Below are 72089 nucleotides of genomic sequence, written 5' to 3'. Positions count from 1 at the left end.
AACCAGATAGAATCATATATAAACCAGATAGAAACATATATAAACTAGGTAAAAACCTATATAAACCACATAGAAACATATATAAACCAGATAGAATCATATATAAACCAGATAGAAACATATATAAACCAGATAGAAACATATATAAACCACATAGAAACATATATAAACCAGCTAACCAGCAGTAAACCAGATAAAAACATATATAAACCAGATAGAAACATATATAAACCATATAGAAACATATATAAACCACATAGAAACAAATATAAACCAGACAGAAACATATATAAACCACATAGAAACATATATAAACCACATGGAAACATATATAAACCAGCTAACCAGCAGTAAACCAAATAGAAACATATATAAACCACACAGAAACATATATAAACCACATAGAAACATACATAAACCAGCTAACCAGCAGTAAACCAGATAGAAACATATATAAACCAGATGGAAACATATATAAACCAGCTAACCAGCAGTAAACCACATAGAAACATATATAAACCAGATAGAAACATATATAAACCACATAGAAACATATATAAACCAGATAGAAACATATATAAACCAGCTAACCAGCAGTAAACCACATAGAAACACATATAAACCAGATAGAAACATCTATAAACCAGATAGAAACATATATAAACCAGATAGAAACATATATAAACCACCTAAAAACATATATAAACCAGATAGAAACATCTACAAACCACATAGAAACATATATAAACCACACAGAAACATTCTCACCCAATGAGAATCGATAAGGAATCGGATCGATAAGCAAAATCGATAATGGAATCGGAATTGTTAAATTCTTATCGATTCCCATCCCTAATATCTACATTCTTTATAAAAATGCCACAGCCCAGACACTGAGACAGCCCACTGCATGAGTACTTTTACTTTACAAAAAAGGCCTTTAAGTAATTTTAAAAGTAAGAACTTAGTACTTTTACTGAAGTAAGATTATTAATGTAGTACTCCTACTTTTACTTGAGTGTGTGTTTTGCAGGATATTTGTATTTTTACTGAAGTACTAAGCTGCAGTACTTCCTCCACCACTGTTGTTGCTTCTCCTAAACGTACTGCTGCTCTAACTACTGCATTGCCTCCCCATCTGACAGACTACCCTCTGTGGTGAAAACTGATGCTCTGGGGGTTCCCTGTACACAGAAATGTGACACCCTCAGACGCCCTGACCAAGTGTCAGTAGCTAACAAGTTGGGAGTGAAAATGTGTTGTTGAATGCGATCTTTATGACCAGATCTCAGCACTTTCTCTGGAATATTCTCCCACGATACATCTGTGACTGGAGTAAAATGTTGTTATTCATGACACATCTCTTCAGAACTGCTTTTCATTACATAAACGGTGTGTGTTCCATTTGAGGAATGTATGTGTGGGACTGATGCCGAGTGCTTCATTCTGTCAATACTTTGTGCATTGATTTGGATGGTTTCATAGTCATTAATACTGTGTTTAAAACATTACTGTCATGGCTTTATTTTGCTTTCTTCTATTTGTTTTTTTTACACAAGTGTCTTTGGATACTATGTAAATATACAGTTACGGGAAAACCGTTTTTGGACACTCTATGCATTTGTTTTGCATTATATATTGCATTAACAACTAGAAGCACTCGGAGAGCGCAGACCTCCGCCAAGGCTGATCAGTGCCCCCCCCCTGTGGGCCCCCCCACCCCCGATCACCACCAAAATTTAATCATTTCTTCCTTATCCCATTTCCAACAAACCCTGAAAATGTCATCCAAATCTGTCCATAACTTTTTGAGTTATGTTGCACACTAACGGACAGACAAACAAACAAACAAACAAACAAACAAACAAACAAACAAACAAACCCTGGCAAAAACATAACCTCCTTGGCGGAGGTAACTAGAAAAGCACTCGGAGAGCGCAGACCTCCGCCAAGGCTGATCAGTGGCCCCCCCTGTGGGCCCCCCCACGCCAAGGAGGTTATGTTTTTGCCAGGGATTGTTTGTTTGTTTGTCTGTCTGTCCGTTAGTGTGCAACATAACTCAAAAAGTTATGGACAGATTTTGATGAAATTTTCTGGTCTGCGCCCCCCCCCCCCCCGTGGGCCCCCCCACCCCCGATCACCACCAAAATTTAATCATTTCTTCCTTATCCCATTTCCAACAAACCCTGAAAATTTCATCCAAATCTGTCCATAACTTTTTGAGTTATGTTGCACACTAACGGACAGACAAACAAACAAACAAACCCTGGCAAAAACATAACCTCCTTGGCGGAGGTAATTACTCTTGTCTCTTCTGTACACTGCAAAAAAATCCATTTTGTATTTTTTGGCTTAAAACAGTTACTTAAGTTGCTAAACGTTGAAAATATAGATTATTGATATTTAAGGCAATAATGTGAGTTCGCACAACAAAGCAAGCTAGTTGGGCACTCCAAAACAAGTTGGTGAGTTGTTAATACTTATATCTTTAACTCTGTAAAGTCTGAACCATTAAATAATTGACAGAAAATTCCAGTTCTTTGAAACTGGAGCCTTTATTGGTCCTTCTGAACAACCAAAAAAATGTTTTTAAAATATCAATTTCCATGTATGAGTTTCATTTTGTATCATATTTGATACATCAGGTCTCAATGCACAAATATTATTATTTTTGAACAAACAAAAACATAATATAACACAAACATGTCTTACAAATTTTTAATTCCTTTTCTAAATTGTCAAAGTTCTGCCTTTTTAAGTTGTGGGTTGTTTTGTTTTTCCTTTTGTCTTTTTGTTTTTCACTGTTTTTTTTTCTTTTTGTAAATGTCTGAATATGTGATAAAATCAATAAAAACTTAAAAGACAAAAGAAAAAAAACCCAAATCAAACCAAATGACACTTAATGTGGCAGGCTACAGGGATGTTGCTGCATTGCTCTGGGGTGTTTGACATTCTAGTCTACAGTGGTAGTAGTTTTTCTTATAGTGGATATTTTTTTGGGCTGTTGTCTTTTTTTTTTTTTCTTATAGTGGATATTTTTTTGGGCTGTTGTCTTTTTTTCTTATAGTGGATATTTTTTGGGCTGTTGTCTTTTTTTTCCTTATAGTGGATATTTTTTTGGGCTGCTGTCTTTTTTTCTTATAGTGGATATTTTTTTGGGCTGTTGTCTTTTTTTTTCCTTATAGTGGATATTTTTTGGGGCTGTTGTCTTTTTTTCCTTATAGTGGATATTTTTTTGAGCTGTTGTCTTTTTTTTTCTTATAGTGGATATTTTTTTGGGCTGTTGTCTTTTTTTCCTTATAGTGGATCATATTTTGGGCTGTTGTCTTTTTTTCTTACAGTGGATATTTTTTGGGGGGCTGTTGTCTTTTTTTCCCTTACAGTGGATATTTTTTTTGGGCTGTTGTCTTTTTTTCCTTATAGTGGATCATATTTTGGGCTGTTGTCTTTTTTTCTTACAGTGGATATTTTTTTGGGCTGTTGTCTGTTTTTTCCTTTTAGTGGATATTTTTTTGGGCTGTTGTCTTTTTTTTCTTATAGTGGATCATATTTTGGGCTGTTGTCTTTTTTTCTTAGTGGATATTTTTTTGGGATGTTGTCTTTTTTTCTTATAGTGGATCATATTTTTGGCTGTTGTCTTTTTTTTCTTTAAGTGGATATTTTTTGGGCTGTTGACTTTTTTTCTTATAGTGGCAAATTTTTTGGGCTGTTGTCTTTTTTTTTCCTTATAGTGGATTTTTTTTGGGCTGTTGTCTTTTTTTCTTGTAGTGGATATTTTTTTGGGCTGTTGTCTTTTTTTTCCTTATAGTGGATATTTTTTGGGGCTGTTGTCTTTTTTTCCTTATAGTGGATATTTTTTTGAGCTGTTGTCTTTTTTTTCTTATAGTGGATATTTTTTTGGGCTGTTGTCTTTTTTTCCTTATAGTGGATCATATTTTGGGCTGTTGTCTTTTTTTCTTACAGTGGATATTTTTTTGGGCTGTTGTCTGTTTTTTCCTTATAGTGGATATTTTTTTTTGGCTGTTGACTTTTTTTTTCTTATAGTGGATAATATTTTGGGCTGTTGTCTTTTTTTTCTTACAGTGGATATTTTTTTGGGCTGTTGTCTGTTTTTTTCCTTACAGTGGATATTTTTTTTGGGCTGTTGACTTTTTTTTCTTATAGTGGATCATATTTTGGGCTGTTGTCTTTTTTTCTTACAGTGGATATTTTTTGGGGCTGTTGTCTGTTTTTTCCTTACAGTGGATATTTTTTTTGGGCTGTTGACTTTTTTTCTTATAGTGGATATTTTTTTGGGCTGTTGTCTTTTTTTTCCTTATAGTGGATATTTTTTGGGGCTGTTGTCTTTTTTTTCCTTATAGTGGATATTTTTTTGAGCTGTTGTCTTTTTTTTCTTATGGTGGATATTTTTTTGGGCTGTTGTCTTTTTTTCCTTATAGTGGATCATATTTTGGGCTGTTGTCTTTTTTTCTTACAGTGGATATTTTTTGGGGGGCTGTTGTCTTTTTTTCCCTTACAGTGGATATTTTTTTTGGGCTGTTGTCTTTTTTTCCTTATAGTGGATCATATTTTGGGCTGTTGTCTTTTTTTCTTACAGTGGATATTTTTTTGGGCTGTTGTCTGTTTTTTCCTTATAGTGGATATTTTTTTTTGGCTGTTGACTTTTTTTTCTTATAGTGGATCATATTTTGGGCTGTTGTCTTTTTTTCTTAGTGGATATTTTTTTGGGATGTTGTCTTTTTTTCTTATAGTGGATCATATTTTTGGCTGTTGTCTTTTTTTTCTTTAAGTGGATATTTTTTGGGCTGTTGACTTTTTTTCTTATAGTGGCAAATTTTTTGGGCTGTTGTCTTTTTTTTTCCTTATAGTGGATTTTTTTTGGGCTGTTGTCTTTTTTTCTTGTAGTGGATATTTTTTTGGGCTGTTGTCTTTTTTTTCCTTATAGTGGATATTTTTTGGGGCTGTTGTCTTTTTTTCCTTATAGTGGATATTTTTTTGAGCTGTTGTCTTTTTTTTCTTATAGTGGATATTTTTTTGGGCTGTTGTCTTTTTTTCCTTATAGTGGATCATATTTTGGGCTGTTGTCTTTTTTTCTTACAGTGGATATTTTTTTGGGCTGTTGTCTGTTTTTTCTTATAGTGGATATTTTTTTTTGGCTGTTGACTTTTTTTTTCTTATAGTGGATAATATTTTGGGCTGTTGTCTTTTTTTTCTTACAGTGGATATTTTTTTGGGCTGTTGTCTGTTTTTTTCCTTACAGTGGATATTTTTTTTGGGCTGTTGACTTTTTTTTCTTATAGTGGATCATATTTTGGGCTGTTGTCTTTTTTTCTTACAGTGGATATTTTTTGGGGCTGTTGTCTGTTTTTTCCTTACAGTGGATATTTTTTTTGGGCTGTTGACTTTTTTTCTTATAGTGGATATTTTTTTGGGCTGTTGTCTTTTTTTTCCTTATAGTGGATATTTTTTGGGGCTGTTGTCTTTTTTTCCTTATAGTGGATATTTTTTTGAGCTGTTGTCTTTTTTTTCTTATAGTGGATATTTTTTTGGGCTGTTGTCTTTTTTTCCTTATAGTGGATCATATTTTGGGCTGTTGTCTTTTTTTCTTACAGTGGATATTTTTTGGGGGGCTGTTGTCTTTTTTTCCCTTACAGTGGATATTTTTTTTGGGCTGTTGACTTTTTTTTCTTATAGTGGATCATATTTTGGGCTGTTGTCTTTTTTTCTTACAGTGGATATTTTTTTGGGCTGTTGTCTGTTTTTTCCTTATAGTGGATATTTTTTTTGGCTGTTGCACTTCTGGGCCACCGTAGCCCGGGCTTAGTTGTGGGATTTCTGTCCGGTGATGCTAAAAAATCCCTGCTGAATCTTCGATGCCTTAATCATATCGCCCTGGCCACCCTACTTTATTACTCACAGATAACAGTTGCAGCTGTCAATCATGATTCCAAGTCTTTAAAGGGTTTGTGGGTTGTAAGATAGAGCATCTCATTCATACCAAAGTACCACACTTTATCAACCTCTGCCTCAAAAACTCCTCAGCACAGCATTTTCCTTTTAATTAGTGTATAAATCACCCTCATCTCATATGAAATAATTTTAATCTTCAGACCTCTTCACTATCAGTCCTTCAGTGGAGGAATCAACCTCTCACTGTGTAATAAATCACATGGGATTTTAAATTCATGCTGTATTGATATATGATCAGGATCAGAGGCGGTCGGGTCTTTACCCCAGTGGACTGTAAAAGAACCACCAGTGTCGTTGGTACATTTTGCAGCATTTATCTTCCAAAAAGCCAATAAACCTAACTATATTCCACATTTAACTCATAAACACCCAGTGCTACTTTTGTGACAATTTCCAAATGAATTTTTCTCTCTGCACTGAAAAAAATGGGTTGTTGAAGTAACATAAAATAATTTTGTACATCGGTTGCACTTAATAAAATCAAGTTTTGTAAAACAAACAGTCATGTTAAATATAACAAATTTTATTCTGTTAAACAAGCATGATTTTGTTATGTTAATATGAATAATTTTTTTTTATTGTCAGTAAAACATGGCTTTTTTGGGCTGTTGTCTTGTTTTTCTTATAGTGGATATTTTTTTGGGCTGTTGTCTTTTTTTTTTTTTCTTATAGTGGATATTTTTTTGGGCTGTTGTCTTTTTTTCTTATAGTGGATATTTTTTGGGCTGTTGTCTTTTTTTCTTATAGTGGATATTTTTTGGGCTGTTGTCTTTTTTTCTTATAGTGGATTTTTTTTTTGGGCTGTTGTCTTTTTTTTCTTATGGTAGATATTTTTTTTGGACTGTTGTCTTTTTTTCTTATAGTGGATCACATTTTGGGCTGTTGTCTTTTTTCTTATAGTTGATCATTTTTAGGCTGTTGTGTTTTTTTTTCTTTTAGTGGATTTTTTTGGGCTGTTGTCTTTTTTTTCTTATAGTAGATATTTTTTTGGGCTATTGTCTTTTTTTCTTATAGTGGATCACATTTTGGGCTGTTGTCTTTTTTTTCTTATAGTGGATATTTTTTGGGCTGTTGTCTTTTTTTCTTATAGTGGATATTTTTTGGGGCTGTTGTCTTTTTTTTCTTATAGTAGATATTTTTTTGGACTGTTGTCTTTTTTTCTTATAGTGGATCACATTTTGGGCTGTTGTCTTTTTTTCTTATAGTTGATAATTTTTAGGCTGTTGTGTTTTTTTTCTTTTAGTGGATTTTTTTTGGGCTGTTGTCTTTTTTCTTATAGTGGATATTTTTTTTTGGGCTGTTGTCTTTTTTTTCTTATAGTAGATTTTTTTTTGGGCTATTGCCTTTTTTTCTTATAGTGGATCACATTTTGGGCTGTTGTCTTTTTTCTTATAGTTGATCATTTTTAGGCTGTTGTGGGGTTTTTTTTTTTTCTTATAGTGGATTTTTTTTTGGGCTGTTGTCTTTTTTTTCTTATGGTAGATATTTTTTTTGGACTGTTGTCTTTTTTTCTTATAGTGGATCACATTTTGGGCTGTTGTCTTTTTTTCTTATAGTTGATCATTTTTAGGCTGTTGTGTTTTTTTTTTCTTTTAGTGGATTTTTTTTGGGCTGTTGTCTTTTTTTTCTTATAGTAGATATTTTTTTGGGCTATTGTCTTTTTTTCTTATAGTGGATCACATTTTGGGCTGTTGTCTTTTTTTTCTTATAGTGGATATTTTTTGGGCTGTTGTCTTTTTTTCTTATAGTGGATATTTTTTTGGGCTGTTGTCTTTTTTTTCTTATAGTAGATATTTTTTTTGGACTGTTGTCTTTTTTTCTTATAGTGGATCACATTTTGGGCTGTTGTCTTTTTTTCTTATAGTTGATCATTTTTAGGCTGTTGTGTTTTTTTTTTCTTTTAGTGGATTTTTTTTTGGGCTGTTGTCTTTTTTCTTATAGTTGATCATTTTTAGGCTGTTGTGTTTATTTTTCTTTTAGTGGATTTTTTTTTGGGCTGTTGTCTTTTTTTCTTATAGTGTATCATATTTTGGGCTGTTGTCTTTTTTTTCTTTTAGTGGATATTTTTTTGGGCTGTTGTCTTTTTTTCTTTTAGTGGATATTTTTTTTGGCTGTTGTCTTTTTTCCTCATAGCAGATATTTTTTTGGGCTGTTGTCTTTTTTTCTTATAGTGTATCATATTTTGGGCTGTTGTCTTTTTTTTCTTTTAGTGGATATTTTTTTGGGCTGTTGTCTTTTTTTCTTTTAGTGGATATTTTTTTTGGCTGTTGTCTTTTTTCCTCATAGCAGATATTTTTTGGGGCTGTTGTCTTTTTTTCTTATAGTGGATCATATTTTGGGCTGCACATGGGATTTCAAATTCATGCTGTATTGATATATGATCAGGATCAGAGGCGGTCGGGTCTTTACCACAGTGTACAGTAAAAGAACCACTAGTGTCGTTGGTACATTTTGCAGCATTTATCTTCCAAAAAGCCAATAAACCTAACTATATTCCACATTTAACTCATAAACACCCAGTGCTACTTTTGTGACAATTCCCAAATAAATTTTTCTCTCTGGTCGACCTTTCATAAGTGATTTATCACCATTTATTTTCATATTATCCGCTGTATTTTGCATTTTTCACTGTAAATCATGCATTTTCCTATATTTTATTTATTGTATTTAACCCTTTCATGCATTAATTGTGAGAACCTTAGTCAAGATTTTTTTCTTAAGTGTTTTTATTCCTCCTCAGGCATGAAAAAAACAATGAGATCAAGGTTGTTTTTTTTCTGTGGAGTTACAAAAATATCCATGCATTTAATTTTTGAAGTAAAGAAACGTGTTTAAAACCCAATATCAGAGAGGGATATGAAAACAGTGAAATAAAAACATGTTTAATGCTGCTAATCTGATGTCTTCTCACATTTTAACATATTCTAATGCTATTAATTCCTCACTTCATCGAGATAATGTGCAAAAAAACCCGTCTTGTCTAACAAATAACAAATGATTTACACTCAAACATGTTAGTGCAGATCAGGTTTACCAAGAACAGCAAAGTTACAGTAATGGTATGAATGTCAGGATATGAGATGATGCGAAAGTGTCCACTGTGTTGGCTGATATGGAACTAAAACAACTCAACCCATTAATATACAAGAGAACAGCTGGAGAAGAACTGTCCACTGGAGTGACTTATGCATGAAAGGGTTAATTTAGATGTTCATGAAAACTCCGAGTTAATTCAAAGGTTATATCAAAACAGAAAAGTGAAGAAAAAGTGACTTTTTCAGCAAAAATATCAATAACTGAATGTAAAAATGAGCATCCACTGTCACTGATTCAACTGCATGGGTTTTACTGGTGAATCAAAGTTGTAGAAGATCCACCTGATCCACCCCTCGTGCTCTCAGGTCAGCAGATCAGCTGCAGCTTGTGCTTCCAAAAACTAAAAAGAAGCTTCGTGGGGACCGTGTATTTTTTCTGTTGTTGCCCCAAAGCTGTGGAACTAGTTGCCCTTAGATGTTAGACAGGCTCAGTCTCTGCTTGTCTTTAAATCACATCTAAAAACGCTCTTTTTCTCATTGGCTTTTAATCAATGATTGACATGTTTCTTTTCTTTTTTTATGCCGTTTTTATCAGATTTTAATTTGTCTTTGTTTTTATGATGGTTGTATTTTGTTGTTCTTAGCCCGCTTTGCACCCTGTTTTATCACTGTTTTTACTTACTTATTTAATCCCTTGTTTTATGTTTTGTGTACGGCACCTTGGCCAGCTGTAAAGTTCTTAAAGTGCATTATAAATAAAGTTGGTATGGTATGGTAAGATGACGGTGTTTCCATGTTCACTATGGAGCCTCTGAACGTCCAAATGGATGATATCTGATGACCATGAAAAGATGAAAAACTGTATTTTACACTAATTATTTACATGGATTGATAGGATTAGTGGATCAACAGGAATTAAACATTGTAGTTTAGTAGTAGTCTAGTTGTGTGCTTACAAAACTAACTAAAACATATAAAAATTATGGATTTTTTTTTTTTTTTCATCTTTGTCAACGTCGGATTGATAAGAAAGCGATTTATTTCACTCTTGCAATTTTAGCTAGCGGCACCATACGGTACTTCTCGTCACTTGGGGTTTAGAGTCGTCTTCTGGTCTCCACTCTACCTGGAAACATGGAGACTGAAGTTGGGAGAAAGCAGCAGAGTCCTGTCTGGGATTTATTTGAATATGATGGCCAAGAAGATAAAAGATACAACAAAACTAAAATAAATACTAAAACTGAACTACAACTAAGCATTTAGAAAAAAATGAAAACTAATAAAAACTAGCAAACCTGCTCTAAAAATGAATTAAAATGAACTGAATTAGAGAAAAAAAATCAAAATTAAATAAAACTAAACTGTCATGTCGGCTTTTGGACTTTGTCTTTTCTGTTTTGTTTGTCATTTCCTGTTTTATTTTGTTATGTTTCCCTCATGTGTCTTGTCTGTTGTCTTTACTTCCTCTCCCTGTTCGTGTTCACCTTTTCCCTGATTACCTGACTCCTCCCTGATTATCTCCACCTGTGTCCAATTGTCTTCCCGCCCTCCTGTGTATTTAAACCCTCAGTCTTCCCCTGTTTAGTTGCCAGTTTGTGCTCTACAACTTGTTTGTGTTCACTTACTAGCGGTTTTTGGATCCTGTTCATTTGTCTGCTGTGTTTGACCTGTTTTCGTCCTTCGACCACCGATTCAGCCTGTTCCTATCTTGCCTGCTTGTTTTCGACCTGGTTCGTTACCCGACTCTGTCTCTGCCTGCTCCCTTTAAATACCTCAGCCTCCACCGATCACCTGTGCTTCGACCTTCGCCTGGATTACTACCGTGAGTCAGCCTGTCCCCCATGTACCGTTGCTTGTATGACTGTCTTTCCGTGTATGACCTGGCTTGTTTATTGACCACCCTCTGTCTGTCTCTAGTGGGGATTCCGTTGGGGTTTTCCCGGCTTGACCAAGTCGGTCGCCTGTCGTTTCCACCCGCAGCCCAGACGTTTATCCCCGGAACCAGAGGCTCCACAGAAATTATATATTCTCTATGTTGTACTATTTTCCCTGTGAAAATTTTTAATAAAAACACTAAACCTTATTGGTTACTTGTGGTCTTGCTTTTGGGTTCAGCCTTTGTACTTAGCCTATTACATAAACTATAATGAAAAATCCAAAACTATAACCTTGCCATGCGTTACATGCATTACATTTGCCCTGTAAAGGATTAAGTCCGAAAAAAAACTCTGTTGGGATACGTGTTTCCTGCCCAAGGTTATTATCATTAACAAAAACTAGCGAAATGACGAAAACTAGAATTGAAAAAACATTGTTGTTAACTGAAATAAATTAAACTATGATTAAAAGAAAACAACAGTAACTGAAACTGTATTGTGTGCTCACAAAACTAACTAAAACGTATAAAAATTATGGATAAAATTCCCTTCATTTTCATCTTTGTCAATGTTGGATTGATACGAAAGCGATTTATTTCGCTGTAGCAGTTTTAGCTTGTGGCACCATATGATATTTAACGGTCCATCACTTGTGGTTTAGAGTCATCTTCTGGTCCCCACTCTACCTGGAAACATGGAGACTAAAGTTGGGAGAAAGCAGCAGAGTCCTGTCTGGGATTTATTTGAATATGATGGCGAAGAAGAGAAAAGATACAACAAAATTTACACTAAAACTAAGAATTTAGAAAAAAAACTGAAAACTAATAAAAACTATTAAACCTGCTCTAAAAACGAATTAAAACTAACTGAATTAGAGAAAAGTCAAAACTAAATAAAACTAGAAGCACTCAGAGAGCGCAGACCTCCGCCAAGGCTGATCAGTGGCCCCCCCTGTGGGCCCCCCCCCACGCCAAGGAGGTTATGTTTTTGCCAGGGTTTGTTTGTTTGTCTGTTTGTCTGTTTGTCTGTCCGTTAGTGTGCAACATAACTCAAAAAGTTATGGACAGATTTTGATGAAGTTTTCAGGGTTTGTTGGAAATGGGCCCCCCCATGGGCCCCCCCACCCCCGATCACCACCAAAATTTAATCATTTCTTCCTTATCCCATTTCCAACAAACCCTGAAAATTTCATCCAAATCTGTCCATAACTTTTTGAGTTATGTTGCACACTAACGGACAGACAGACAAACAAACAGACAAACAAACAAACAAACCCTGGCAAAAACATAACCTCCTTGGCGGAGGTAACTAAACTATAATGAAAAATCCAAAACTATTAGAACCTTGCCATGTGTTACATTTGCCCTGTAAAGGATTAAGTCTGAAAAAAAAAAAACTGTGTTGGGATACGAGTTTCCTGCCTGAACCACATCGACAAGACTGAGTGTAAAAGCAGCCTGAAAGGAAGAGAATATTAAACCCAGTCAAATATTTCCTAAAAATGTTTCCTCAGTAGCATTGGCTGAATTTCAGTTGCTAATCAGGCTCTTGTGTGAACAGCGCCCACTTCATGTTTCTTACACATGACATATTTCACTTCAAATACGAGCCCATTTACTGCTGTTAAGATGAAGACCAGCTAGAGATTCTATCGAAAGTGCTTCCTCACATTTTCAAAAAGCCAACCTTGGACATGACAGGGAGACATAAATGCAACTCTACACATTTCAGCTGTATCTCCCCTGACCTGCTGAGACATGGAAAGACAATTATAGAAGGAGGAGATGACAAGTTGTCAGCATGACAGCTCCCTGTGAATTCCATTTGTCCTCCAAGCCTTTATTCACCATGAGTCACACCTGATTGAACCTCCACAGGGGAATGAAGAGCAGACATTATAGCACACTTACCCTGCCTGTTGGGTTCTACACCGCTTCATTTAGTGCAAAACCCTCATTATTTGAGCAGTATAGGTATACGGTGTATCTATCCAACCCAAATGGGAAGTAATTGGGAGTCAAATCAAAAAAACGAAAGCAATTATATAAAAATGTAAATCCACTGCATGACTATATTTATGAATCAAATTAAGTTGCCCTGACAGAAGAGTGAACTACACTGTAAAAAAAAAAAAAAAAATCTGTAATTTAACAGAATTTTTACTGTTTATTTTGAGATTTTTTTTTCTGTATTTTTAAGATACAGGAAAATATCAATGAAATGACAAAAATAGACTGTGATTTTACACGTCAAATGTAAAATAACTAGCGCTGGGCAGTGATTAAAATTTTTAATCGTGATTAATCGTGTGGATTTCTGCGATTAATCGCATAGTTGTTGGGGGGGGGTGGGGGTCATCAACAGCGTGTATTGCCTTTCGGTGATATTTCAGACTGGAAGTACTCCGGTGATAAAAATAAATCCACATGTCAGTTCTTCTAAACAACTGTGTCCTTCTCAACCCCACCATCTGAAGACATTTAAAATGAAAATGTCCATGGAAAAAACCACTACTTTTACACATGTTTATGTCCCCACCAGTGTATTTACAGTTGTGAGTGATTGACAGGAGTCTTAAGCCCACTAATCAGTACTAATACTAATAAGCCCAATAATATGTGATGTTCAGTTGTTCAAAGCAAGCAAAAAGGGGCCCTGAAGTGGTCGGAATAAGTTGCACTAACGTATGTTTTGTCCTTTCAATGTTACCGTAGTCAGTTCGGACATAAGAACGAACTAACAGACACGTTTCTTTCACTCTGTTTGTATGGCCCCAAAAACGTTTGCCTGTGAGTATTTTATGTTCAGCTGTTGTGAGAATGAATAGTATCAAATATCTCTGATGTGAACCTTTGTTGCTGGATAAAAAGATGTTGTAAATTTTAAATTAAGCTGTAAATGCTAATCGTAAGCGTGTCTATGGATTTTCCCATTCAAGTTAGCATTGAGATAAAATGACTGCTAATACAACATTCACATCGTAAATGAGTAAAGGTTAGTTCAAAGGCTGACATATTAGACCTAAACACAACCAATGAATTTACATAAACTTAGCATGTGCCTGCATAAAGAATTATCGACCCATCTGCGACTGCTAGCATAAACGAATTAACTTAAACATGTTGATAACACATTGTAATAAACACATCCAAGATAACGTCATAAACATGTTTCTAACGGCACATTTGCATGTGAAATTATTTAGCAAACAACAGAATGATTGATACATACAGGCGTTGAACTGCAGGAGTTACACAAAGTTTGATTCAGCATTATTTGGAAAATTCGCTCTTTTCTCCTCTCTCACAGCACCGGTGTGTGGACCGTCAAAATAAAGCATGAGTTTCAAAATAAGAGTCTGTATGTATAAATCAACTAAGACTTGCTTGAAAGGCAGAACAATAATAAAACGGCGTTAACGTGAGATAAAAAAAAAAAATGTCGGCGTTATTTAATGAATGCGTTAACGTGGTAATAATGCGTTAACTTGCCCAGCCCTAAAAATAACATGAAAAACTGTAGCTGTGAATAACCATAAAATTTCCGTTTTTTAATCTGTTTAACCCTGACCATATTTTCAGGGGAAAAACGCCTAAACAGACATACCCAAAGTAAATGAAGAGTTACACCACAATAATAAGGTTCATATGGATGTTCTTGGTGTCTATGGACATTTACAGACCTCACAGAATCTATTCCCATTGTCTAAAATATTACTATGCCTGAGTAAACTGTAACAAACTAAAAGAGAAACTGGAATTTTTTATCCTCGCCTGTTTTTTTCCGGCAGGATTGACGATGATATGCATAAATTAATTGTTCATGTCGGAGATTTTTAATAATAATAATAATAATAATAATAATAATAATGATAATAAACTTTATTTGTATAGCACCTTTCATACAGAAATTGTAGCCCAAAGTGCTTCACATTGATTGAAAAAATACAATATTAAAATACATTAAGATTTGATTATACATCAAGAAATAAAATGAAATTTGAGAGAAATACAATAAAATAAAAATAAAAATAGCGCACATTAAAATATTTGATTATGCATATAATTTTTGAAGTGCAAGAAACAAGATGAAATTTGAGAGAAACACAATAAAATAAAAATAAAACAGCGCACATTAAAATATTTGATTATGCATATAATTTTTGAAGTGCAAGAAATAAGATGAAATTTAAAATACAATAAAATAAAAAATAAAAACAGAAATACAATAAAATAAAATAAAAATAAAAACAGCGCACATTCCTGGTTCCTTAATTGTGACCCCATTTTTATCTCCTTTCAAAGGCTAATGAGAATAAAAATGTTTTTAATTTGGTTTTAAATATATTCAGTGAACTGGCTTCTCTAATGTCTTTTGGAATTGTATTCCATAACTTTGGCACATAGTTAGTAAAGGCTGCGTCCTCCATTTTCTTTGTAATATTTCTGGGAGTCGCTAGTAACCCTGCGTTTGATGACCTCAGTGTTCTAGTTTGTACATAATTGATCAGTGAGTTTGCAATGTAACTTGGTCCGGTTCCATTTAGAGCTTTATACGTGAGGAGTAGTATCTTAAAATCAGTTCTGTAGGTTACCGGTAGCCAGTGCAGGGAAACCAACACTGGAGTAATGTGCTCTCTCTTCTTGGTTTTGGTTAATAACCTAGCTGCAGAGTTCTGAATCAGCTGAAGTCTGTCTGTGCTGCTTTTTGGGAGACCTGTAAGGAGTGCAGATTTTTAATAGCGTATATTTCACCCCACAAAGATTAAAAATCATGTTTGAATATTAAAGTTTGCACTAAAATACACTTTTGATGTACTTTTATTAACATTAGGGTCTAAACTTTGAGCAAAAGTTAAAAAAAAACATTCATTGTCCTGATTTATTATATTTTTATAGTAGATTAATATTAATATAATTTTTTCGGCCTGTGGGCTAAAGGGGTTAAAAGATTTTTTTTCACAGAAAAATACAATTAAAATACATTTGCAAATGTATCGTAATTTCACAAGTATCTGTTTTCTATTCACAAGATTAAACTGTTAATTTAAATATTAATACTGTAAAAAATAAATAAATAAATAAATAAATAAAACAAGATAAAATTACTGACAATTAACCGTAAAAGAAGTATTTGTTCTGTAAGTTTAACAAGACTTATTTGGTAATTGACAGATATCTTGAGTAATTATGGGAGGTTTCACAACAAAAATGTTGAATGAGTGTGTTTTTGTGAATGTATAACATGTAAGCCCTATTATTTGTTTTATAACAATGTGCGTCCATATTTATAGGTAATCTGATTGTTTCAATACATGTAAATATTCTTTATTAAACATTAAAAGTCAAAACATATGCAAAATCTCATATGTAGTCAGGGCAAAAAACTGTATTTTAATTATGGAAAATTACAGTATTTTTATGAAATGGTTATTTTCCGTTATTTTACAGTATTTTTTTGGCACCCCAGCTACCGGAATAATACCGTTTTTTTTTTGTTTGTTTTTTGTTTTTTTTCACAGTGTACATTATGTTCATATGGTCTACAACGAAAGACAAGTCAAAGTAAAATTTAATATCTTTTTTTTTTTCCTTTGCGTTTCCCAGACCGTCCCATTTATTTCTTATTTGCGGTTGTACATCACAGATAGTCATGCACACCAGAGCAAAGTCAAAACCGAGATGCAAACACTCAGTCGAGCAGGAGGACCAAGATAACGAGACACAGGGAGGAAAAACTGGAAGGAGAACAAAAAGTGTCTTGGAAGGAGAAGAAAGAGAAACGGGAAGAAACACTCTAAGGCAGTTTGCAAAGAATGAATATGAGGGATAAAGATTACGAAGCCACTTGTAATTGGTGAGTCACAGATGGTGAGTCAGAGTGAGAGAGAGAGTTTGGGAGAAAAGAAGTTGAAAACAAATAAAGGTGAAGAAAGAAAGGAATGTCTGCAAAGTTGACTGCATTTCTATTATCATAATCAACATATTGATCTTAGACTTAAATCAACATTTATCACCCAGGGCAGAGATCTGAGTCAAGTTTATTCACGTTAATGATGCTACTGTTTTGCCTGAGAACGAGCTTCGGAGAGTGGGACCGGATGTCATTCAAGCCATTTCACAAAGGTGAGAATTAAACATGTGAAGGGATCACAGAGGCTTATGATTATTTACAAGGAAATTAACTCTGTTTGCCCACAAGGTATTAGGCACATAGACGGTCTCGGTATGCTAAGCAGTCGGTGGGCGTTGCGTCTTGATTTGCAGGAAGTGCAGGGTTAAAACATCTGAGATCTAATTAACCCTCCGGTATCCGGGTGCACTTTTTACACACACTTTGCACTTTGTGTTAAAAAACTTCATATTATTTTTCTCAATTTAAAAAAGGTTAGAATTCAAAAGTTGTTCATTTTTGTATGATCTTTAAAATTCTGGCCACCAACTAAAATGTGCACATTGTAAACAAAAGAAAATTACAAGACTAGCATCTGTCTCCCAAGTGTGCCTAAAACGCACTATTCCTTCCATTATAACCACTGTTTTTGATCCCAAAGCCATTAAGGTATAAATCCTGCTTTTACTGATATCTGGGCTTCATTTGAGAGGTGAGAGTCTAAATTAATTTATTAACATCGTTAATGTTGCTGTTAATCATTGACATATGCCAGGCTGCAAAAATCAAATTATATGTAATCCAATTTTTATGTAGTATTTTGGAAAAAAACAAACAAACAAAAAAAAACAACAACAAAAAAACATATTTTGTGTTTTTTGCATCAAAAAATTCAGTGACATCATGATGAAAAGAGATCATTTAAAGGGTTAAAAAAAAAATTAAAATGAAGGATTATTTGATATGTATGATTAGGGCTGACCTTGATTTACAAAAATAAAATCAAATTAGAGCAGAAAATAAATCAATATATAATATTTAATAGTTTGATTTATAGGTGTGCATTTTTGGCACACTTGGTGACAGATGCTAGTATTTTTGAACATTTGACCTAGCGCCAAAAATAATAATGTAAATTAACCAATGTTGCTGTTAATCATTGACATATGCCAGGCTGCAAAAATCAAATATGTGATCCACTTTTTATGCAGTATATTGGAAAAAAAAAATTTTGTGTGTTTTTTGCATCCAAAAAAATGGTTTGTTTACATTACAAACAAAGCATTTAAAGGGTTAAAAATGTGACAATTATTGAGTATTTGGTATTTTTATTTACAGCTCAAGTTGATGACAAAGAAAAAAGTGTAAAAGAATTTAAAACAAACTGTATGAAAGTTTTTTTGACATTATTCCACGAGTGTGCCAAAAAGGCACATTTGGTGCTTAGTAAGGGCCTCGCTGGACGGGATACCGGAGGGTTAATCTGCAGAGCCAAAAAGGTCTAAGTCCGAAAAAGAAAACAGTGAAGAGGCACGAGCAGTTTCATTACCCTCAATAAAAGAACCACCAGTGTCGTTGGTACATTTTGCAGGATTTATTTTCCGAAAAAGCCAATAAACCTAACTGTATTCCACATTTAACCCATTAAAGACCCAGTGCTACTTTTGTGACAATTCCCAAATGAATTTTTCTCTCTGGTCAACCTTTCATAAGTGATTTATCACCATTTATTATCATATTATCCTCTGTATTTTGCATTTTTCACTGTAAATTATGTATTTTCCAATATTTTATTCATTATATTTAATTTAGATGTTCATGAAAACTCAAAGGGTATTCTATAAAAACAGAAAAGGGAAGAAAAAGGGATTTTTTTCAGCAAAAATATCAATAACTGAATGTAAAAATAAGCATCCACTGTCATTGATCCAACTCCATGGGTTTTACTGGTGAATCAATGTTGCAGAAGATGACGGTGTTTCCGTGGTTACTACGGAGCCTTTGAACGTCCAAATGGGTCATATCTGATGACCATGAAAAGACGAAGGGTTAAAACATCAGAGATCTAATTAATCTGCGGAGCCAAAAGGTCCAAGTCAAAAAAAAAAAAAAAAAAAAAAAAACTGCAAAAAAGCACGAGCAGTTTCATTACTATCAATACAAGAACCACCAGTGTTGGTGGTACATTTTGCAGGAGTTATTTTCCGGAAAAAGCCAATAAACCTAACTGTATTCCACATTTAACCCATAAAGACCCAGTGCTACTTTTGTGACAATTCCCAAATGAATTTTTCTCTCTGGTCAACCTTTCATAAGTGATTTATCACCATTTATTATCATATTATCCTCTGTATTTTGCATTTTTCACTGTAAATTATGTATTTTCCAAAAATTTTATTCATTAAAATTAATTTAGATGTTCATGAAAACTCAAAGGGTATTCTATCAAAACAGAAAAGGGAAGAAAAAGTGATTTTTTTCAGCAAAAATATCAATAACTGAATGTAAAAATAAGCATCCACTGTCATTGATCCAACTCCATGGGTTTTACTGGTGAATCAATGTTGCAGAAGATGACGGTGTTTCCATGGTTACTACGGAGCCTTTGAACGTCCAAATGGGTCATATCTGATGACCATGAAAAGACGAAGGGTTAAAACATCAGAGAGCTAATTAATCTGCGGAGCCAAAAGGTCCAAGTCAAAAAAAAAAAAAAAAACAGCAAAAAAGCATGAGCAGTTTCATTACTATCAATACAAGAACCACCAGTGTTGATGGTACATTTTGCAGGAGTTATTTTCCGGAAAAAGCCAATAAACCTAACTGTATTCCACATTTAACCCATAAAGACCCAGTGCTACTTTTGTGACAATTCCCAAATGAATTTTTCTCTCTGGTCAAACTTTCATAAGTGATTTATCACTGTTTATCATCATATTACCCTCTGTATTTTGCATTTTTCACTGTAAATTATGTATTTTCCGATATTTTATTCATTATATTTAATTTAGATGTTCATGAAAACTCAAAGGGTATTCTATCAAAACAGAAAAGGGAAGAAAAAGTGATTTTTTTCAGCAAAAATATCAATAACTGAATGAAAAAATAAGCATCCACTGTCATTGATCCAACTCCATGTGTTTTACTGGTGAATCAATGTTGTAGAAGATGACGGTGTTTCCATGGTAACTGCGGAGCCTTTGAACGTCCAAATGGGTCATATCTGATGACCATGAAAAGACGAAGGGTTAAAACATCAGAGAGCTAATTAATCAGCAGAGCCAAAAGGTCTAAGTCCGAAAAAAAAAAAAAAAAACAGTGAAGAGGCACGAGCAGTTTCATTACCCTCAATAAAAGAACCACCAGTGTCGTTGGTACATTTTGCAGGATTTATTTTCCGAAAAAGCCAATAAACCTAACTATATTCCACATTTAACCCATAAAGACCCAGTGCTACTTTTGTGACAATTCCCAAATGAATTTTTCTCTCTGGTCAAACTTTCATAAGTGATTTATTACCATTTATCATCATATTATCCTCTGTATTTTACATTTTTCACTGTAAATGATGTATTTTTCCGATATTTTATTCATTACATTTAATTTAGATGTTCATGAAAACTCAGAGTTAATTCAAAGGTTATTATATCAAAACAGAAAAGTGATGAAAAAGTCATTTTTTTCAGCAAATATATCAATAACTGAATGTAAAAATAAGCATCCACTGTCATTGATCCAACTCCATGGGTTTTATTGGTGAATCAATGTTGTAGAAGATGACGGTGTTTCCATGGTTACTACGGAGCCTCTGAACGTCCAAATGGGTCATATCTGATGACCATGAAAAGACGAAGGGTTAAAACATCAGAGATCTAATTAATCTGCGGAGCCAAAAGGTCCAAGTCCGAAAAAAAAAAAAAAGAAAAAAAAAAAAAACAGCTAAGAGGCACGAGCAGTTTCATTACTCTCAATAAATATGCAGCTTGTTTACTTGCAACACCTAAGTACGAACGATGATTAATGTGCTATTGTATCGGAGCATTATTCATTTATAATATTTCTAATGCAATAATTCTTTGGTTGAATTAGCAGTAGTATTAAATTTTAATTATCCCTCTCTTCAACTGTCAGCGTCGGTGGATAATACTGTACTTCGGTGTGTTGTTGTAAAACTGCATCTGCGATAAAAGAGCTTTAAAGCGGTTGCTGATAACTGTTTACGGCAGCTGCACGGAGCTGCAAATAAATCATACAGAGGTGAACACGTGAAAGTGACGGAAATGTGAAATTAGATGTGAGAATGACAATCGATGTGGACTAAAAGCCGCCTGTATTTCAGTGTGTGTATTGAATGCTTGGAGGCAGGTTCAGTGCATATATTATAGATGTTTACAACCAGCCTGCACTCAGCCCCAAAAGCCCACGGGCGTCCGCTGTCCCAGAGGTTGCCATTGGGACAGCTGTTCATATAAACTTAACAGGTGTTACTGTTCGCTGCTGCTGAGAGCTTCTCTCTGATTTCACTGCATCTATTTCCTTTCCTACCCCCCCCCCCCCCACACACACACACATATTCTAAATGTATGTCTCACATCTTTGATACCTCTGATTTGTAGAAGGACATCTGAAGTAGAGGTAGTAAATGCTAAACATGCATTAATACTGCAATTGTTATTTATGCAATTCAGTAAAGGAAAGCTATATGCACTAAATTTAACTGGGGGGTGGTGGTGGTGGGGGGGGGGGGGGGGGGGGGGGGGCAGGAGGAGGAAAGATGAGATACAACACTAGATATTTTCTCAGTCTCTATTAGGTGGGACTGTTCAATTCTGTGGTGCAATGTTGTTTAGGTTGTTTATTATTTATTTCAGTGTGCAGTGTTTTTAGTGGCAATTTAGCTTTGTTACTGCTGTTTATAATAATAATAATAATAATAATAATAATAATAATAATTATTATTATTATTGTTGTTGTTGTTGTTGTTGTTATTATTATTGTAGTAGTAATAATAATAATAATAATAATAATAATAATAATAATAATAATAATAATAATTATTATTATTATTATTATTATTATTATTATTATTATTATTATTATTATTTATCGTTACAACTATTACCATCTTATTATAACCTTGATTCTGTGATTATTAAACTATCTATAGCCATATCCATACACACACACACACACACACACGCATACATTTACATACATACACATATTTTTACATATATATATATATATATATATATATATATATATATATATATATATATATATATATATAATACACACACAGTACATATAACCAAATTAGCTATTATTATTATTATTATTATTATTATTATTTATTGTTACAACTATTACCACCTTATTATAATCTTGATTCTGTGATTATTAAACTATCCATATCCATAGATGCACGCACGCACACACACACACACACACACACGCATATACATATATATGCATATATATGTATATGCATTTACATGCATATACATATATTTACACATACATATATAATACACACACAGCACATATAATCAAATTAGTTATTTTATTATTATTATTATTATTATTATTATTATTATCATCATCATCATCATCATCATCATCATCATCATCATCATCATTATTATTATTATTATTATTATTATTATTATTGTTATTATTATTACCACCTTGCTACTTGTTGTTTTTACTTGTACTTTATAATGTGTAATTGCCTGTTTTTTTCAATATTGTTTTCTTTTTTAGAGTCACTGTTTTGCTGTTTTCTTACAGTGTTTCTTGTGTATACATTCGGTGTTTGTGCTGCTATTGGAACCTCAATTTCCTGAGGGATTTACACAAAGGATCAATCATGTTCTATCTAATCTAATCTAATCTAATCTAATCTAATCTAATCTAATCTAATCTAATCTAATCTAATCTAATCTCAATATTTTATTTCATGTGAACAGTGTCACAACATCAGGACATGCAATCCAAGTTTTAATTTACAGAGAAAAAACAAAACAAAACATGATGCATTCTGAGATTTATTGCAGATACACAACGCTGTATTACAAGTCAGTCTTTATTCTAATCTGTGTACTACATTTCACAGCAGGTATGAAATATACAGCCTAGTGATATGACAGTTCATCACATGAAGCCTCAGGCAGTTTAGTTCCAAGCTGCACCTACAGCCTAGAACACAACGTGCAGGTTCACTTCCCTGACCTAAAATGGTTCACGACAGTAGAAAGCCTGTATTTTACTGAGGAAACCGTTTGCTCCATAATAATCCTATATTTCATCCTCAAATAGGTAAGAAAATACTAATTTATCAGCAGAACGGAATCTAAATAATGCAAATGTGGATGTATTTGTACTGATGTTTATTAGAATGCCTTTTTGACTATAAGAAGTTAAATCTTAAAATGACAGCGCTTCCATTTACCAGAACATCACCTTCATCCATGTTGCCAAGGAGGAGCATACAGTATGTGGTGGTTTTGCTGCGCACATTTCTTAATATCCTTGCAAATTTGTCGCCCCCATATACAATATTCCAGCGTCAAGCAATATGTATTTTTCTTGTATCTATTTTTTAAATTTTATTTTCCATCTCTCATTGCTTCCTTCCAAAATTACACCCAGCCATCTGTTACATATTACCAATAGGATCTTTTATTAAACTAGATTGTTTATGCAGTGGCTCATACACTGTTTCCCTGTTTAACTGTTTGTAAGAAGAGTCCAAGAGTTTGCATGCATTCAAAGTTCCTTTCCTATTTTATGTCTTTTGCATTATATAAATATGTTGCTTTTTTTGTTTGTTTTTGGTGACATAAAAAAGAACATAGGACATACAGATGTAACCCTCTTAGAATACAGACAATATTGCACTTAAAACAAAGCACAAAGTGTGTTTCCAGAATGCAGCTCTGAAATGGAATAATGCAGTGCCAGGGCTAAAGTAAAACTGTTGTTTTAATGACTATATTTGCACATTTCACTGACAGATGACATGTAACTAAAGATGGGAATCGATAAGAATTTAACGATTTTAACGAATTTAACGATTCCATTATCGATTTTGCTTATCGATCCGATTCCTTATTAATTCTCTTATCGATTCTCATTGGGTGAGGGAATAAAAGAGTACAAACAGGTGTGTTTGCATTAACAGCCTTTTCTATTTCCATCTCTGCACAGAAAATATAACATATACAGTATGTACAAATAATAATAACTAGTGCTGGGCAGCAATTAAAAATTTTAATCGCGTGGATTTCTGCAATTAATCGCGATTAATCGCATACTTATATTGCCTTTAAGTGATATTTCAGACTTGAAGTACTCTGGTGATAAAAAATTATTCCACATGTCAGTGCTTCCAAACAACTGTGTCCTTCTCAACCCCACCATCTGAAGACATTTAAAATGAAAATGTCCATGGAAAAGACCGGTACTTTTCTCCATGTTTATGTCCCCACCAGTTTATTTCTGCTTGTGAGTGATTGACAGGAGTCTTAAGCCCACTAATAAGTACTAATACTAATAAGCCCAGTAATATGTGATGTTCAGTTGTCAAAAGCAAGTAAAGGGGGCCCTCTAGTGGTCGGAATAAGTTGCACTAACGTATGTTTTGTCCTTGCGGTGTTCCCGTAGACAGTTCGGACATAAGAAGGAACTAACAGACACATTTCTTTCACTCTGTTTGTATGGCCCCAAAAACATTTGCCTGTGAGTATTTTATGTTCAGTTGTTGTAAGAATGAATAGTATCAAATATCTCTGACGTGAACCTTTGTTGCTGGATAAAAAGACGTTGTAAATCTTAAGTTAATCTGTAAATGCTAATCGTTAGCGTGTCTATGGATTTTCCCATTCAAGTTAGCATCGAGCTAATCACATTGTAAATAAGTAAAGGTTAGCTTAAAGACTGGCATATTATACCTAAACACAACCAATGAATTTACATAAACTTAACGTGAGCCTGCATAAAGAATTAGCAACCCATCTGCAACTGCTAGCATAAACAAATTAGCTTAAACATGTTAATAACACATTGTAATAAACACATCCAAAATAACATCATAAACATGTTCCTAACGGCACGTATGCATGTGAAATTATTTAGTAAACAACAGAATGATTGATACATACAGGCGTTGAACTGCAGGAGTTACACAAAGTTTGTTTCAGCATTACTCGGAAAGTTCGCTTTCTTCTCTCAGCTACGTGCACAGTTCACACAGGGCACCGATGCTTGGTGCGTGTGGAGCATCAAAATAAAAGCATGAGTTCCAAAATAAGAGTCCATATGTATAAATGAACTAAGACTTGCTTGAAAGGCAGAACGGCATTAACGGGGGATAAAAAATATTGTCGGCGTTATTTTATGAATGTCTTAACGAGGTAATAACGTATTAACTTGCCCAGCCCTAATAATAACAGATGATGCCGGGACCCCATTTTAACGTCATCAATTTCTGGTGACCCCAGGCATTCAAAATGGAAACTTTTTATTTGGTTAATATTAAATTGTTTTTGATTATGTAATAGTTTGCTATACTATGTTGCAAATAAATGCTAATTTTAGATGACATTTAGTCTATATAATGTATATTATTATGGACGGAGGCAGAAAAGCCAGGTGTAAATTACTGTGCAAAGTGAGAATTTGATTTTCCTTGGTCAGGATATGTACAGTCAGTCCAGCTTGGATTTACAAGGCTGACAATTAATACTGAACAAACAAGAACTCAAACTATGAATTATGAAAGAGCTGCAGCATCTGAAACTGACCACAATGAACATTTGACAGATAAACAGAACCACAGTGCTGCAGTTTCAGCTTCAGTTTGTCATGTCTTTTATGGATTGGGATTGTCTCTGTCAACTCACCATATGTTTTTTTTATTAATAAGTTTTTATTTTTATAAATTACTAGAAATTTCAGGCGACCCCATTTGAATTCCAGGCGACCCCATGTAGGGTCCCAACTCCAAAGTTGAAAAACACTGATTCGGTGGTTCAGGCTTTACAGCAGGGATGTCAAACTCATTTTGGTTCAGGGGCCATATTTAGCCCAATTTGATCTCAAGCGGGCCAGACCAGTAAAATAATGACTTAATAACCTATAAATAATGACAAATCCAAACTTCTTTCTATGTTTTAGAGCGAAAATTGATAATTTACAGTATGAAAAGGTTTACATCTAGAAACTATCCTTTCAAAAGATGTGAATAACATGAACAAACTGAAAAAATAAGTGTAATTTTAACAGTATTCTGCCTCAGTTTATCATTTACACATGTACATTAGAACTTACAGATCACAGTGGATCTACAAATATACACAAAACATTGAATAACAGGCAGAATATTGTTAAAATTGTACTTACTTCTCTTAAGACATGTCAGGTTATTCACATTTTTTGCAAAATTATACTTTGTTTTAGTGTAAATACATGAAAATATTTACATTTTAAAAGAGAAACATGAAGTTGTCATTATTTATATGTTATTATGATAGTATTTTACTGGTCCTGCCCACTTAAGATTGAATTGGTCTGAATGTGGAACCTGAACTAAAAGGATTGTTAATATTTTAGTGCTATTTTTGCATTTTGGAAATTCATCCCAAGGGCCGGACTGGACCCTTTGGCGGGCCGGATTTGGCCCCCGGGCCGCATGTTTGACACCTGTGCTTTACAGGGTTAAGAAGTCTTATGTTTCATGAATCATATTAATAATCTTTTTAGAAGAAACAAAACAAAGTGAAAATGAGGAGAAAGGAGTTTGAAAAGCGTCTCACAAACTGTTAGACAGGTTGTCAGAGAATAGAGGCAGCTCTGGCAGCTCTCGGTGAATGTATTAACACTGCATTTTTTTTTTCCCTAATTGTATTTTCTCTCCTGCCAACAGGTACGACTGTAGACGGCATTAAGACAAACTGAAAAGAACGTCATGTATTTTGCTAAGAGCTGATATACGACAAAACACTATTCACTAATTTAATGACAGAAAGCTATGTAAAAATGTAAGTAATACCAATTGTACATTAACACGGCCCCATTTTGGAGCCGTCAAAGTTGGCAGCCTCCAAAATCACTGCTCTGTTGTGACATAAATACTGTACAGTATACACAGCAACGTGCATAACTGCATTCTGGCAGATTTGGGATAGCCACTGAGGCTGGTGAAAACAGTACCAGCATCTGTTCCATCCTGTAATCCATCCAGATTTTAGCCCTGTGAGCATCTGCTGCAGCACACTCCAGGAAAGAGCTGAAGAGGGGGGAAAGTACGAAAGAGAGGGGGCAAGAGGATCCTGCAGAAAAGCCTAGGAAATGAGGGGATTCGAAAAGAAACAAAAGAAAAAGGAGAGCGCTGCAGGGGTAAATGTAGTAGAGGTGATGATGATGTTTTTTGTTTTTTTTTTCTTCTCATTTTCATCAGTACCCTTATGAAACAAAAATATATGGCAATATATTGAAAAATATAATGCGTTATATTAAAAAATACATTTCCATATATGGGAAAGTAGTGCATATATTTTCCAATATACTGCAATATATGCTTTAATCATACATATACAGGGTGACACAAAAAAAACGGGAACTTTTTAACAATCCAATAAAACCAAGAGTGATGGAAGAAAAATATTTTATTCATAGTAACTGAAACCTTAAACCATGCCATTTAAGAAACAATGATGGAATTTTCATTTTAAAAAATTACTTCCTGTAGATGGCGTCCTCCTGTACGAATGCATTCTTGAAATCTGCTGTTGAGATTCCTCATTGACCGCTGCAACATCTCAGCTGGGATACTGTGAATTTCATCCTGAATTCTCTGTTGTAACTCATCCAGAGTTCTTGGTCGAGTCGTGTACACTTTACTCTTCAGATAGCCCCACAAGAAAAAATCACAAACGGACAAATCTGGCGATCTAGGGGGCCAGGGAACGTTACCGAATCTTGAGATCACACAGTTACCGAACAGTTCTCGCACAGCCGCCAATGGTTACTAAAATGGGGGTGTTTACTTGCTCAAGGTCACTGTCTCACAGTGCTGCCACTTGCTCATGTCTGCCAGTACGCACTTCAAAAATTCCCGTTTTTTTGGGTCACCTCGTATATAAAACATATGTTGCAATGAAGACAAAAACTGCCCTATATTTTTACATATAATTTTATTGAAACTCAATTTCTTTCCATTGACACAAGTTTACATAAAGCAGATATTTATCAACACTTACATTACTTGGTATGCATAATAACATATTTCATGAAAATATGCATCGTGATATACATGAAAAAAGTGTTAACTGAAAAAAGATGCCTTCTTAGTCATTTTGGCAACATAGGATGAAAAAGATGTACATATACATGCATATTTTTTGAAGTGTATTACTAAATATATAATTACATATATTTAGTAATACACTAGACAATATATGTATGTATATATGCATACATGCATTATGAAGTGTATTACTAAATACAGGGTGGGGAAGCAAAATTTACAATATTTTGAGGCAGGGATTGAAAGACAGTGTATGACCAGTTAGTTTATTGAAAGTCATGAGAATTTATTTGCCACAAGAAAATTGACATAATAGAAAATGTTTTTATTCCATGTGTCCTCCTTCTTTCTCAATAACTGCCTTCACACGCTTCCTGAAACTTGCGCAAGTGTTCCTCAAATATTCGGGTGACAACTTCTCCCATTCTTCTTTAATAGTATCTTCCAGACTTTCTCGTAATAGTTTTGCTCATAGTCATTCTCTTCTTTCCATTATAAACAGTCTTTATGGACACTCCAACTATTTTTGAAATCTCCTTTGGTGTGACGAGTGCATTCAGCAAATCACACACTCTGACGTTTCCTTCCTGATTACTCATATGGGCAAAAGTTTCAGAAAAGGTATGGATAATAGTGTTAGGTATGATTATGACATCAGTATGTGTTTGGTTTCAAAACAATTGACGTAGTGCCTGCTGAGAAAAAACAACTAAATGTTCATTGTAAATTTTGCTTCCCCACCCTCTATATAATGACATATATTTACATATGTAAGTAAATATATTGTCATATATGTTTCAATATATGGAAAGCAGCAATTCCTTATGTATTTTTCAATGTATTGTAATATAATACAAAATATATTGACACAATATATTATTCTGTATATTTTAAATATAAATATATATTATACAGTTATATATTTTTCAGTCAGTAATATATTGATAGTCAATATATAGAGAAATATATTTTCTTCGCATAAGGGTAATTAATTATGTTCAATGACAAAGGAAAACTGGAGGAATTTGTACAATTATGGGAACCTTATATGAACATTATGGTATCTGGAAAATAGGGACATGTCATACAAATTATCACTGTTTAACCCAGGGGTGTCAAACTCATGTTAGTTCAGGGGCCACATAAAGCCCAGTATGACCTGCAGTGGGCCGGATCATTAAAATAATAACATAATAATACATGAATAATATCAATTCCAAGATTTGTATGTCTAATTTCTATGTTTTAGGGTGAAAAAAGTGAGATTATAGTATCAAAATTTCTACATCTACAAACTATCTTTTTAAAAAAAATATGGAAAAACATGAACCATGACCAAAATGAAATTTATTAAGGAAAAAAAAAGTGTAATTTTAACAATGTATGCCGTTATTTGACCTCGGCTTCTCATTTCTACATTTTCATTACAACGTACAGATCACAGTGGCTCTACAAATGCACAAAACATTTAATAACTGACAGAATATTGGTAAAATTACTCTTAAATCTCTTAAGACATTTCAGGTTGTTCATATTTGTTCAGGTTTTTCACATTTCTTGTAAAAGGCTAGTCTGTAAATGTTAATATTTTTGTGTAATTTGACTTTTTTTACACTAAAACAAAGAGAAAAATATGTGGTTTTCGTTATTTATACTTTATTATGATAGTATTTTACTGGTCTGAATATAGATAAACATGAACCATGACCAAAATGAAATTTATTAAGGAAAAAAAAAGTGTAATTTTAACAATGTATGCCGTTATTTGACCTCGGCTTCTCATTTCTACATTTTCATTACAACGTACAGATCACAGTGGCTCTACAAATGCACAAAACATTTAATAACTGACAGAATATTGGTAAAATTACTCTTAAATCTCTTAAGACATTTCAGGTTGTTCATATTTGTTCAGGTTTTTCACATTTCTTGTAAAAGGCTAGTCTGTAAATGTTAATATTTTTGTGTAATTTGACTTTTTTTACACTAAAACAAAGAGAAAAATATGTGGTTTTCGTTATTTATACTTTATTATGATAGTATTTTACTGGTCTGAATATAGATAAACATGAACCATGACCAAAATGAAATTTATTAAGGAAAAAAAAAGTGTAATTTTAACAATGTATGCCGTTATTTGACCTCGGCTTCTCATTTCTACATTTTCATTACAACGTACAGATCACAGTGGCTCTACAAATGCACAAAACATTTAATAACTGACAGAATATTGGTAAAATTACTCTTAAATCTCTTAAGACATTTCAGGTTGTTCATATTTGTTCAGGTTTTTCACATTTCTTGTAAAAGGCTAGTCTGTAAATGTTAATATTTTTGTGTAATTTGACTTTTTTTACACTAAAAAAAAGAGAAAAACATGTGGTTTTCGTTATTTATACTTTATTATGATAGTATTTTACTGGTCTGACCACTTTAGATGGAACTGAAGTAAATTTATTTTGACATCCTTGATTGTTCATTTCTTTAATATAATTATTGTATTTCACTAATTCATCCCATGGGCCGGATTTGACCCCCGGGCCGCATGTTTGACACCCCTGGTTTAATCCTTTCATGCACAGTGATCACTACAGTGGACAGCGATTCAAAGTTGTTCTCTTGTATATTCATGGATTTTGTTGTTTTAGTTGCATATCAACCAACACAGTGGACACTTATGCATCATCCCATACAATGCAATTCATACCATTACTGTTCTTGATCAACCTGATCTGCAGTAACACATGTGTAAATCAATTGCTAATGGTTATTAGACTGTAACTACCAGGAGTTTTTTTAAACAACATTTTTTGGGCATATCTGAGTAATAACTAGAGACCCAGGAAAGGAAAAGTTTTGGCTTTTTTACATTTTATAATTGTCTTGATTGGAAACAGCATGATGCAACAGTTTTTTCACATTGTTTTTTTTTTTTTTTTAATTATGAAATGTCCTTTGCGGTGGACAGAATTTTTTTTAATTTTTTTTTTTTTAAATAAAGCTGTAAATTTGATGATTTGTAATCCTACTAGGACAGATAGGAATTTTAGTTTGTCCTAGGACAAACTGAAATCCTATCTGTCCTAGGGTTAGGGTTAGGGGTTAGGGTTAGGGGTTAGGGTTAGGGTTAGGGGGGGTTGGGTTAGGGGGTTAGGGTTAGGGTTAATCTTCAGATCCTAATTTCTTGTAGGATTTCAGTTTGTTCTAGGACAAACTAAAATTTCAATCTGTCCTAGTAGGATTATGAATCCTACTGGATTTCAGTCTCTACTGTGACATATATATATATGTATATATAAATCATTTGGCACAAGTCTATGTGGTGTGAATGGGTGTGTGTATGAGTGTTTATGTTGTTTTGATTCATGTTCGTTTCAATATAAAACTTAAATGCCAATAAAAATATTGTGGGGAAAAAAAAAAGTTTAATGAAATTTTACGTCCTAATTCTAGTACAGGGTGAGTCAGAAAAAACGCTCTTTCCATTTAAAGAAATTGTACTGCTAAAACGGAAACACTGATTTTTCTTTTGACCATACAGTCATATTGATGTGGTTATTGAGCATGTCTGGTGATGTAGTCATAGATTTATTGCATTGCATAAGAGAGAGAAGGTCCATTGTTTATTGGGCACTGAAATACCTGCCAACACAATGTATGCCACAGTGAACAAACTTGAAATTGACAACAATTACAGGAGTCGGGGCTTTGCTTTCACACTCAGGACATAGGCCTACATGACAGTGCCCAGGGAGTTTTCATCATGGCAAGACCACAGCGATTGCAGGTATTATTTCCTCATCGAGTTGTCTGTTTGGGTCAGGAGAGAGAGTGGCCACCTAGATCCCCGGACTTGACCCCCCTTGATTTTTTTTTGTGGGGGTATCTTAAAAACCGTGTGTATCAGACTGTTCCACAAACTCTTCAGGAACTCCGAAATCGCATCACGGCTGAAATCCAAGCCCTACGACGAACACGAATGGCGAGAAGAGCTGTGTTAGAGATGCGACAACGAGCACAGATTTGCATCAATCTGAACGGTAGCCAGGTTGAAGGTCGTGCCGGACGACTTCGTTGAGAGAAAACATTTTGATGGCGAGTTAACATGCTGTAATGGTTGACAATTTCAATTTCATTCACGGTGGCATAAACTGTGTTGGCAGATATTTCGGTGCACAATAAACAACGGAGATTCCCTCTGTTATGCTATGCCATAAATCAATGATTCAATCGCCAGACATGCTCAATGACCACATCAATATGACTGTATAATCAAAAGAAAAATAAGCTTTTCCATTTCAGTGGTACAATTTCTTTAAATGAAAAGAGCGTTTTTTCTGACTCACCCTGTATATTTCAAGTGAATTCCTGCATGTGTTTACATACAGTATCAAGATTAAAGCTTCTGATTTAACCCATAAAGACCCAAACAGCAACTGGCCACCAACATGTTTAATAACTTCTGATCCACTAATCCTATCAAAACATGGAAATAATTGGCGTAAAATGCAATTTGTCATCAGATATGACCCATTTGGATGTTCAGAGGCTCCATGGTTACCGTGGAAACACCGTCATCTTCTACAACAGTGATTCGCTAGTAAAACCCATGGAGTTGGATCAATGACAGTGGATGGAGACACTTTGTTTATGTTCAGTTAAGGATATATTTTACTGAAAAAGTCACTTTTTTCTTCTTCTTTTTTTCTTTTTTTTTTCTTTTTGATATAATAACCCTCAACTTTATTCTGAGTTTTTCTGAACATCTACATGATCAGTGAATTAAATATTGGAAAATACCTGATTTATACTTAAAAATGCAACATATGGAGCAAAATATTAGAATCAATGGTGATAAATCTGTTAGCAAAGGTAAAAAAAAAAAAAAAGAGAGAAATATTAATTTGAGAACTGACACAAAAGTAGCACTGGGTCTTTATGGGTGAAGATAATATTACAATATTTAAAATAATTGGTGTAAAATACAGTTGGTCATCTTTTCATGGTCATCAGATATGACCCATTTGAACGGTCAGAGGCTCCGTAGTTACCATGGAAACACCATCATCTTCTACAACACTGATTCACCAGTAAAACCCATGGAGATCAATGACAGTGGATGGAGACACTGGGTTTATGTTCAGTTAATGATAGATTTTAGTGAAAAAGTCACTTTTTTCTTCATTTTTTAAAATATTTTTGATATAATAAGCCTAAATTTTATTCTCAGTTTTTCTGAACATCTACGTGATCAATGAATTAAATATAAGAAAATACCTGATTTGTATTTTTTTGTTGTTGTTTTTAATTGTACAGCTTTTTATGTTTTTAATTTATTCTTGTATGTTATTCTTTTATTTAGGTTTTATTTATTCTTCTGTACAGCACCGTTTGTTTGTTTTTTTTTGTTTTTTTGTACAGTTTTTCTATGTCTTAATCTATTCTTGTATTTTACTCTTTTCATTTGGTTTTTATTTATTCTTCTGTATAGCACTGTTTGTTTGTTTGTTTGTTTGTTTTTTTGGACAGTTTTTCTGTGTCTTTTAATCTATTCTTGTATTTTACCCTTTTATTTAGGTTTTATTTATTCTTCTGTACAGCACTGTTTGTTTTTTGTTTTGTTTTTTGTACCGTTTTTCTATGTCTTATAATCTATGATTGTATTTTACTCTTTTATTTAGGTTTTTATTTATTCTTCTGTACAGCACTGTTTTTGTTGTTGTTGTTGTTGTTCTATGTCGTTTAATCTGTTCTTGTATTTTACTCTTTTCGTTTGGTTTTTATTTATTCTTCTGTACAGCACTGTTTTTGTTGTTGTTGTTGTTGTTCTATGTCGTTTAATCTGTTCTTGTATTTTACTCTTTTCGTTTGGTTTTTATTCATTCTTCTGTACAGCACTGTTTGTTTTTTGTTTATTTTTTGTGTACAGCTTTTCTATGTCTTTTAATCAATTCTTGTATTTTATTATTTTATTTAGATTTAATTTATTCTTCTGTACAGCACTGTTGTTTTTTTGTTCTATGTCTTTTCATCAGTTCTTGTATTTTACTCTTATTTAGGTTTTTATTTATTCTTCTGTACAGCACTGTTTGTTTTTTGTTTGTTTTTTGTGTACAGCTTTTCTATGTCTTTTAATCAATTCTTGTATTTTATTATTTTATTTAGATTTAATTTATTCTTCTGTACAGCGCTGTTGTTTTTTTTTGTTGTTCTATGTCTTTTAATCAATTCTTGTATTTTACTCTTTTATTTAGGTTTTTATTCATTCTTCTGTACAGCACTGTTTGTTTTTTGTTTATTTTTTGTGTACAGCTTTTCTATGTCTTTTAATCAATTCTTGTATTTTATTATTTTATTTAGATTTAATTTATTCTTCTGTACAGCACTGTTGTTTTTTTGTTCTATGTCTTTTCATCAATTCTTGTATTTTACTCTTATTTAGGTTTTTATTTATTCTTCTGTACAGCACTGTTTGTTTTTTGTTTGTTTTTTGTGTACAGCTTTTCTATGTCTTTTAATCAATTCTTGTATTTTATTATTTTATTTAGATTTAATTTATTCTTCTGTACAGCACTGTTGTTTTTTTTTTGTTGTTCTATGTCTTTTAATCAATTCTTGTATTTTACTCTTTTATTTAGGTTTTTATTCATTCTTCTGTACAGCACTGTTTGTTTTTTGTTTATTTTTTGTGTACAGCTTTTCTATGTCTTTTAATCAATTCTTGTATTTTATTACTTTATTTAGATTTAATTTATTCTTCTGTACAGCACTGTTGTTTTTTTTTTTTTTTTTTGTTCTATGTCTTTTAATCTAATTTTGTATTATTACTCTTTTAGTTTGTTTTTTATTTAATCTTCTGTACAGCACTTTGGTCCACTGTGTGTTTTTTTTTTTTTTTTTTTTTTAAGTCCTTTACAAATAAAGTTAGATTGGATTGAATAATAAATGGTGATAAATCATTTAAAAACAGTAAAATCTAGAGGGAAATTCCTTTGTGAAGTGCCATAAAAAGTGGCACTGGGCCTTTATGGGTTAAATAAGACGGCATAGATGACAGTGATCCAGCGAACTTGTGTCTTTGCTGGACTCTGGGTGCTGTGTGGCTCTTCCACACCAGCTGTCGTGGTCATTACAAGGTGGCGGCGGTGCCAGCCTCTTGGTCAGCCAGCAGCTGCCCAAGCAATGTGGATCTCTCAGATTAAGGCCGGATCCAATCTGCCCTGATCTGTTCGAGGAAACAGATGATGATGATGAAAGGGACAAAACAACTAGAATCCGAGATAGTGCAACTAATCCAGACAGACATAACATCACGCACCAAAAGTCATCACAGGAAATTACTACAAATGCTGCGAATGCTTCTAAAGCGATGAGCAATGTGCTTTTGGTTAATTTCACACATCTTTGGGAGTGATTCTTGGCAGAGATTGCAAATCATTACACCTGTTTTTAAAGAGGAAATGCTGAATGTATTTAGGTCTTTTTTTGGAAACCTTTTTACCAGCCTAACTGCACATTTTCACCTCACCACTGAACATATTTAAATGCATAAACATAACGATTCATAGAGATTGTTTGCAATGTACAATAAGTGTGATGCATGGACTGTCCCTACCTCATATGTGCATGTGCTTTAGTTTTCGTTCGTATACCCTTGGAATGACAGCGTCCTCGTCATGGCAGCCGAAACACTGTCATTACCACAAAGTGCTCCTCGCTGATACACGTAATATAAACAAGCAATTGCACAGCATTGGTTACATCTGTGTTTGTGTTCAGCAATATGAAATATCAGCTGGCTCTTACCTCTTCCAAAAGTTAAAATGAAATGTCCCGGGCCATCTCATTTATGTCCCTGGCTACTATTTTGCTGCAGAACAGCGCTATATCAACTTTCCTAGACGCCTCATCACACAGTATTCCCTGAATAATGGCTTTGGCAGCAGGCAGAATTAGATCTTCACTGACAGTATGTGGTTTTTTTGTGTGCGGGCAATCTGATATAGCTATAAAGGACACCTTCACTCACTCAGGGAAGGTTGCTTTCTTCTTAAATGCAGTTGACTGTGGCTGCGGCTATCCCATCCTTTGTCTTTGCTGCAGTGAAGCAATATTTATTTGTATTTTAAGAGTTTTGTGCTGGCCCTAATGTTATTTTTTGCATTAAAACACAAAAATGGAAGTTGTCATTATTTATAGGCATAATGTAATATTATTTTTTCACATCAAACTGAGAAGAAAATATGGAGTCATTATTTTTTTGTAGGTTATTATGCTATTATTTTACTTATTGGTCTGTATGTGGAACCTGAACTAAAATGAGTTCCGCAGCCTTGACTGTGGAATTTTAGAACTTTGCAAATTCATCCCATGGGCCGGATTGGAACCTTTGGTGGGCCGCATTTGGCCCCCGGGCCACATGTTTGAGACCCCTGATGTAGAGGGCTTCAAAACTCATGTGTCAAATATGATACGTTTGGCATTAAGGGGTTAAGAACTTAACAGAACACTGCAGCAAAGCTAATGCCTCCTGTGCTTTTGTGTATTTTCAGTGTGTTTCTATCGTGTGTTTGTCTCTGTCATAAATTACATTGTGGTTGTCATTAAGTGTACTTGTCATGTCAACGATAGGAAAATAATGGGGAATGTTTTATGCAAATGCAGATTATAATACAGGGCTTTTTTTTTTTTTTTTTTTTTTTTTTCTAATCGGGAAACTGAAAATACTGTCTCAATCCATCCATCTAGAAGGATATGAAACTGCACACCTTATAATGGATGCACAGAAAGAGGGCACCTTCACCAAAAAAATTATAAAACATGAATTTCTCTTTTGGGTGCTACGAAGCTTGCATGTTTGCTTGCACAGAAGGGCATTAAAGGGGATCACGGTGGTGAATGCTAATGTGTGCTAGTTGCAAATACAGAATGAGTGGGCAGGAATCAATGGAAACTCAGCAAGACTTGTATAGACAGTGGACTCATCAATTTTAATAGTGTTAGATATAAAGTTGTCTGCGCCGTAGCCATAATGCAACGTTTAGGGCACAGGTGTCAAACATGCGGCCCGGGGCCCAAATCCGGTCCGCCAAAGGGTCCAGCCGGCCCTTGGGATGAATTTGTGAAATGCAAAAATTACACTAAGACAGTGGTTTCCAACCTTTTTTGTCTCGTGACCCCATTTTAACCCTTTCATGCACGAATTATAAGAACCTTAATCAACTTTTTTTCCTGAGTGTTTTTATTCCTCTTTAGGCATGAAAAAAACAATGCGATTGAAAATTTTCTTCTGAAAAATAAATTTTAAAAATAAATAAATTAATTAAAATAATAACAATAATAATAATAATAACAATAATAATAATAATAATAATAATAATGAACAAAAAAAATCTCATGAACCTATTTTTCATGAAGTTGCAAAAATGTCCACTCAGCTGGACACCACACATTTAATTTTTGACGCACAAAAACATGTATTTACTGATAAATTGTGTGAAAACTGTGGGGAGGGCTTGTGATTCTGGGGGTATATGCTCAGGAGAGATCTACATAATATTACCAATTCATGTCAGAAAAGATATGTAGTGTCTTAAAATTTTAATAAAGATATGTGTAAAAAAAAAAAAAAAAAATTAAAAAAAAAACAAATCCATGAATATACAAGAGAACAGCTGTAGAATAGCTGTCCACTGTAGTGACCAGTATGCATGAAAGGGTTAATATCACAAATTTCTGGCGACCCCAGACATTCAAAACAGAGCCTTTTTTTTGGGCTTAAATTAATTTGTGTTTGATCATGTAATAGTTTTCTATACTATGCTGCAAATAAACATTAATTTTAGACAACATTTAGTCTATATAATGTATATTATTATGGACGGAGACAGTAAATCCAGGTGTAGATTACTGCACAAAGTGAGAATTTGATTTTCCTTGGTCAGGATATGTACAGTCAGTCCAGCTTGGATTTACAAGGCTGACAATTAATACTGAACAAACAAGAACTCAAACTATGAATTATGAAAGAGCTGCAGCATCTGAAACTGACCACAATGAACATTTGACAGATAAACAGAACCACAGTGCTGCAGTTTCAGACTCACAGTTTGTCATGTCTGTTATGGATTGGGATTGTCTCTGTCAACTCACCACATATTTATTCTTAGTAATTTTTTCTTTGTTTTTTTATCAATTACTAGAAATTTCAGGCGACCCCAAGGTTAAAAAACACTGCACTACGATATTAACAATCCTTTTAGTTCAGGTTCCACATTCAGACCAATTCAATCTCAAGTGGGCAGGATTCAGTAAAATACTATCATAATAACATAGAAATCACAGGTGTCAAACATGCGGCCCGGGGGCCAAATCCAGTCTGCCAAAGGGTCCAGCCGGCCCTTGGGATGAATTTGTGAAATGCAAAAATTACACTAAGACAGTGGTTTCCAACCTTTTTTGGCTTGTGACCAAATTTTAACATCATAAATTTCTGGCGACCCCAGACATTCAAAACAGAGACTTTTTTTTTTTTTTGCTTAAATTAATTTGTGTTTGATCATGTAATAGTTTGCTATACTATGCTGCAAATAAACATTAATTTTAGACAACATTTAGTCTATATAATGTATATTATTATGGACGGAGACAGTAAATCCAGGTGTAGATTACTGCACAAAGTGAGAATTTGATTTTCCTTGGTCAGGATATGTACAGTCAGTCCAGCTTGGATTTACAAGGCTGACAATTAATACTGAACAAACAAGAACTCAAACTATGAATTATGAAAGAGCTGCAGCATCTGAAACTGACCACAATGAACATTTGACAGATAAACAGAACCACAGTGCTGCAGTTTCAGACTCACAGTTTGTCATGTCTTTTATGGATTGGGATTGTCTCTGTCAACTCACCACATATTTTTTCTTAGTAATTTTTTCTTTATTTTTTTATCAATTACTAGAAATTTCAGGCAACCCTATGTGGGATCCCGACCCCAAGGTTAAAAAACACTGCACTAAGATATTAACAATCCTTTTAGTTTAGGTTCCACATTCAGACCAATTCAATCTCAAGTGGGCAGGATTCAGTAAAATACTATCATAATAACATAGAAATCACAGGTGTCAAACATGCGGCCCGGGGGCCAAATCTGGCTCAATCTGGCCTGCAGGAGGAATTTGTGAAATGCAAAAATTACACTGAAGATATTAACAATTAGTGGTGTCAAAACCATTTTGATTCAGGTTCCACATACAGACACATACAGTCTAATTAGATTTCAAGTGGGTCAGAACCAGTAAAATATTATCAAAATAACCTAAAAATAATGACAACTCCAAATTTTCTCTTTATTTTTTTGGTGTAAAAAAAGTAAAATTACATGTTTTACATGTTTACATTACCAAACTATACTTTTACAAAAAATGTGAATAACCTGAACAAATATGAACAAACAGAAATGTCTACAGAAAAGTAAATGCAATATTACCAATATTCTACCTGTTACTAAATGTTTTGTGCGATTGTAATGCACATGTGCAAATGATAAACAGATAAACCAAGGCATAATATTTTTAAAATTGCACTTGTTTTTCCAAAGACAATTCAAGTTGTTCATGTTTTAACGATTTTTAAGGAAACTTTGTAGATGTAAACCTGATCATACTATAATTTTACTTTTTTCACTGTTATTATTTTACTGGTCCGGCCCACTGAAGATCAAATTTGGGCTGAATGTGGAACTGAACTAAAATGAGTTTGACACCCCTGATATAAATAATGACAACTTCAAATTTTTGTCTTTGTAAATGTAAATATTTTAATGTATTTACACTAAACCAAAAATATAATTTTGCAAAAAATGTGAATAACCTCAACAAATATGAACAACCTGAAATGTCTTATGAGAAATAACTACAATTTTAACAATATTCTGCGTGTTATTAAATGTTTTTTTTTGTGTTTGTAGATCCACTGTGATCTCTAAGTTCTAATGTACATGTGTAAGTGATCAACTGAGGCTGAATATTGTAAGAATTACACTTATTTTTTCAGTTTGTTCATGTTATTCACATCTTTTGAAAGGATCGTTTTTAGAGGTAAACCTTTACATAATGTAAATTGATTTTTTTTCCGTCTAGTTGACATTATTTATATATTATCATGTCATTATTTTACTGGTGCGGCCCACTTCAGATCAAATTTAGCCGAATGCGGCCCTTGAACTAAAATGAGTTTGACACCCCTGATTTAGGGGATCAAAGGAAAAAAGGGTTTGACCTTGTTCAGTAGTCCCAACACGGACAGCGCTTCTGTCCACACCGCTGACACTGACCACAGGACACAGATGGCTCATGGTCCAGTGTCACAGGACATTATGGAATCAGCTGTAACGGGTGTGAGGGGAAAGTTCAGCCCTGAGCGACACTGCACCCTGCCACGATCAAACATACTGACACAGAAAGGAGGCGGGAGACGAGATTTGGACACAGCCGGGGACAAACACCCCGACCATGGCCTGTCTTTACTTAACCCTTTATCGGGCAAGTGACTATTTTTGGTCATTTCTGCACACATTACAAGACAATTGTCTCTTTTCAATTGAACATCTGCGCGAAACTTTACAGATATTTATTAAATGTTGAAAAAACACAAGTGTGTAATGTCGGTTTTTCCATTAAATCACAAATGCGATGATTTGTTTATTTATTATGGTGAGATGACACAAGAAGTCATTCCATAAACATGGTGACAAATGTAAATATGATGTTGATTTACAGATATATTCATTATTATTATATACACTGTAAAAAAAAAAAAAAAATCTGTAATTTAACAGAATTTTTCCTGTTTGTTTTACTTATTTTATTCTGTATTTTTAAGATGCAGGAAAATATCAATGAAATGACAAAAATAGACTGTGATTTTACATGTCAAATGTTAAAGAACATGAAAAAACTGTAACTGTGAATGACCATAAAATTTCCATTTTTTAAAAGATTTTTTTTCACAGAAAAATACAGTCAAAATACATTTGCAAATGTATCGTAATTTCACAAATATTTATTTTCTATTTATGAGATTAAACTGTTAATTTAAAGTTTAATACTGTGAAAAACAAAATAATAAAACAAGATTTTACTGACAATTACTGACAATTAACCGTAAAAGAAGTATTTGTTCTGTAAGTTTAACAAGACTTGTTTGTTAATTGACAAATATCTTGTGTAATTACAGGAGGTTTCACAACAAAAATGTTGAATAAGTGTGTTTTTGTGAATGTATAACATGTAGGCCCTATTATTTGTTTTATAACAATGTTTGTCCATATTTATAGGTAATTTGATTGTTTTAATACATGTAAATATTCTTTATTAAATAAACATCAAAAAGTAAAAAAAAAAAAAATGCAAAATTTCACGTAATGTTAGGGCAAAAAACTGTATTTTAATTATGGAAAATTACCATATTTTTATGAGATGGTTATTTTCCATTATTTAACAGTATCTTTTTGGCACCCCAGCAGCTGGAATAATACCATTTTTTTTAAACTTTTTTTTTTTTTTTTTTTTACAGTTACCCCTCTATTTCATATTATATTAAAAAATGATGCAGTTTCCTGGTATGTCCACACATACCATGACATGTTTCTTCTTCTTCTTTGCTTGTTGTAATGTACGTCAACATCCGTTTTTTTAAATTCACCTGACTCTAGTTGCGAAAAAAAGGTCTTTCCATTGCAGTTTTGTGTGATGTACCATTTGCGCTATGCCTGAAAAACCACCTCTTGCCAGCGCAAAAAGTTAATCGAAAAAAGAGACTTTTAGCGAAATTGTCGTTTTTCCATTAGGTAAAATTTTATGTATATAAATATAATATTTATATAATTTTAATTTTATTTATTTTAAAATTTTAAGTTATATTTGCGCAATTTGAGGGTCAATGGAAAAGCGACTAATGACATTACACATGTTTTTCTAGTATTTATTATTATTATTAGTAGTAGTAGTAGTAGTAATAGTTAACAAGACATTGTGGACAGAAAAACAACAACAACAACACATAAACAAAGAGAAAATCAAACAAATAAACAAACCAAACAACAATAAACAACAGAGTACTGACAAACAACAACGACAACATCATATAACAATGAAAAAGATCATAAATGTAAAGCAACTAAACAATATAGCTTGTATTTTTTTTATATTTACTTCTTGTATTTTTTTTTTTTTTTTTTTGCCACTTATGGCCAAGGAACCAAACATGATAACTTTATTGACCTTGATTTTCTACATAACAATAAAAAACTTTGAAAAATTTCCCAAAAGTAATAAAGCCTGGTTATGTCCTCCAATAACACACAAGGTTAAAATGTTTAATTTCAGAGTATTTCTATGAGTGCCCTATAAAGGGTTTATAAAGCAAATTCAGTGTGATGTGAGCCAGTCGGACAGTTTATGTCTAAAGGAATCCTTGTCATCTTCTGAAGTTTCATTTTAATTACAGGCTAATGCAAGCTCATTTAAGAGCTTAAAGAAATATGTTAGAGTGATTAAGCTGCAAAATAAAGAAGAAAGTGAATTGATTTAAATAGGATCTTTTCATTACATCTAGTTGAATCTATTTGGGTAAACAGCTTGTGACTGATCTTAATATCTGTCAATAAAAAATGCATGACTGCGATAGTCTTTCTGCATTTAATGAGGGAAGAGCATCCAGGAAGTATTCATTCATTTTCTGAACCCGCTTTATCCTCACTAGGGTCACGGGGGTCGCTGGAGCTTATCCCAGCTACTTCTGGGTGAAGGTGGGGTACACCCTGGACATGTCTCCAGTTCATCACAGGGCTGACATATGGAAACTAGGGCTGTACGATTTTGGCAAAAAAATGAAAATCCCGATTTTTTCCTCTAAAAACTCGATTTTTGGGTTAAACTATAAAAGACAACAGAAGTCAGCATGTCATTTTCCTGAGCAGCCCACAATGCAAGGCACTGCTCCCTACCCCAAATCTGTGATGGTATCATGTGATGGGCCCCACAGAAGTTTTTTTTTTTTTTTTTTTTTTAACCCTTTCATGCACGAATTATGAGAACCTTAATCAAGATTTTTTACCTGAGTGTTTTCATTTCTCTTTAAACATGAAAAAACAATGTAATTGAAAAATGTCTTATAAAAAAATAAATAAATAGATAAAATAAATAAAAAATAAAAAAAAACATTAAAAAGTAACAATAAATATGATAATAATAAAAAAAAAAAATAATAATAATAATAATAATAATAATAATAATAATAATAATCAGCTGGACACCATGTGTTTAATTTTTGAAGCAAAGAAACATGTATTTACTGATAAATTGTGTGAAAACTCTGGGGGGGGGCTTGTGATTTTTGGGGGCTTATACTCAGGGGAGATCTACACAAGGTTACCAATTCATGTCAGAAAAGATATGTAGTGTCTTAAAACTTTAATAAAGATATGTGTAAAAAAAAAACAAAAAAAAAAACAAAATCCATGAATATACAAGAGAACAGCTATAGAATAGCTGTCCACTGTAGTGACCAGTATTCATGAAAGGGTTCATTACATTTTTATTGAATTGTGATATGGATCGTATTAAATGGGAGTTGAATGCTTGACTTTGAATCTGGCTCTAAAAAAATGTCGGATGAACATCATAAATCATACATCATGAATCAAAATGGAGAAGAAAAAATGGAATGTTACAAGTTCTTTTGCTTGAAGAGTCTTTTTATTTTTGCAAGTCTTAAGTTATATGGGCGACACGGTGGTGCGGTGGTCAGCACTCGTGCCTCACAGCAAGAAGGTCCTGGGTTCGATTCCAACACCAGTCGACGGGGGCTGGGACCTTTCTGTGTGGAGTTTACATGTTGTCCCCGTGTCTGCGTGGGTTCTCTCCGGGTTCCTCCCACCACCCAAAGACATGCACTAATATTTTAGTTGGTTAATCTAAATTGCCCATAAGTGTGAATGTGACAGTGATTGTTTGTCTCTATATGTTCAGCCCTGCGATGAACTGGTGACTTGTCCAGGGTGTACCCCACCTTCGCCCCTATGTAGCTGGGATAGGCTCCAAGCGACCCCCATGACCCTAGTGAGGATAAAGCGGGGTCAGAAAATGAATGAATGAATGAATAAGTTATATTCTGAGTTACATTTTCCAACTGTATCTTCTATTTTTATTTTAAGAAGTACTGAACAGTCAGGTTTGATTCGTGTGTGTGTGTGTGTGTGTGTGTGGTTTTGATGAACTCACACCTGTCTGTGCTGAACTTGGAGGAAAGGTCATATTCTACCTAAAAGATCTAATTTTATAGCTTTAGAAAGTAGTTGTGGTAAAGAGAGTCGAGCAGAAAGAACAGATTTTGAACCTGGGGAAGTTTTGTGGTCAAAAAATGCTAGCCTAATAGCGCAGGTGTTTTTCTTTAAAGCGTGTGCTTTTCTTAGAATTGGCTTACGGAGTGACTGACATGTTCTGCCCAGTAACTACCATTAACCAATAATAAGCGTACGACGAATGATGTCATTGAATAATGGGAGTCTCCAAGAGTCACTAAAGACTATAAAAAGGTAATAAAGGAAACTCTTTTTGGCGGGTTTTTTCTTTTTCTCTCTCTGTGACGAAATGTGTGTTTGATGCTAGATTCTTTTTGTAACTTTTGAAGCAATAAATTAAGCTATTGTTTTGTTTGTTTGTTTTTTTTACTTTTTATTTAGATTTTTGCACAATATAAAACAGAACAAAACATCTGAGACAAGACATAAATAAAAAAAAAAAAATTACACCACATAGTATTATTATTGTTACAAATGTTATGCTACATCTATAGATACATTGCCAAATATCAAAATATTCATGTATTTGTATACATATGCACACATCTATATAAATACAAAACACCTCATGTCAGGGCTTATAAGAGCAATTCTCGTCAACAACCCAAAAAGTTTAACTAGAAGCACTCGGAGAGCGCAGACCTCCGCCAAGGCTGATCAGTGCCCCCCCCCCCTCCCCCGTGGGCCCCCCCACACCAAGGAGGTTATGTTTTTGCCAGGGTTTGTTTGTCTGTCTGTCTTTCCATTAGTGTGCAACATAACTCAAAAAGTTATGGACAGATTTTGATGAAATTTTCAGGGTTTGTTGGAAATGGGCCCCCCCGTGGGCCCCCCACCCCTGATCACCACCAAAATGTAATCATTTCTTCCTTATCCCATTTCCAACAAACCCTGAAAATTTCATCAAAATCTGTCCATAACTTTTTGAGTTATGTTGCACACTAACGGACAGACAAACAAACAAACAAACCCAGGCAAAAACATAACCTCCTTGGCGGAGGTAATTATACAAATAGTCTTTGACCATGTGCCATCTCCGCTTAAAAAGATCCATTTTCATTTGTAAAGATGCGGTCATTCTTTCCATAGTGTGCAATTGTTTCAGTCTTTGTTACCTCCGCCAAGGAGGTTATGTTTTTGCCAGGGTTTGTTTGTCTGTCTGTCTGTCTGTTTGTTTGTTTGTCTGTCCGTTAGTGTGCAACATGACTCAAAAAGTTATGGTCAGATTTTGATGAAATTTTCAGGGTTTGTTGGAAATGGGATAAGGAAGAAATTATTAAATTTTGGTGGTGATCAGGGGTGGGGGGGCCCACGGGGAGGGGCCACTGATCAGCCTTGGCGGAGGTCTGCGCTCTCCGAGTGCTTCTAGTTTCCATTCTATTACCGTTGGTGATTTGACAGTCTTCCAATTTACTGTTACTATTTTTTTTAGCAATCAATAGTAAAATATGTAAAATATATCTCTGCTCTGCATTAAAATCACTGACCGGTATGACTCCAAGTAAATAGAACAAAACATTTGAAGGGACTTCTGTTTTTACAGTTCTTTCAATTTCTTCTTTGATATTTTTCCAGTATATAAACAAGCTCGGACAGTCCCAAAATACATGTGTACGGTCACCTGTTTTACCACAATTTCTCCAGCATAAAGCTGTAGCTGGATCCTTGACAAAATAAGATATAACCAAAGGAGAATGAAAAAATCTGGTCTTGAGTTTCCAATCAAATTCCCTCCACTGTTGACTATTGATGCCTTTATGACTAATATTACATAATTTGTCCCACAATTCGTCTTCTATAACAGTATTTGATTCCAATTCCCATTTTTCTTTGATATTAACCCTTTCATGCATGAATTATGAGAACCTTAGTCAATATTTTTTTCTTGAGTGTTTTTATTCCTCTTTAGGCATGAAAAAAACAATGCAACTGAATTTTTTTTTGTTTTTTTTGTTATGAACCTATTTTTCATGGCGTTACAAAAATGTCCACTCAGCTGGACACCATGTGTTTAATTTTTGAAGCAAAGAAACATGTATTTAAAAGTCATCATCAGAAATTGATATACTGTGTGAAAACTATGAAATAAAAACATTTTTAATGCCACAAATCTGATGTTTTCTCACATTTTATCATACTCTAATATTAGTTATTACTCATTTCATGGAGATAATATCCTCCTGAGACGCAGGAAATTGCCAATTTTAGCTTTTTTACATTAAAAAAATTGTTTTGATTGGAAACTGCATAATGCAACAGTTTTTTTTTCAGATACATTTTAAAAATTAGTTTTATTTATTGACTGACTTTTTTTTTTTTTTAATGGAATGTCCTTTCTAATGGACAGTATTTTTTTTTTAAGTTAAACTGTCAAACTTTTGTCCCCTATAGAGGACAAAATGCATTGCTGAATCTCAGGAGGATATGTAGAAAAAAAACCAAAAACTTTTTGTTTAAGAAAACTGTTAATTATGATCTTAAAACAATTAGCAATTACTTTACACTAAAACCTGGTACTGCAGATCAGGTTTATCAAGAACAGCAAAGTTACAGTAATTTTATGAATTGCAGTGTTTTTATGATGCATAAGAGTCCACTGTGTCAGCTGATATGGAACTAAAAAAACAAAACCCATAAATATACAAGAGAACAGCTGGAGAAGAACTGTCCACTGTAGTGACCACTATGCACGAAAGGGTTAAGCTATTGTTTTAACTTTTTAAAACCTCAAACCTTCTTTTTTGGTGAATTCTTCCATTTTTCCTGGTTTGGTCCGTCCATCTGAAACATAACTGGTGAGTTAATTTAACTTACGCGACCCCCCCCTCTGGTAAACAGCCTAAGTGGAGTAGTCCAGAGCCACCATTGGTCTAAAAATCTCTAGAACACGCAGCCTTTTGGCCAAGATAACTAGAGATTTTTTGTTACCGAGGTGGGTTAAAGTTAAAAGAAACTGGGGCAGTAGTTCATTAACCGTAATGAATTGTGGTTTTTGAGATTTACTGGTTGCTACGTGTTTACAGAATTAAGTAGAGTATACAAACAATGTGTTCAGACCAAATACAGAGCACACATATGTTTATGCATTACATGGAGGTCGACAATATTTCAGCTAAAGTGAAAAATGTGCATGTAGCTGTGTTCATAAAGTCTTCCAGATATGATATTCTCAGGAACCAGGAGTCAAAATTAAAGCGTTAAGTAGCTATGGGGAAGGGGTAATGACAATTTCCAGGGATAACTAGCCAGTGAGACTCTCTTTCTTCTTTGTTAGCCTGAGGCCAGAGATTATGTAGCTAAAGACAAAAGATTAGAATCCCAGGGTGAAAACACATCATGGCCTTTGGGTCTTCGAAAGGAGACTAGAGGCTGTTTTATTTGAAGTGAGTCCTATGGGAGAGGTGGCTCAGATCCCTGAACAAATTCCTATTTTATGAAAAGATGTATGACCTTTAACACTGAATCCATAGGCTACCGTGTGATAAGACCAGCTGATGAGATGTCAAATGAATAAAATGATCATTTTTGTCACACAAGTGATTGAAGAGCTTCAGGTGTTTGACAAGTGGGGCAAGACCTAAGGAGGATCAGACTGAGGAGGACCAGTACTTTTATGTCCCCTTTCTTCACAGACAGACAGACAGACAGACAGACAGACAGACAGACAGACAGACAGACAGACAGACAGACAGACAGACAGACAGACAGACAGACAGACAGACAGACAGACAGACAGACAGACAGACAGACTGACTGACTGACTGACTGACTGACTGACTGACTGACTGACAGATAGATAGATTATTGGACAGACAGACAGGCAGGTAGGTAGGTGGACAGACAGACAGATAAGTATGTAGACAGACAGACAGACAGGTACATAGACAGACAGACAGGTACATAGATAGACAGACAGACAGGCAGACAGGAAGATAGGTAGACAGACAGACAGGTAGGTGGACAGACAGACAGGTAGGCAGGTGGACAGACAGACAGGTAGGCAGGTGGACAGACAGACAGACAGGTAGGCAGGTGGACAGACAGACTGACAGACAGGTACATAGATAGACAGACAGGCAAACAGGTAGGTAGGTGGACAGACAGACAGACAGACAGGTAGGCAGGTGGACAGACAGACAGACAGGTAGGTAGACAGACAGGTAGGTAGGTGGACAGACAGACAAACAGACAGACAGACAGGTACATAGATAGACAGACAGGCAAACAGGTAGGTAGCTGGACAGACAGACCGACAGACAGGTAGGTAGGCAGGTGGACAGACTGACAGACAGGTACATAGATAGACAGACAGGCAAACAGGTAGGTAGGTGGACAGACAGACAGATAGGTAGACAGAAAGACAGGTAGATGGACAGACAGATAGGTAGCAAGACAGGTAGGTAGCTGGACAGACAGACCGAAAGACAGGTAGGTAGGCAGATGGACAGACAGACAGGTAGGTAGACAGACAGACAGGTAGATGGACAGACAGACAGACAGGTAGGTAGCTGGACAGACAGACCGACAGACAGGTAGATGGACAGACAGGTATGTAGGTAGACAGACAGACAGCTAATAGATACCCAGACAGACAGACAGACAGACAGACAGCTATTATTGATCCCAAACTGGTAAATCGTAGTAACCCGTAGCAACATCAGGAAGAAAAAACACAAGAAGCTCGAGAATTTCCAATGGCTGAAAGAGGACCTCCAGAAACTGTGGAAGGACAACACCACACTTCCTTCAGGTTTTATATCAAATATTACATGAGAGGACGATAACACAGTTTCCATTTGCTGCCAATGAATAGGATGTGTGACAGATGTGGGCTATAGGTTACACACAGACACACACTCATCAGTAGGGATGGGAATCGAGAACCGGTTCTTTTTGAGAACCGGATCCCAGTAGCTCAATTCCTTGGAATCGTTTTCCTGCCTGCTTAACGATTCTGCTTATCGATTCCGCCTTCGTTGCGCATGCGTGATGACGTCTCGTGTACACTGCATTGTTTTGGTCAGAACGTAGCCAACAAGGCGTTGAGGCAGAAACGGTCCAAACAGACAACACCAGGTCCACTGGAACACTGTCAACGCTTCCATTTCTTCTAAAGGGTGGAATCCCTCCAGTACGTTCAAACATTTGTCCACAGCATGGGATTCATTTGATTCACTACTCAGCGACACTTGTGAATCTAGCGGCAGAGTGAACACCAGGATGTCATCCGGGCCCAGTTCTGGTTCCGGTGTGGACAACAAACGTTGTACCCCCTCAAATACAAGTTTCCGAAGGTAGGGGAAAGGAAGTGAGGAGCACAACAACAGGAGACGAGCAGAGTCGAAGCGGTTGAACCAGGAAATGCGGCAATAGAGGAATCAGTAAAGCGTCTTTAGTTTCACTTTCACTGTCCCCCCCCCCCCCCGCCCCCCCCCGAACCAGGCCCGGCGTCCTCTGTTCTTATTATTTGTCCATACTGTATACCATACTTTCTGGACTACAAGCTGCTACTTTTTTCTCGTTTTGAACCCTGCGGCTTATACAGCTATGCAGCTCCAGTATAGAGTTATACAGGCTAACAGCCACCAGGGGGCGCTCTAGCAGGAAGCGCAAAAGTGAGACAGATAAGTGGGAGAGGTGATGAAGAGGAGAAGTTTTAATCTTAACTTTTAACAATCATTTTGCGTGTCATGCGCAAACCCTCATCATGGAAAACACACGTAGAAATGCATATTTTGCAGCTTTTAAGTTAAACGCAATCAGTGTGTCTGTCCAAGAAGGAAATACAGCTGATGCACGGAAGTGACACTGAGCAACAACGGAGGAGAGACGTAGAAGGTGTGTGATGGAGACCTTTGAGGATGTTCAACTGAAGACCACTGAAGAAGACGACTGCAGTGGTTTCAATGAGCAGAAGGAAGATGAAGATAGAGATCAATGACTTTTCTGGGGTTTTTTAACCAGCCCTGTTCCTGCCGTTTTACTGCTGTGTTACAGGTACTGTTTGGAAAAAAGCAGTTAAGGTATGGAAATAAATATTTAAATGATCTTTCTGTTTACCATCTTTCTGTGTAAATATCTCATGTCACAACGTGGACACCTGCGACTTATAGTCAGGTGCGGCTTATAGATGAGTTTGAATGTTTACCAACAACAGTGATGTGCGCGCACCTCGGAGGCAAAAACACCAGTACCAGCTACCAGCCGGCTCACATACACCTCCAGGCTCTCCCCCGGAACTCGTGAACGAGTGAATATGTTAGTTCTAAAACTGTCCATGAACTGTTTCTGTCCAAAAGCCGATCCCATCTTCTCTTTCACGGCCGCATAATTTGACTTAACCACATCGGATAGGCTGTCCCATAGTAGAAAAGCAGACTGTCAGACGGATGGGCAGCAGAGGTTGCGCTAGACATTTTTGACGGACAGGGTCATAGAAATTCCATCATAATATATTATCTGTCATTTCAAATTTTTATTTTTTAATGATAATGAGATATATTTAGTTGTATTTAATGTTCAAAAACATCTCAGTGATGCAGCAGCTGTAGTTGCTGCTGGCTGATAAACCAACGTGATATCATGACTCGCATAATTATTTATGCCATTTTTAATTGGTGTGTTATCTGTAGACATTCTAAGCTTTCCTTGTGTTTGTTTACGCAGTGTCAGATACCATGCACTGAGGGTTAGGGTTCAGGTTCTGTGAACCACAGATCTGGGTACAAACTGACGTGCCATAATACATGAAAGGTAGAAAATGCGTACATATAACACACCAAATGCCATCAGAACTGCACTATAACTTGCTTGTCCGTCATCCTTCACCACATCAGTCCCTCTTTTTTCACCGTGTTTATCAGTGCCATCACATTTACTGGGCTTTAAAAGAACTAAGGAGACTCGGCTGTCTTCACAGTTTGCGCTAGCAAAGTAGCATCTAATTTAGGCTAAAGTTAGCGAAACAACAATTACCCTCAGTATTTTAATCTGTCAAAATGACGGACGGCCTTCAGAATTTTCCGTCATTTAAAAAAAAAAAATCTGTCAATGGTGGAATATTTCCGGTTAACTCGACCTCTGTATGGTAGATCTCCAGTACTTACAGATCTGAAGTGTGCACTGCACAGACCAGCATTCTGAATTTCCTCCTCAGACCAGTTCTCGCGTCTTAATGCCTGCAACCATAACTTTCGCCGATTTTTCTGGAAGGGATGTTTGGCAGCAGGAAATCTGTAGAACATTAAATCCTTCTGTGTGTTCTTTCTGTTCTGACAACCCACGGCACAGCAAGACGACGGCATTATTCACATTTGCAGTCAGTGTTTTGCTACAAACTCGGCGTGCTTTCTGCCTCCAATGTGCGCGAGCAGCATACGTCCTACGTCATCATGAAACTGATCTATAGCCCGGAAAGTACGGTATATTATATTTTCTGTGCAGATGGAAGTATAAAAGACAGTTAATGTAAACACACCTGTTTGTACTCTTTTATTCCCTCACCCAATGAGAATCGATAAGAGAATCGATAAGGAATCGGATCGATAAACAAAATCGATAATGGAATCGGAATTGTTACATTCTTATCGATTCCCATCCCTACTCATCAGCCATAGAAAACCAGACACACACACACAGGGAGTCGACTGAAAGGGCCTAAAAGCTGATTCAAAACCATCAGTATTAAATAAGTGCACTTGGACCCACTGCAATACACTTATATACTTGAACAAAATGTAATAGAGTAGTCGATAGTTATTTGGAGACCCAAGATCAAGGTGTGGTTTTCTTTACCCACAGCAGCCTACTCTATCAGGGACTGTGCCAGCCGTAAATGATAAGTTAATGATATTCAACACTGTCGGTCCTAGAATTGGCAAGAAGTCTTTCAAAAGCCAGGCTGGAAGAGGGTCAAGAAGGCAGGTGGTGGGTAAAGAGGCTGACAGCGGCTCAGACAGGGTTTGAAGACGTACAGTCTGAAAGTCAGCGAAAAGTGTGACTGCCTGGGCACCGCGATATGCATAATGCAAAAGTGATTAATGTTTTGCATGTTTAACTCCGTTTTTACCTCCTACAGTTTGACCTTCTCACTTACAATGTTAAATAACGGAGTGCACACAGGTGACACGAAGGCAAACACTCACAGAGCAAAGCAGCAACCCACCATCAATGTCTGTCCTAATCACACTCATTTGGCAAAGATCATGTTCTTATCATTGCACCAGTGACTGTTCGAGGGCCTGGGGTGCAAGATCTGAAGCCTGGGGGGGTGGGGGGGTGAAAGGGTGAAAAGAAAATAAATAATGTATAGTATAGTCATCAATTACACTGGGTTACAAAAAAATGTTCTATTAGTTCAGAACTAACATCAGAACATTATTTTTGTGCAATCCCAACAAAGGAACTAACATTAGTGAATAAAAGAATGTTAAATAACACTGGGTTACAAAAAAATGTTTTTTGCAAGTTGTCTAGGTTTTTTCAACTGAATTAGGACCATTTTGCACTGCTAAATCCAAAAATGACATCTGTTTTTCTCAATCAGGTCAGGTTTTTTTGCTAATTTGATTTTGTTTTTTTTTTCTCTTCTTTATAATGGGCTCAGCCGGCTGACAGGCAGCTGTCTGTACCGATAAGGCAGCAGCCAACACCAACTGTACTCCCAGTCATCATTGCCCATCTTTCTAACACCTTTGCTTGTGTATCCTCTTTTATTTGGACATTTTACCAGGGAGTATCTCACACTACTTTTTTTTTTTTTTCTCTACTTGTCTTATCCAGCGTTCTAACAGTAGAATGGTAGTCTGGTTCCTTTTGGTGCTGAACAAATTTGCTTTGCCAAAGGTAACTTCATAAAGTATATAAAGCGCCCTTTGATATTCTACTGTGTTTATTATGAGTTTTGTTGAACCACATTTCGATGCCGGACCTGACATGGGGGGTGGGGGTGTGGGGGTAGAAGAAGGGGAGAGAACAAGAGAGAAGAAGGTGGCAAAGACCCTCACAAGAAAGTATCAACAATACAAACAGCAACAACCATGGAGACAATTATAATGGTGACAATAACTACAACCAGAACTGAGTAAACTGGGCAGAAGAGAGAGAAAAAAAACAAAACAAAACAAAACAAAACAAACAAACAAACAAAAAAAACACAACAATGAGATACATAAGACCTATGAAATGAAGAATATAAGAAAGCATGAACAAAATGTCGTATACCACATTCGCACAAATAATACTTATAACAAATAGTACCAGAAACAAGTCCACACAACATCAGCTAATTTGATTTTGAAAAATTAGATCTTCTCACAAAATTGACTACATTTAATTACATTAATACCAAAATAAGATTGGTAAGCACACTTTATGAAACTTGTGACTTGATTCCTGTTAGGTCCAATGGTGTATTCACCGCAGATGTAGCAGAATACGTCAGGCTTATTTTTGCAAGATCTTCTAGTCGAAGCCATTTCATTCACCTGTAATATTAAAAAAAACATTAATCATAAATTGCCAAAAGTAAAATCTTCAGAAGTTGTTTATTGCAAGAAATATCAAAGAATGTTGTATCATATGATGTGAAAATGCCCATAAATGTAAGCAAAAATGTTAAAAAGCCAATATGTAGCATAGTTCAGAAAGTTGACCTGATTGAGCAAAATGAATGTGATTTTGGATTCAGCACACCAAAATGATCCTAAATCAGCTCAAAAAACTTAAACAATAAATTTGTTGTTGACCAGTGTTATATGTTGTATTTTATGTGTGCTTTATTATTTGTAGTACAGATGTTTCCATTGCAGATGTGTTTGTCGAAGTCGATTGTCGATTGACGAAGAAAGTAGAATGTTGCAGTGTCCAGTACAAGGTTATTATCGTTAACGAAAACTAACGAAATGATGAAAACTAGAATTGTAAAAACATTTTCGTTAATTGAAATAAATAAAACTATAATTAAAAGGAAAAAACGATAACTAACTGAAACTGAATTGTGTGTTTACAAAACTAGCTAAAACGTATAAAAATTACGGATAAAATTCCCTTCGTTTTCGTCTTTGTCAATATCGGATTGATACGAAATCGATTTATTTCCCTCAAGCAATTTTAGCTAGTGGTACCATATGATATTTATTTGTATTATTTTTAATTTGAGCAGTAAAATTATGAAAAGTGTGTTGTAATGCAATGAGTAAAACATCACTGAAAATTGATTAATAATGCCTAACACCAAGGTTATTATCGTTAATGAAAACTAATGAAATGACGAAAACTAGAATTGTAAAAACATTTTTGTTAACTGAAAGAAATAAAAACTACAATTAAAATTAAAAAAAAAAAAGGATAACTAACTGCAACTGTATTGTGTGCTTACAAAACTAGCTAAAACGTATAAAAAAATTACGGATAAAATTCCCTTCGTTTTCGTCTTTGTCAATGTCGGATTGATACGAAAGCGATTTATTTCCCTCAAGCAATTTTAGCTACCTGCACCATATGATATTTATCTGTATTTTTAAAATTTGAGCAATTCAATTATGAAAAGTGTGTTGTAATGCGATGAGTAAAACATCACTGAAAATTGACCAGTAATGCCTTACACCAAGGTTATCATTGTTAATGAAAACTAATGAAATGACGAAAACTAGAATTGTAAAAAAAAAATTTGTTAACTGAAATAAATAAAAACTATAATTAAAAGGAAAAAACGATAACTAACTGAAACTGAATTGTGTGTTTACAAAACTAGCTAAAACGTATAAAAATTATGGATAAAATTCCCTTCGTTTTCGTCTTTGTCAATTTCGGATTGATACGAAATCCATTTATTTCCCTCAAGCAATTTTAGCTAGCAGCACCATATGATATTTATTTGTATATATTTGTATTTTTTTAATTTGAGCAATTAAATTATGAAAAGTGTGTTGTAATGCGATGAGTAAAACATCACTGAAAATTGATCAGTAATGCCTAACACCAAGGTTATTATTGTTAATGAAAACTAATGAAATGACAAAAACTAGAACTGTAAAAACCTTTTCCTTAACTGAAATAAATAAAAACTACAATTAAAAGAAAAAAAAAAAAACGATAACTAACTGAAACTGAATTGTGTGTTTACAAAACTAACTAAAACGTAAAAAAAATTATGGATAAAATTCCCTTCGTTTTCGTCTTTGTCAATGTTGGATTGATACAAAAGTGATTTATTTCCCTCAAGCAATTTTAGCTAGCGGCACCATATGATATTTATTTGTATTGATAGGATTATTAGTGAATCAACGGGTATTAAACAGTTTAGATCAGTAGATGGTTTTGGTCACCAGTGGAGGTTTGGGTCTTTATGGGGTAGAAGCAGGGTTAGGGTTAGCACTGAGCATACGTCCATGTGGACAATGGACTGTCTTCTGTCGTCTTCACCCATTGGCAGAACACCAACAGGAAATAGAACTTTACAGACGCATTTTTGATTCCTGAAGGTCTTGCGGTCTTGTGGTTTTTGCTTGTTTTTTTGTTGTTTTTTTTTAATTTGAGCAATTAAATTATGAAAAGTGTGTTGTAATGCAATGAGTAAAACATCACTGAAAACTGATTAGTAATGCCTTACACCAAGGTTATTATCGTTAACAAAAACTAACGAAAGGATAAAGACTAGAATAGTGAAAACCTTTTCCTTACCTGAAATAAATAAAACTATAATAAAAAGAAAAAAAAAACAACACATAACTAACTGAAACTGTATTGTGTGCTTACAAAACTAAATAAAACAGCTAAAAAAAATTATGGATAAAATAAAGATAAAAGATGTGAAAAAAAAAAAAAAAAAAAAAAAAATCAGAAAAAATTTTAACTTTCACCAACTTTTCCCAAAATGTAATGACATCTATTCTGGGTCACTGCTAATCTAAAAATCAAATTTGGTATGAATTCGACCAATAGTTTTGCTGCTACAAGCATTTGAAATTTTGCCTATTATAAGTAAATGGGGAAAAAAATGAATTCAAAAATTCATAAAAAATTGTAACTTTCACCTGTTTTTACCAAAATGTAATCACACCTATTCTGGGTCACTGGCAGTAAGTAAACCAAATTTTGTATGAATTCAACCAACAGTTTTGCTGCTACAGACATGTGAAATCTTCCCCATTATAAGTAAATGCGGATAATAATTTTTATTTTTTTTTTTACTTCATAAAAAATTGGAACTTTGACCTACTTTTTCCAAAATGTAATGACGTCTCTTCTGGGTCACTGGCAGTATATAAACCCAATTTGGTATGAATTAAACCAATGGTGTTGCTGCTACAGACACTTGAAATTTTGCCATTATAAGTAAATGGGGAAAAAAACAGATTTGAAAAATTCATAAAAAAAATTCAAGTTTGACCTATTTTTCCCAAAATGTAATCACATCCATTTGGGGTCACTGGCAATCTATAAACCCATTTTGGTATGAATTCAACCAATAGTTTTGCTGCTACAAGCATTTGAAATTTCTCCCATTATAAGTAAATGGGGAAAAAAATTATTTCAAAAATTCATAAAAAATTTTAACTTTGACTTACTTTTTCCAAAATGTAATCACACCTATTCTGTATCACTGGCAATCTATAAACCCAATTTGGTATGAATTCAACCAATAGTTTTGCTGCTATAAACATTTGAATTTTCACCCATTTTAAGTAAATGGAAAAAAAATTTTGAAAAATTCATAAAAAACTGGAACTTTGACCTACGTTTCCCAAAATGTAATCACATCCATTCTGGGTCACTAGCAATCTATACACCAAATCTGGTATGAATTCAACCAGTAGTTTTGCTGCTACAGTGTTAACAATGAGGCAAATGGAACCAAAAACAATACCCCTTGCCTCAGGGTAACAATCATTCATCCATGTATTAGCACAAAACTAATCCTTCAATATCTACCAATAGCTGTGTAGGTGAGCGCATGCTAATATTGGTTGTGGATGCACATATGCATCTGTTATGTCCTCTGGGTACAGCTGCATCTGCTACCCTTCTATCCACCATCATAGCACAGACACCGTATATGACCTGTGGAAAATGACGCTCACACTCACTCACTCTGTCTACCGTGTGCAAAATATAACTAATGGTAGGCTGATGTGATGATTTTTATGACCTAGATGTAAATTAATAAACTGACTCATCTGCTCCATAACCATTCAAGTGCACCTGGGGAAACTCCATCTGTCGAACCCACTGATCAAGGTGCATCCATAACACACAGCAGACAGACGACCGGTTGGGATGTGATCCTGCTGCGATCAGGAGACGGTACCGTAAGACGGGGGTGTCACATTCATTGAGGTTTAAGGGCCACGTTCAGTCCAATATAATGTCAAGGGGGCTGGAACAGTAAAGTAATAACAGCGAAAAAGTTAAATTACATTATGAAAAATTTTACAAATGTTTCCTTTAAAATGGGAATAACATGAACAAAGTCTTAAGAAAAATAAGTGTAATTTTAGGTTTAGGTTAGTTTATTTCAGACACAGACATAATACAAAACATGAAACAAAAATAAAAATAATAATTAATAATACACAAATTAAAAAAATCAAACAATAGAAAAATAATAATAATAATGATAAACAATACACAAAAAAATCAAATAATAGAAAAAAAAACAATGTTCTGCCTCAGTTTATATTTTACATATGTACAACAGTGGATCTACAAATACACAAAACATTTAATAACAGGCAGAATATTGTCAAAGTTGCACTTATTTTTCATAAAACATTTCAGGTTTTTCATATTTACTCTGGTTATTACCCCCGCCCCCCACCCCCCCCACACACACACACACAAACACCCCCCCCCCCCCCCCCCCCCGAAGGGGAGGCAAGGGGTATTGTTTTTGGTTTGGGTTGTTTGTTTGTTCACACTCTAGCAGCAAAACTATGGGTTGAATTCATACCAAATTTGGTTTATAGATTGCTAGTGACCCCGAATAGTTGTGATTACATTTTGGTGAAAATAGGTGAAAGCTAAAATTTTTTATGAATTTTTGAAATCATTTTTTTCCCCATTCACTTATAATGGGCAAAATTTCAATTGCTTGTAGCAGCAAAACTATTGGTTGAATTCATACCAAATTTGGTTTATAGATTGCCAGTGACCCTGAATAGCTGCGATTACATTTCGGGAAAAGAAGGTCAAAGTTAAAAATTTTAATGACTTTTTTCAAATCGTCCCACCCCCCACCCCCCCATACTTATAATGGGCAAAATTTCAAATGTCTGTAGCAGCAAAACTATCGGTTGAATTCATACCAAATTTGGCTTATAGATTGCCAGAAACACAGAATAGACGTGATTACATTTTGGGAACAGTAGGTCAAAGTTCAAATTTTTTATTAATTTTTCAAATCATTTTTTTCCCCCCCATTTACTTATAATGGGCAAAATTTCAAATGTCTGTAGCAGTAAAACTATGGATTGAATTCATACCAAATTTGGTTTATATATTGCTGGTGACCCTGAATAGCTGTGATTACATTTTGGGAAAAGAAGGTCAAAGTTAAACATTTTTAATGACTTTTTCAAATCGTCCCCCCCCCCATTTACTTTTAATGGGCACGATTTCAAATGTCTGTAGCAGCAAAACTATTGGTTGAATTCATACCAAATTTGGTTTATAGATTGCCAGTGACCCTGAATAGCTGCGATTACATTTCGGGAAAAGAAGGTCAAAGTTAAAAATATTAATGACTTTTTCAAATCGTCCCCCCCCCATATACTTATAATAGGCAAAATTTCAAATGTCTGTAGCAGCAAAACTATCGGTTGAATTCATACCAAATTTGGCTTATAGATTGCCAGAAACACAGAGTAGATGTGATTACATTTTGGGAACAGTAGGTCAAAGTTCAAATTTTTAATACATTTTTTTAAATCTTTTTTTCTTCCCATTTACTTATAATGGCTGAAATTCATCTCTGCTGACATCTGTACATGCATAGACATGATGACATCAGCTGGATTGATACCAAAATAAGCTACAATATGTGTGAGGGGGTGTTTTGTTGTGCCTGACAAGGACAGTTTGTAAATGTAAACAATTTCATGTAATCTAATTTTTTTTATTTTATTTTTTTTACAGTAAAACAAAGAGAGAACTTTGGAGTTGTCATTATTTATAGGTTATGGTTGCATTTTACTGGTATGACCCATTTGAGATTAACCCTTTCATGCACGAATTATAAAAACCTTAGTCGAGATTTTTCTCCTGAGTGTTTTTATTCCTCTTTAGGCATAAAAAAACAATGCAATTGATTTTTTTTTTTTTTTATTTATTTTTTTAATGAACCTGTTTTTCATGGAGTTACAAACACATCCACTCAACTGAACGCCATGCATTTAATTTTTGAGGCAAAGAAACATGTATTTAAAACCCATCATCAGAACGTCATCTACTGTGTGAAAACTGTTCATTCATTCATTATTTTTGTTTATTTCGAGCATTTACAGAATACATGCAAATTCAAAATTCCAAAATCATTCATCTACACTCGAAAAGGAGTTGGAAGAAGAAAAACTATGAAACAAAAACATTTTTCATGCAAATAATCTGGTGTTTTCTCACATTTTAACATACTCTAATACTAGTTATTACTAACTTCATGGAGATAATATGCAAAAAAAAAAACAAAACAAAAAAACAAAACAAAACCTTTTTGATTACGAAAACTGTTAATCATAGTCTAATAACAATTAGCAACTGATATAAAGCATGTTACTACAGATCAGGTTTATCAAGAACAGCAAAATTACAGTAACAGTATGAATGTCAGTGTATGGGATGAAGCGTTAGTGTCCACTGTGTTGTCTGATATGGAACTAAAACAACATAACCTATGAATATACAAGAGAACAGCTGGAGAATAGCTGTCCACTGTAGTGACCACTATACATGAAAGGGTTAAATTGGTCTGTATGTGGAACCTGAACTAAAACAATATCCTGGATTATTTTCAGTGTAGTTTTTACATTTCACAAATTCATTATCCCACAGGCCGGATTGGACCATTTGGAGGGCCGAGTTTGGCTCACAGTCCGCATATTTGACAGCTGTGATATAAATAAAAGTGTTCCAACAAATACCAACTCATTTCACAGAATGTTCATTGCTGTGAAGGTGTTTTTCCATCCTGATCCACTTGAGATCATATGAGTCTGTTTGTGAAAACTGAACTAAACTGATTCTGACACCTTTAATTGTTAATGTAGTCAGTGTAATTTTTGCATTTCACAGATTCATCCTATGGGCCAAATAGAACTCTTTGGAGAGCAGGTTTTGGCCCGCGGGCCATATGTTTGACACCTGTGCTGTAAGATATGTACCACTGGCAAACCAGTCTTTTAGATACAGGCCCTTTAACCCTGTAAAGTCTAAACTATTAAATCATTGACAGAAAATTCTGGTTCTTTGAAACTGGAGCCTTTATTGGTCCTTCTGAACAACCCAATTTTTTTTTTCAAACATCAGTTTCCATGTTTGAGTTTCAATTTGGTATCATATTTGATACATCAGGTCTCAATGCTCAAATATTATTATTTTTGAACAAACAAAAGCATAATTGAACACAAACATGTCTAAAAAATTGGTAATTCCTTTTCAAAACTGTCAAAGTTCTTCCTCCTTTCTCATTAATCACAATCTTGTAGTGTCACTGGAAAGGCTTCTGGTGAACAAATTCCTCCCCCCTGGTGGATTATCTGTGTATTGCATGTATCTAATTGTATACATCAGGTTTTTCAGAAAATAAAAATCACATTGATCATGTCGAGGGCTTCAAAACTCAATATATCAAATATGATACGTTTGGCGTTATAGGGTTAACAATCAACGTTGTCAAAATCATTTTATTTCAGCTTCCACATACAGACCAGTTAGATATAAAAAGGGTCAGACCAGTAAAATACTATTTAAACTATAAATAATGAAAACTGCAAAATTTCTCTTTGTTTTAGTGTAAAAAAGTAAAATTATATGAAAATATTTACATTTACAAACTATCCTTTAACAAAAAATGTGAATAACCTGAACAAATATCAACAACCTGAAATGTCTTAAGGAAAGTAATTGTAATTATACCAATATTCTGCCTGTTACTAAATGTTGTGTGTATTTGAAATTGTGATGTCAGTTGTAATGCACATGTGTAAATGATAAAATGAGGAGGAATATTGTTAAAATTGCACTTGATTAATTGCAGCTAAAAAAAAAAAAAGATACTCCCTAAAGGACAAAGTAACAAACAAGTTGGTGAGCTGTAATACTTACATCTTTAACCCTGTAAAGTCTGAACTATTAAATCACTGACAGGAAAGTCCAGTTCTTTGAAACTGGAGTCTTTATTGGTCCTTCTGAACAACCCCCAAAAATGTTTTTAAAATTTCAATTTCCATGTATGAGTTTCAATTTTGTATCATATTTGATACATCAGGTCTGTATGCTCAAATATATTTGAACAAAAAAAAACAAACAAAAAAAAAACATAATACAACACAAACATGTCTAACAAATTGGTAATTCCTTTTCAAAACTGTCAAAGTTCTGCCTCCTTCCTCATTAATGAGAGTCTTGTAGTGTCACTGGAAAGGCTTCTGGTGAACAAATTCCTCCCCCCTGGTGGATTATCTGTGTATTACATGTATCTAATTGTATACGTCAGGTTTTTCAAGAAAAAAAATATCAGTGAAAATACTGAAATACTGAAACACTGAAAATCTACAAAAATAACAGTGATCATGTAGAGCAGGGGTCTCAAACTCATTTTCTTTCAGGAGCCACATTCAGCCCGATTTGATCTCCAGTGGGCCGGACCAGTGAAATAATAACATAATAACCTATAAATAATGACAACTCCAAATTTTTGTCTTTGTTTCAGTGTAAAAAAAAAACAAAACATTAAATTATGAAAATACTTTTATAAACTATCCAAACAAAAAAGATGTGAATAACCTGAAAAAAACTGAAATTTCTAAAGACAAATAAGTGCAATTTTAACAATATTCTGCCTCAACTTATCATTTCTACATGTGCATTATGGATCAGATCTACAAAGACACTAAACACTTAGTAACAGGCAGAAAATTGTTAAAATCATGCTTAATTTTCTTTAGACATTTCAGGTTGTCGGGTCTCAAATATTATTATTTTTGAACAAACAAAAATAATAATTATTATTTTTGAACAAAAAACAAAACATAATATAACACAAACATGTCTAAAAAATTGGTAATTCCTTTTCAAAATTTTCAAAGTTCTACCTCCTTCCTCATTAATGACAGTCTTGTAGTGTCACTGGAAAGGCTTCTGGTGAACAAATTCTTCCCCCTGGTGGATTATCTGTGTATTGCATGTATCTAATTGTATACATCAGGTTTTTCAAGAAAAAAAATATCACACTGATCATGTAGAGAGCTTCAAAAGTCATGCATCAAATATGATACATTTGGTGTTATTGGGTTAAAAACACTCCTGCAGCAGAAATAAATACATATTTATTTCACATCCATTAGAATTCATTTCAGTTCAACTTTAACTGAACTGTGCATAATATGAAAACAAAAACACTCAAATATTTGCCCATGATGGTAATTAAATTTTAACCTCAAGAATTAAAATTAACTGGATAAAGTGGTGCTGCAGCCATGCTGTAGAATATCTGGAGGAGCCCATTTAGCAGATGCTGTTTCAGCTCATGGAATCCACATATTGCCAGCTTGCCAATAAAATTAACAACTGGGTGATTTTCTGTGTTTGTTTTGTTTGCTATAATTTTGTGTCTCCACATTCTGTACATGCATCATTTTTGTCAAACAATCTTTTTTTATATTCATGACACTGATATAAAACAACTGTGCCCTGATTAGAGACAGAAGACAGCAAATAATGAACTGACTCCACTGAAATGCTTGGTACAGTACAGTGGGATCATAAAAGCACTTTGTACTTTATCTATTTTTTTTTTTTTTTGCCAATACATAATTAAAATAATAGATCGCATGAAAGCCCTCATGCAATCACAGAGTAGCTGTCTGAATGACTTAACTGATGGAATGACAAACAAATGGAGTGATAAGAAAAACCACACAATAACTGACTATAAGATACTGAACTATGTTGACTAGATGCATTCATCTGGGAGAAGCTTCGGTTTTCTTCCTCTGTAGTTTAATGAACAAGACAAAAAGGCATGAGCCGCTTCATACTAGGGCACAGGTGTCAAACATGAGGCCCGGGGGCTAAATCCGGCCCGCCACAGGGTCCAGTCCGGCCCCTGGGATGAATATGTGAAATGGAAAAATTACACTGAAGATATTAACAATCATTTTAGTTCAGGCTCCATATTCAGACTAATTCAATCTCATAATAACCTATAAATAATCCTATAATATAATCCTATAAAACCTATAAAACTCCAAATTTTTCTCTTTGTAAATGTAAGTGTTTTCATGTATTTACACTAAAACCAAGCATAATTTCACAAAAAATCTGAATAACCGGAGCAAATATGAACAACCTGAAATGTCTTAAGAGAAGTGCAATTTTAATAATATTCCAGCTGTTACTAAATATTTTATGTATTAGTAGATCCACTGTGATCTATAAATATTAATGTACATATGGAAATGATAAACTAAAGCATAATAGTGTTAACATTACATTTTTTTTTTTAGTTTGTTCATGTTATTCACATTGTTTGAAGGGTTAGCTGGTAGATGTAAACATTTTCATAATGTAATTTTACTTTTGTCACTGTAAAACACAGAGAAAAGTTTGCAGTTGACATTATTTATTTATTATTATGTTATTATTTTACTGGTCCGGCCCACTTCAGATCAAATTTATCTGAATGTGGCCCCTGAACTAAAATGAGTCTGACACCCCTGTACTAGGGCATTAACTGAAAAGTCTGTTTGTCGATGTGTCGACGTCTGTGGAACAAGTCGACGTCACTTTGGAGGAGTCGACTAGTCGTGTGTTATTCTCTCTCTCCCTTCCATCACCCGACAGCGTGCGAGCCGTCATTCAGCACATGTCGATACTCTCATCTTTCTACATGAAAACATGGAGCGCAGTGAGCAGTAGTGATGCGCGGATCAGTGGACCCGGCTCAGGTTGGCGCGGGTCCAAAAACTGTCACTTTATTTGCGGGGCGGGTCAAAAAATGTCCTAAAGTGGTCTAAAAAGGGTGATACAGACCACATTAGAAATAAGTGGGAGAAAGAAGGAAATCTAGTTATACCAGCGGACAGATGGGAAGAGATCCTCAAACAACAATGGATGACCTCAAGCTCCAACAATTGGAGGGAATTCTGTTGGAAAAGTATTGTTAGATTTTTTGTAACTCCAGCCCAGAAAAAACATCAGGGCAGTGGAGACACCTGTTGGAGACTCTGTGGGACAATGAACGCCAATCACTATCATATTTTCTGGAGTTGTCCAGGGATTAAACCATTTTGGGAACAGCTGTGTGAACATTTCAATCACAATTTTATTGAAAAAATTCCTTGTAAGTGTGAAGCCCTATACTTAGGAGATATTTCATGTGAGAACTGGACTCTGAAAGATAAAAAAAACTGTTGTTAATGCTTTTGGCAGCGAGTAAAAAGACTATCACTAGAAAATGGTTAAAGCCTGAAGCACCCACAACTGAAGAATGGATCGACATTGTACATGACATTTACATTCTGGAGAAGTTGACATTTTGTTTTAAGGGTCAAAAGGAATATTTTTCACTATTTGGTCAAAATGGACGAACTATGTTAAATTTGTCATGGATGTGAAATGAATACATCATTAATGTGAATACTTTTCCATGTGAAACATTTCTGTTTAGAGCAGTGGTTCTTAACCTGGGTTCGATCGAACCCCAGGGGTTCCGTGAGTCAGTCTCAGGGGTTCGGCGGAGGTCAGGACACACACTCGACTCATTAGTCAGGTGTGTGTGTCGGGCTAGGTCCGTGTATGTAAACAAACAGCTTCGGAGACTCTTTCTCTGATTGACATCCAATATACGCGGTGTATTGTTGTTGCTTATAGCACTACAACACATCTGGAAGTGTTTATAATCTCTTCCACTTGTCTGACGATGAATTATTTTCCACATCGTTGTTATGACTTTTGCTACTTCCTGTTAACCACGGAGGCAGCCATGTGTAGCGTTTGTTTACATTTTCGGTCACCGCACCGGTCAGTTACAATAATGTGATGACCGACGCACTGTCGCGGATGGAGAAAGAGAGTGGCACTTGCCAAGGTGAAGCCACGCATTTCTGAACTGGTCTCTCAAAGGCAACAGCAGAAGTCACACTGATTTGCAGTAAATATTCATTATTATTGTAGCCTGATGGAAATTAGGTGATGGGTGTGTGTTAAAATGTTAAAAATGATAAATAGCATAAATACAATAAGTTCATTATTGGAATACATAAGGTTAAAAATTAAAACCATTTCAGTGTGGTTGTATTAAAAAAGGTCATGTCTTTGTGAAAAGGTATGTAAGTTGTTGTGAGTTCATGCACTGTATTGGTTTTGTTCTTTGAACACAGTGATGTTAATGCACGGTTCATTTTGTGCACCAGTAAAACATATACCTGTGTCTTGAATTTGAAAAAAATCATATTTTATTTTTTAATAAAGAAGGGTTCGGTGAATGCACATATGAAACTGGTGGGGTTCAGTACCTCCAACAAGGTTAAGAACCACTGGTTTAGAGTGATGTAAACATTCACACCTTATAGAGTCTTGTCTTTTCTTTGAAGTAATGGAGTAAGCCCTCTCTTCCAGCCCACTTTTCTTTATTTGCTTTAAAAGTTCTTTATATGACAAAAAATCTCAGATAAGCATTTTTTTTATGTGATGTGTAGAAATTTAACTGTGCAAGCAACAGAAGTTTTGTAAATTGTGCTTTTCCAAATAAACAAAGAATTAAAAAAAAAAACAAAAAAACCTGCGCATCACTAGCGCAAGGCCAAGACTGAAGGAAGACGACGACTCAGAGCAGGAACTAAACTGACTGTGATCTATTTAAACTCTGGTCTCAGTAATGTTCTGTGAACCATGGAAGCACCACCAAAACTGAATAATAATTTGGACAGCCAGTGTGTTTGGATTATTCTGTTCATTTATTTTATTAATCCGCTCTTTTCTCTAACATGCTGTGCGTCTTTTCTGCCGCTGTCTGAACTTTTTCCCACTTCATGTTGTTCAGTTAAATTTTAAAGAAAATCCAAGGTGTTAAACTATACTTTTTTTGGTTAAATGTCTGAGGACTGTTGATGCTTGTGTCTTAGTTTTTTCTTCTGCTCTTTACTGGACATTGTTAATGTTCCAGTGAACGTTGAACAGCTGCGTGTCTGTGTTGTTCCTCCGCTGTCAATGTGATGACGTCATCATACGACAACTCGACTTCGACTTTATTGACAAATAAGTTGATCTGAAAACATCTGGAGTCACTCATGCCCTCCTTCATACCCATGTTAAAGTGGAGTGAGTCGGTCATAAGTCTGCTGATATCTCATCTCCATGTATTGAGTTGTGTTCTGTACATGAGCATGAGCATGCTCCCCGTAGTGGATTGGCTGATCCAAGCCACTTTGTTGATTTCCTATTTCCACATAAAAGATTGTGTAATGCAGGGTTGCACAAAATTCAGAATTGAATTGTGAATGACCCCTAAATTCCAATCAGTTCTTGAGTTTGAATTGAGAGTGCAGGATGTAGAATTGCAATTCAAATTTCAGAACGTAGAATTGGAATTCCATGAAATTCATTATACGTAGTTAATGTGTATTTAACACTAGTTGCTTTTCCATTGTGCATCTGTGCAAAACTTTATTTACTAAATGTGGAAAAAACAGAAGTGCATGAAGTCAGTTTTTCCATTAAATCACAAATGCGAAGATTTGTTTATTTATTATCGCGAGAAGACATGAAAAGTCATTCCATAAACATGGTGATGAACATAAATATCACATTGATTTACAGATATATCCATTATTATTATTATTATTATTATTATTATTATTATTATTATTATTATTATTATATATTACCCCGCTATCCCGTACTAAACTAAAAAATAATTCGGTTTCCTGGTGTGTCCACATATACTCTTCTTCTTCGTTTGTTGTAACGTCCGTCAATATTTGTTCTTTTTTTTTTTTGTTAGCGTGACTCTAGTTGCAGAAAAAGGTCTTTCCATTGCAGTTTTGCATGGTATACCAATTTCACTAAACCCGAAAAACCACCTCTTACCAGCACAAAAACTTTTAAGTGAAAAAAAAAGAGTTTGGGCGAAATTGTCATTTTTCCATTAGGCAAATTTTTATGCGCAAATTATATTCGCGCAATTTGAGGATCAATGGAAAACGACTAATGGAACTTTACAGTATATATTATTTATGATTACAACATGAATTTCATAGATATTACTGTATGGACTTTATGTACACAATACTTTATTATAGTAAATAGGCCTAAGTTTTAGTTTAGTTTTTTTGTTTTGTTTTGTTTTTTACCACAAATTAACATTAAAAACATACTCTACATTGTTTCACTGAGTACTTTGAAAAGAAGATATTGTTATTTATTCAACATTAACCCTTTCATGGATAGTGGTTACTACAGTGGACAGCTGTTCAAAGGTGTTGTTCTCTTGCATATTTATGGATTTTGTTGGTTTAGTTCCATATCAGCCAACACAGTGGACGCTTATGCATCATCCCATACACTGTAATTCAAAACATTACTGTAACTTTGCTGTTATTGATAAACCTAATCTGCAGCTACATGTTTGAGTGTAAAAAATTGATAATTGTTATTAGACTGTAATTAACTGTTTTGTTTTGTTTTTTTAAACAGAAAGGTTGTTTTTTTTTTTTGTAAATTATCTCCATGCAGGTATGTTAAAATGTGAGAAAACATCAGATTAGCAGCATTAATGTTTTTATTTCATAGTTTTTATGCAGTATATCAGCAAAAACATGTTTCTTTGATTCTAAAATTAAACGCATGGTGTCCAGCTGATAGGATATTTTTGTAACTCCATGAAAAATAGGTTCATAAAAAAATTCCATCATGTTTTTTTTCTTTTCTTTTTTTTTTTTTAACGCCTAAAGAGGAATTAAAAACACCCAGGAAAAAAACAAAAACAAAAACTTGGTTAAGCTTCTTATAATTAATGCATGAAAGGGTTAAGGGAATGTATGCTTAATGTTAGTGTCTGAACTTCAATTTGGAAGAAAAATCTATGTTAAAACTATCACATTTTCACTGATATGTGATAAGAATGAATTTCTCTGAATTGCAATGAATTCAAGTCCACTTTTTGTAATTCCAATTCAAATTTACAGGGTGGGGAAGCAAAATTTACAATGAACATTTAGTTGTTTTTTCTCAGCAGGCACTACGTCAATTGTTTTGAAACCAAACATATACTGATGTCATAATCATACCTAACACTATTATCCATACCTTTTCAGAAACTTTTGCCCATATGAGTAATCAGGAAAGCAAACGTCAAAGAGTGTGTGATTTGCTGAATGCACTCGTCACACCAAAGGAGATTTCAAAAATAGTTGGAGTGTCCATAAAGACTGTTTATAATGGAAAGAAGAGAATGACTATGAGCAAAACTATTACGAGAAAGTCTGGAAGATACTATTAAAGAAGAATGGGAGAAGTTGTCACCCGAATATTTGAGGAACACTTGCACAAGTTTCAGGAAGCGTGTGAAGGCAGTTATTGAGAAAGAAGGAGGACACATAGAATAAAAACATTTTCTATAATGTCAATTTTCTTGTGGCAAATAAATTCTCATGACTTTCAATAAACTAATTGGTCATACACTGTCTTTCAATCCCTGCCTCAAAATATTGTAAATTTTGCTTCCCCACCCTGTAATTCAACATCCTGTAGGGTGGAGTCCATTCAAATTCAAATTCAAGAACTGAATTGAATTAAATTCTGAATTTTGAACAATCCTGGTGTAAATGGTGTAAAGACAGTTTCTTTCTTTCTTTTTTTCCCCCCGTATAAACCACATAGACTGCACTCTGGTCGTGGACATTTGATGATTTTGTCAAACAGCGTATTGATCTAGAATTGCTTACTCCATCTTTAGCAGCTTAAGCCATTTTGCTTTGAAGAGTAACCTTCTCTCTCCTGATCTCTGTTTTTCTGGTGACACTGCAGCTATAGTTTTAGCCCCTTTACAGTGTCACAGAGACAGATTAATCCACAGGTGTCAAACATATGTGCCGGGGGCCAAAACTGGCCCGCCAAAGGTTCCAATCTGGCCTGTGAGATGAATTTACAAAGTGCAAAATGCAAAAATTACCCTGAAGATCTTAACAGTCAAGGGCATCAAACTGAAAAATAATAGCATAATAATCTAAAAATAATGACTGAATAATGAATTTTCTTCTCAGTTTAACCCTTTCATGCACAAATTATGAGAACCTTAATCAAAATTTTTTCCTGAGTGTTTTTATTCCTCTTTAGGCATGAAAAAAACAATGCGATTGAAAATTTTCTTCTGAAAAATAAATTTTAAAAATAAATAAATAAATAAATAAATAAATAAATAAATTAAAATAATAATAATAATAATAATAATAATAATAATAATAATAATAATAATAATAATAACAATAATAACAATAATAATAATAATAATAATAATAATGATGAACAAAAAAAATCTTATGAACCTATTTTTCATGAAGTTGCAAAAATGTCCACTCAGCTGGACACCACACATTTAATTTTTGACGCACAAAAACATGTATTTACTGATAAATTGTGTGAAAACTGTGGGGAGTGCTTGTGATTCTGGGGGTTTATGGTCAGGAGAGATCTACATAATGTTACCAATTCATGTCAGAAAAGATATGTAGTGTCTTAAAATTTTAATAAAGATATGTGTAAAAAAAAAAAAAAAAAAAAATCCATGAATATACAAGAGAACAGCTGTAGAATAGCTGTCCACTGGAGTGACCAGTATCCATGAAAGGGTTAACCCTTTCATGCACAAATTATGAGAACCTTAATCAAATTTTTTTTCCTGAGTATTTTTATTCCTCTTTAGGCATGAAAAAAACAATGTGATTGAAAATTTTTTTTCTGAAAAAAAATAAATAAATAAATAAATAAAAATAAAAAAAAAACATAAAAAAAAAATGAAAATAAAATTCTTATGAACCTATTTTTCACGAAGTTGCAAAAATGCCCACTCAGCTGGACACCACATGTTTAATTTTTGACGCACAAAAACATGTATTTACTGATAAATTGTGTGAAAACTATGGGGAGGGCTTGTGATTCTGGGGGTTTATGCTCAAGAGAGATCTACATAATGTTACCAATTCATGTCAGAAAAGATATGTAGTTGTCTTAAAACTTTAATAAAGATATGTGTAAAAAAAAAAAAAAAAAAAAAAAAAAAAACAACAACAATGAAAAGAACAACAAAATCCATGAATATACAAGAAAACAGCTGTAGAATAGCTGTCCACTGTAGTGACCAGTATGCATGAAAAGGTTAATGCACAGGTGTCAAACATGCGGCCCGGGGGCCAAATCCGGCCCGCCAAAGGGTCCAGTCTGGCCCAGTCTGAATTTGTGAAATGCAAAAATTACACCGAAGATATTAATCATTTTAGTTCAGGTTCCCAATTTAACCCTTTCATGCACAGTGGTCACCACAGTGGACAGCTGTTTTATTTATTTATTTTGTATTATTTATCGATTTGTTTAATAGGGATCATGCATATTTATCCAATCCAACTTTATTTGTAAAGCACTTTAAAACAGCCGCAGTGGACCAAAGTGCTGTACAGAAGAATAATTAAAACCAAAATAGAAAAATAAAGAATTTGTTGTTTTAGTTCCATATCATGCAAAGTTACATGCTAATGCTAATTGTTATTAGATTGTAATTAACAGTTTTGTTTTGTTTTGTTTGTTTATGATTTTTTTTTTTTTTTTGCATATTATATCCGTATAGGTATGTTGAAATGTGAGAAAATATCAGATTAGCAGCACTAAAAATGTTTTTATTTCATCGTTTTCTCGCAGTAAATAAGTAAACACATGATTCTTTGCATCTAAAATTAACATCGTTTTCAGCTGAGAGGACATTTTTGAAAAATAGGTTTGTGAAAAATCAATTGCATAATTTTTTTTTCCATGCTTAAAGAGGAATAAAAACACTGAGGAAAAAAAAAAAATCTTGATTAAGGTTTTTATAATCCATGCATGAAAGGGTTAATCTCAAGTGGGTCAGATCAGTAAAATACTATCAGAATAACCTATAAATACTCACAACTCCAAATTTTTCTGTTTGTAAATGTAAAAATGTTCATGTCATTTTACTGTATTTACACAAAAACAAACTATCATTTCACAAAAATGGAAATAACCTCAACAAATATGAACATTTTGAAATATCTGAAGTGCAACTTTTCTAATATTCTGCCTGTTATTAAATATGTATTTCTTGATCCACTGTGATCTGTAAGTTGTAATGTACATGTGTAAAAGATAAACTGAGACATAATATCATTAAAATTTCACTTTGTTTTCTTAAGAAA

The sequence above is a fragment of the Sphaeramia orbicularis genome, chromosome 12 (genome assembly GCF_902148855.1).
Source record: "Sphaeramia orbicularis chromosome 12, fSphaOr1.1, whole genome shotgun sequence".
Taxonomy (NCBI): Eukaryota; Metazoa; Chordata; class Actinopteri; order Kurtiformes; family Apogonidae; genus Sphaeramia; species Sphaeramia orbicularis.
The sequence above is the reverse complement of the archived record's forward strand: the minus strand, read 5'-3'. Positions refer to the sequence as shown.